Genomic DNA, 69,718 nt, shown 5'->3' with positions numbered 1-69,718 from the left:
TTCATATCCAAAAATATAAAGATATATGCATACCTCTCGGAGAACCCAGCAAGCTACCGAGAGTACCCCGCCTGCACGGGAGAGCCTGGCAAGCTACCCGTGGCGTATTCAATATGCCAAAAACAGTAGATAGGTCTCATCCCCCTGACCCTGAAAGAGCCTCCAATCATTGGGAAAGATGAGTAAGGAGAGGCTGCTAAAAATCTCAGGGCTTAGTGTAATAGAGACATTACTGGTGCCCAGTCGACGAATAAATCGACGAACAACGGGATGACAGTGATACAGTGATACAGTTCCAAATCAGGACCCTGAAGATTATTGTCTGATTTGGCTGAGGATTGCATTGACTCTATATAATAGCTTGGAACCTCCACGAGATATCTCCACAGGAGCTTCCGGCACGGAAGAGAGGCCTGGTGGCTGGGCGGGTGGACACCCAGGAGCTCTCATAAATCGGCGCCCGAGACCATCAGCAAAGACAGGTACTGAAGGTCCCTGAAGCGCAGCTCCCCGTCCTTCTCCACGGAGCATGGGGAGCCTGACAGGGGCCTAGAAGAGCCTGGCTGAGTTTGTGAGGTCTTGGAGGTGGGTGGAGAAAGCAGTGGCTCCAGGGTTCAAAGTCCTAGGCTTCATCTTGCCAGGGAATTCTCCCAGCCCAGAGATGCGGCAGAGCCTGGCAAGCTCCCCGTGGCTGTATTCGATATGCCAAAAACAGTAACAAGTCTCACAATGGAGACGTTACTGGTGCCCGCCCAAGCAAATCGATGAACAATGGGATGACAGTGCTCCAGTGCTATGCAGTCGTCATCAGAGCCCCTCAGTGGGTGTTCAGGGTCAATGAACCCCTGAAAGTGGAAAAATTAGTGGCCAGCAAACCATCCATATTTAGATCCTACCCTGCCCTCCCCCAGCTCATCTCACCTGTAGGGGTGGCCCTGTGACGTGGGGAGGATCGAACCCCACACACCCAGTGATCTGGACCTCAGAGACAAGAGCCAGAAGCTTCTCCACAGCTGTGGCTGGTGCTAAGGCCCACTCCCCCCACCCCCACTCCCACCCCCAGCCCCACCCACCCACACACGCACACCATGTGCACTTGTTCCTGCAGGCACTCGAAGGCGGAAGCTATTGCTGTCTGCTGGGGTCACATCTTTTCCCAGAACTGCCCTCACACCCTCCAAAGGGGCAGAGGGGCTCTCCATTGCCCCCTAGACCGTGAGCGCCCCTCGCACCTAAATGTGTCCTCATTTCACAGACAAAGGTCTATGATGGAATGACGTGGGCCAGCTGCAAGGGACAATCGGCTGCAAGGGACAGGTTCACTTTTTCTCCTTGTTTGCTGGGCTGGCTCCCTGGCCATGGGCCAGCTGTGGGCTGGGGTGTGACCTCTGGCTCTTCCTGGTTTTCCCTAATATCTATCCTCCCCTTCTTCCTTAACCAGATAACCCCTGACTTTGCTGGCACCTGGCCATCCAATGGGAGTCTCCACCCTCCCTTACAATGAGTAAGAAGGCTGGGCCCTGGCCAATGCATCGCCTATGGAAGCTCATTTATCATTTCCAGGAAGTATCCTGAAGGCACTTGCAGGCAACAGAATAACGGTCTGCTTTATTCTGCTTCTTCCTCCTTCCTCTTTGTTGAGGGCGACCAAATGGCTGGAGCTCCAGCAGCCACTTTGGGTCCTGAGACAAGGGACCCGTCTTAGACCCTGAGGATTCACCATCACACCACCCTAGGCTGTTAACCTCTAAACTTTTGACCCGAGAGGGTAAACTTTGGGTGTGTGAGCCAGCCAGCGGAGGTGTTTTTCCATGCACTTCCCTGGGGGCTGGCTGGGACTGGGTAGGAGGGGACTGGGGCGGGCGTTTTGGGAAACTGGCACAGGCTGGTGCCATGGGGATCCATATGAGCGGTGCCCCTGAGACCCAACACTCGCTCTGCATCCCCAAGCGCCCAGGGCAGCCTGGCTTCCAGGCAGGAACCAGGCAAACCAGCAAAGGTTTGCCAGGCGGAGACAGCAGGGGCTGGGGCTGCAGACAAGGAGAAGCACTGCATGAGCGGGGCGGGACTGGCCGGGGAATTGGGCCGGGCTGGGGTCTCGGCCTACCCCTGGACTGGTCTGTGCTTGGAGGCCAGCTGCTCACTGGGTCTAACTCCGCCCCTCATCCCCCCACAACCTCCAGCAAGGAGGAAGGAGAGTTTGGGGGCCCCCAATCTGCACTGTCCTGTGGCAGGTTGGGGTTCCTGAACAGGCAGGCACGGGAGGTCGAGTCCGGCAGGGCACGGGGAGGCCGGGGAAGATGGAGGCAGTGCTGGTGTGTGGGGACCTTCCTGGTCCTCAGGGTGGCCGCACCTCCGGGTGGCCGCACTCCTGGACACAGGCAGCCTGAGCCTCGGCTTCCGCAGCCAGAGGGGGGCCGGTGCGCCCCAAGGGGGAGAGCGCGAGGGCTGCATGGAAGCAGGGCCAGGTCCCTAGGGCCAGTCTGGAGGGGTCACCACTGCGTCACACATCTCCGGGATGAGCCCCTCAGACAACGGGAACATCCGCCGTCCGCCCACCACAAGCTCAGCCCCCGCCACACCAGTTCACCCTCACGGACCGGGGGGTGCGCAAGCCCCGCGCCGCGGCCGTGCCCTCGCACCTCCGAGCCCCGCTCCACGTTTCCTGCTCGGCCCCATCCTGCAGCCCGGCGCGCCCGCCGCCCGCCGCCCGGGGGTCCCGGGCCAGCCGCGGCTGTTTGCGCAGCTAAGTGGCGTCTGTGTACCGAGCGCGCCCATTAGCGCGCCCCGGAACCCGCGCCCCGCCGCGCCATCCGGCCGCCGCTGATAAGGACCGGAGGGAGCCGCGGACAGCGCGCCCCGCGGGTCCACAGAAATGACGCCACCGAACCCCCCGCGAAGCCCGGCGCTGTCCGGGGGACACAGGCCGCGCACAGACCACGCCCACCCGAGGCCCCGCCCCGAACACGCCCCGCCCATCGCATGCCACGCCCATAGAACCAGGTCACGCCCCTCCTGCTGGTCCCACCGCCTTTCCCCCTCCCCGAAACCTTCTTCCGCTAGGACCCATGGGGTCCCTGACCAAGCTGACACCGCCATACTCCCTCCCCTCCGCTACCAAGGGGAATGGACGAGTCAAGACCACAACTCGCCGTGTCTCTCTTCACCAGCCGCTGGGCCTGTTACTATCTTGGGGTTTGGCTGTCCCACCCGTTCCCGGCAATGGGCTGGGGAGCAGGGGTGGGGATGGGGGTAGGCGGGGTGGGCGGCGATTGCCCCATTTTGCGAGAGGAGCTGCTGGCTCCGAGGACGATTATTACTAAAGGCTTGGGCGTTTGAACCTGGTGCTGTCCGACCCACAGCACCTGGTCCTGCTCCTAGGAGACCAGGAGTCTAGCCGCTGGGGTTTACTCAGGAGGAAACTGAGGCACAGCGAAAATGACAGCTCCCTCTTTTCTCGCTTTTCTGGCACTTCTGTGCCAGCCACCTGCGGGGGGGGGGGGGAGGAAAAGGGGGAGGGGGAGGCACGTGACTGATATTGATTGTCTGGTGTCTCGGCCTGGCGCAATAGTTTAATCTCGGAAGGATTTTGCTCTGAAGTGAAATCCAGTCTGGCTGCGTGGCGCGGCAGAACCAGAGTGATTGTGTGTCTCTTCCCAACTGTGGGCAAGTTACACGGCTTTTATCATGGAAAAGGAAAGAAGGTCCTTCTCTTACACACCAAGTATAAGGAGTTGGTTTTTAATCACTCTACTCAAGTCAAAGTGGGGGTCCAAGCCATAGTTCAACCGGTAGGGTGTTTGCCTTGCACGGCTGACCCTGCTTGGTTTCCGGCACCCCATATGATCCCCTGAGCACTGCTAGGCGTAACCCCTGAGCATCACCGGCTGTGACCCGAAAAGCAAAAACCTGTACATATATAATAAAATGGGATCACTCCTACCAGGGTTTGGCTCGGGGAACCCCATGGGGTGCAGGGGATCAAACCCCAGTTGGCCACATGCCAGCCAAAGGAGATGCTCCAAGGGCTAAGCTCAAGCTTTGTATGTGGGAGTCGCTGGTTCATTCCCCAGCACCGTATGGCTGAGCACCACTGGGTCTCGCCATCCCTGGGATCTCGCCAAGAGCGAGTAGCTTCCTTCTCGCACCTTTGCCCATCACCAGGTATGGCTCAGTGCCTCATCCCCTGTCCGAAGATGCACCAGATCCTGCAAGGAGCTCAGGCAATGCAGAACAGCCCAGAGAAGGCGTCCACTAACCAGCACTGAGGCTGTACATCTGGCTGACTCTGAGCCACTGGTCAATGCCAGGGACCCCCATGCTTCTGCCCCTCCCCCCGCCTCCATGCCCCCACCACAAACTGGGTCTTGAATCCCAGCTTGACATGGTATATATATTGTGTGTACATCCCCCAGCTTTTTTTTTTTTTTTTTTTTGCTTTTTGGGCCACACCCGGTGATGCACAGGGGTTACTCCCAGCTCTGCACTTAGGAATCACCCCTGGCGGTGCTCAGGGGACCATATGGGATATTGGGAATTGAACCTGGGTTTGCCGCGTGCAAGGCAAACATCCACCCAGCTGTACCACTGCTCTAGCCCTCCCCAACAATTTAGCCCCAACTCCCAGACCTGACCTCTGAGGTTTCTGCTTTTAGTGCCTTTCTAGGATTAAGGAAACCAGGGCTCAGAGAAGGTGTGCAACTGGCCCCAGGTCACCCAGCAGGGGAATGGCAACCCCAGTCCCAATCTTTCGCTAGTTTAGCCCTGGCCTGAACTGTTTCCTCTCAGTTTCCTCCTGAAGCCAGGTGCCAAAACATTCTAGGGGTGGGGTAGAGAGATAGTTGGGTAGGGTGCTTTGCTTGTATACGGCCAACCTGACATCTATTCCCAGCACCCCATATGGTCACCCAAACCCCTCCAGGAGTGATCCCTGAACGCAGCTTCAGGAGCCAACTCTGAGCGCTTCTGGGTGTGGCAGGAAAAAAGAACACCCTAAAACATTCTCGGTGAACACCTGCCTTGGGGTCAGCACAGATGGGGTGATTGTGACCTGAAGTCTGTCTCCCCTGCTGGCCCGGCCCCCTGCTCGCTGCACCAGGTGGCTCCTGAGGACAGGCCTCCCGCCGCCCGCCCGCCCGCCTGCTCGGGGTTAATTACTCTCCTCCTGTCTGTAATGAACTTGCCCGAGCCCCTGAGACAGGAAATCCATCCGGAGCAGCCGCCTCCCGATTCAGCCCCTCCCCACCACACCCGGACACCCTCACTCAGTCACAGGGGCCGTCGTGGGTGGGACAGCCCCGCCGTCTCGCTCTCTCCCAGTGGAAGGCAAATCTCGGGGCTCCCGGTGCCAGTCCCTGATCCAGGCACGGGGAATATGACAGGGGTCGAGGCCAGGGCTGCCCTCCAAGGCCCCTCTGTTGTAGCAAGGATACCGATCCACACAAGCAAAGCGACAGAGATGTCACAGGGGCATGTGCTCTGCATGTGAACTGCCCCCCCCCCAGGGTCCCCCTGGTGTCCCCTGGCACCGCAGGGCCTGAGCATTCCACATTCCCAACCTTGAGCATTGAGCATCTCCGGCGAGTGTCGGGTGTGGCCCCCAGGCAGCCTGGGCACTCCTTGGGAGTGTCAGTTCCCCCAGAAACACCCATAGGCACAGGAGATTAAATCATTTACAAGCAGGGGCCGAGAGATAGTACAAGGGGGAGGGCGATTGCCTTCCACGTGGCTGACCCAGTTCTGATCACCGGCATCCCATGATGGTCCCCCGAGCACTGCCAGGAGTAATTCCTGAGTGCTGAATCAGGAGGAACCCTGGGTGTTGCCGGTGTGGCCCAAAGAGCAAAATGAATGAATGAATGAATGAATGAATGAATGAATGAATGAATGGTTTCCAAACAGCAGGGAGGGTGGCGGGGGCCATGCAGGGCAAGAGCTTCTCCTCCGTGATCCTCACTGTGGCCTCCCTGGAGCCTCCGCCATCATCGGGGGCTCGCCACACCCTGCCATCACTGGACGACTGCGGCCCGGGGCAGCGTGGACTGCACAGCCCCAGGACCCCACGCTTGAAAAGGAGGGTCACAGGCTCCCCTCTCTGCTCTCCTCTCTCCACTGCAGCCCCTGCCCCTCACCAATCACCCAGATAATCTTGAGGGAGATCAAAGAGTTAAAAGTAAAAATAGTGGGGCTGGAGCGATAGCACAGCGGGTAGGGCGTTTGCCTTGCACTCGGCCGACCCGGGTTCAAATCCCAGCATCCCATACGGTCCCCTGAGCACCGCCGGGAGTGATTCCTGAGTGCAGAGCCAGGAGTAACCCCTGTGCATCGCCAGGTGTGACCCCCCCCAAAAAAAAAAGTAAAAACAGTGTGAGCCATAGGAAACAGGACAAAAGAAGAGTTTCGATCTCTTTCTTTTTCTCCTTTCTTTTTTCTTTTTCTTTTTCTTGCTTGGTTTGTTTTGTTTTTGCTTTTTGGGTCACATCCGGCGATGCACAGAGGTTACTCCTGGCTCATGCACTCAGGAATTACTCCTGGCAGTGCTCAGGGGACCCTATGGGATGCTGGGAATCGAACCCTGGTCAGCTGCGTGCAAGGCAAACGACCTACCCACTGTGCTATCACTCCAGCCCCTTTCTTGCTTTTTTTTTGGTCATACCCAGCAATGCTTAGGAATTACTCCTGGCTTTGCACTCAGAAATTACTCCCGGTGGTGCTTGAGGATGCTGGGGATCGAACTCAGGTGGGCCACATGCAAGGCAAATATCGCTCCAGCGCCTGATCTCTTGAGGTAGGACATGAAAGTGCAAAAAGAACTGGGAACTTAACGAAGCGAAAGGGCCTAGGCTGGCCACCAGTGAGCCTGCAAGAGGAGGGCCGGGCGGGCGCTGATACCCGACCTCCTCTCCACCATGCTCAGAGCAAAGCACTTGTCTTTACCAGCCAAGCCTCTTCGCCCACTACCCCCCGCTGAGTGGACTCACCCCTAGGTGCTCCCTGGCACCCCAGTTCTTCCACCTTCTATCAAAGCAAGATGAAACTCAGATTTCTGTTTCGATCCTCCTGGTTGGAAACACCTTAACATCGTGTCTCTATATGGGGGTTTGGCCACCTGGTGGGCGCTCAGGGCTGACTCCCGGTTCTGTGCTCAGGGATCACTCCCGATGGTGCTCAGGGGACTGTCTGTGGTGGGTAGATGCTGTGGCCCATTCCCCCCATGGTATTGGGGGAATACCAGAGCCCTTCTTCCCACCTTTGCCCTCAACAGAGACCCCCCACTCCCTTCAATGTCTTTGCCCTAGAGTCTGAGGCTGCGTCCTCACTCCCTTACCCTGGCTGGACTTGCACAGAAAGGGGTGATGGTGTGGGAACCCAAGAAAGGCACTCGATTAGGGTTGCTCTGGAAGTGTTGGCCGAGGTTGGTGGCCAGAGCCCTAGGGAAGGAGCTGTAGCCTGGGTATAAAGGGACATGAGTGGACATCTCACTTGCCGCTGTCCCGGTTGATCTACGTTCCTCGGGACTTGACGCAAAGTCCTGGTACCGCCTGGACGTGCATCTGTCGCCCTCTTGTGGCAGACATGTGTAATGACCAAAAAAAAAAAAAAAAAAAAAAAGCTCTGTGCCCGGGCTGAGGAGGAAGGGAACTCTCTAGGGCTGTGGCTCTGCACCCAAGCTCCCTAAGGCTCCACCAACACATGAACCTCATCTGGGCACATGCTGACATCAGCCAGAATCACATTTAACTCCAGGGATTAACCCCTGAGGGGACGGAGCGATAGTACCCTGGGAGGCCGCTTGCCTTGCACACGGCCTCGCTGGGTTCCATCCCCGGCATCCCCGCCAGGAGTGATTCCTGAGTGTGGAGCCAGGAGTAACCCCAGGGCACTTGCTGGTGGCGACCCCAAAAACAAACAAATAAACAACAACAACAACAACAAAAAGGAATTGAGCACTGAGTATACAAAGCACAGAAACACACACAACAAAACAAGGACGCCTGTGGGAGCCAGAAGGCGTTCAAGAGGCTGGTGTATGCTTTGCACGCAGGGGTCCGGGTTCAGTCCCCAGACACCATAGGGCACCCCACCCAGCACTGCCAGGAGGAATAGGGGGGCCCTGTGCTCCCGAGGAGAGCCCAGCGTGCTCTCCCCTCCCTCCAAGTACATCCATGCTGTCGGCTCCACACCTCACAGGTTCCAACACACACCATGTCCACACTCGCGTGGCGGGGGTCCCGGAGATTGCCACGGAGAGCGTTCAGATGCTCTCACCACCTCACCTGCTCCCACACAGCGCCCAGAACACTCACATACACAACACCCCCGGTCCAGTGCTGTCCGACCCCTCCTCCCCTCAGTGGCCTCCACCTCCACGGCCTCCATGGCCTCCAGCTCACTAGAGACCCCCTCCTGACAAGGTCATTTCTCTTGAGCTCCTGGACCAGCCCACTTCCCGGCCACACTTCTTAGCATCCCCGAGTTTCCCCTTCAGCTGGGTAGGGGGTTCTGCAACTCTCCTGTGCTGATGTCAGGGGCGCTCGGGGAATCCGCTCCTCGGCCTCCGTTCAAAGGGAAAAGTCAGTGGCCTTTCCTCAGACGCCCACTGTGGGTGTGAGCAGTCACTGCTTCTCCACACATGGGTTCTGGGTGAGTCCCCCACCATGGCCCCCTGCCCCCTTCCTGGCACCCCCGCTGTGTGTGTTGGGGGGTGGGGCAGTTCCAGCCTGCCCAGTCCTGGGTGCTTTGGCAGTGGGGTGCTAGGAGGCACCACCTTCCTGTCAGCCCTGGGCCCGCCTTCACAGCTGTGAGAAGGAAATTCCTGAATACCACGCTCTGATCTTACCTACAAGGAGTTGGCTGTTATCAGAAGACCCCCCCAGTCCCCGAGGGTTATTTTCGGGCTCTGGGTGACTCTGCCCCCTCGCCCTTGGTTCCTCCCTCTCTGGTCCCTGCTAATAACCTCAGAGTGATCTCTGATCTCTACCAGGGGTGAACGCGCATTTCTCTCCTAACCGTAGAATCGGTTCCTACCTTTTTAAAAAAATGTATTATTAAAATATGTTATTTTAATAATGCTATTTATTCAGCCATGGGTTAAGCTGATTGAACTGAGCATGAACTCCACATTACTTTTTAAAATTTCTTTTTAATTTTTAATTGGATATTCGTGAGATAGACCATTACAAAGCTGTTCATAATTGGGTTTCAGTCATACAAAGATCCAGCACCATCCCTCCACCAGTGTACATTTCCCACCATCAATGTCCCTTATTTCCCTACCACCATCCCCCAACACCCCTCCCCCCGCAGCCTCCCTCTGTGGGAGGCACTTTCCTTCTTACTCTTTCTCCTTTTCCTTCTGTGCATTATGACTTGCAATAGAGGTGAGAGATCATGGTGTTTGTCCAGGGCATTCGGTATTTTTATCAGGACAGTAAAGGTAGAGTAGCTTTTCAATTGAGTGGCCTCTTTGGGGTGTGGATGTGACTCCCAAGGCTTCCAGAAGTACAGGGAGGTGGGGGAAGGTAGCCCATCCCGATCCCGAGAAAGCCTGGAGATTTCAGCCACAAAACCCGCATACCAGAATTTTCAAATAAGTTCCTGCCTTTCTGCATAGCCCAGGGCTGCCTCCAGAGACAGAACCTAGGGTTCCCCCTGCTGGACAAGAGGCCATGGCACACTTGGAACAGAACACAGTGGTGGTGGTGGTGGGGGGGGGGTGGGGAAGGTGTTTGCTTTGGGGCTGTAAATTCTGCCAAACACACTGTTGTGCTTTGTTTCATTTTTTCCCTTTTGTTTCTTTTTCCCCCCCTTTTCTTTTCTTTCCTTTCCTCTTCTTATCCCTTTCTCGGGAAGGTTTGGCCCACACTGACTGCGCTCAGGGCTCACTCCTAGAGATGCTCAGGGGCCCAAGTGCGGTTCTGGGGATCCTGCCTGGGTCCCCTGCCTCCAGTGCAATCGCCTCGCCGGGTGTTATCTCTCGGGGGCCCCTGCATTGGTTCCTGCTCAGGTTTAGCCCTCCTCCCCCACGTCCTCTCCTTGTTGATGTTGTTGCTGTGATGAGCTCAGCCGTGGTGCTCTGGCCGAGGGTCCCACACTGGACTCTAGTTCAGGTGCTCGCGCGCAGGACCCGCGGCTCACCGAGATGCCTCTAGTTGCTGTGCTTCCCCGTACGCTCACCAGGGGGCGCGCTCCTCCTTGAGACACACCTTAGGGCTGTGTGGTGCTCACCAGGCTTCCTTCCCTTCTGGCCCCGGTGCTGGAATTTTTATTTGTTTATTTGGGGGGTGGGGGTGGCAGAGGCGCACACCCGGCGATGCGCCAGGGTTATTCCTGGCTCGGAACTCGGGAATCACTCTAGGCGGTGCTGGGGGACCATGTGGGATGCCGGAAGGTCAAAGCCAGGTCTGCCGCATGCAAAGGCAAACGTCCTCCCGGCTGGACTATGGCTCCCGCCCTGTAGCGCCCCTTTTATAGTTGCGATTCATCAGACATAGGCCGCACCCCTTCTCTGTGGTGCTCACACATACTCGGTTGCAGTACTGCTAGAAATGGCTGGCAGTGCAAGGGGTGCCGGACAGAAGAGCTTCCAGACCCACCAGGGAGGGGCCAGCATCTCACGGCAGGTGTCGAGGAAGCCAGAGGCTTGAGTTCCTGACCACTCTTGCAAAGTCCTGCACTACTTCTCCGGGTGCAGGAAATTCTAAATTCACACGTCAAGGGATTGCCTCCTCCACCTTGCACTGAGTATTCGTGTAGTGTTTAATGTTTCACCTGTTTATGCCTTGGAGGGAAAATATATCCAGGAAAAAGAAAACCAGTTTTTGTGAAGTATTTACACTATATCAAGCTTGACACTAGCACAGATGGGAACTCATGGCAGTGTCTTTTGTTTTGAAAATGTCCAAGAAAGCGAAGGAGCCGAGAGAGAATGTAACGAGTCTCTTTTCCCGTCATCGAGCTCCCTAACTCACGCAAAGCCTCTTCTCTGTTCTCATCCCTCTTTCCCCCACAAGCACTTTGCAGTAAATCCAAGACACCTTGTTTTGCTGCATTTAATATGTGTGTTAAAAGAGCCAGAGCTAGAGCCCAGCGGGTAGGGTAGGAGGTAGGATGGGGACGTTTGCCTTGCACATGACTGACCTGGGTTTGATCCCCAGCATCCCATATGGTCCCTCAAGCACCATCAGGAGTGATTTCTGAATTCAGAGCCAGGAATAATGCTTGAGTCCCACTGTGCGCAACCCCAAAACAAAACAAAAACTAGACGGAATCCAGGGACTGGAGCGAAAGGTGGGCGCTTGCCTGGCATATTACAAGCAACTCCGGGTAACCATATAGTCCCCCAAGTTCTTCCAGGAGTGATCCCTGAGTGCAGAACCGGAAGTAAGCCCTGAGCCCTGCCAGGTGTAGCCCCTTCAAAAAGAAAAAAAAATATGAAATGAGGCTGGGGGGACAGTAACTGGCAGGTACAGTGGCCTTGCACTCGGCCTTGCAGGGGGCTCCATCCCTGGCACTACATATGGTCTTCCAAGAACCACCAAGTGTGATCTCTGAAGGGTAATAGCACAGCGGGTAGGGCATTTGCCTTGCATGCGACTGACCCGGGTTCAATCCCCGGCATCCCATACAGTTCCCCAAGTACTGCCAGGAGTAATTCCTGAGTGCAGAGCCAGGAGTAACCCCTGAGCATCGCTGGGTTACCAAAAAGTGACCCAAAAAGAATTGAAAAAAAAAAAAGAGTGATCTCTGAGCACAGAGCCAGGAGTAAGCCCTGAGTATTGCCAGACGTGGCCAAAACACCCCTTAAAAAAAAAGATATGGGACTGGTGCGATAGCACAGCGGGTAGGGCGTTTGCCTTGTATACAGCCAACCCGGATTCGATTCCCAGCATCCCATATGATCCCCCTGAGCACTACCAGGAGTAATTCCTGAGTGCAGAGCCAGGAGTAATCCCTGTGCATCGCCGGGTGTGACCCAAAAAGCCAAAAAAAAAAAAAAAAAAAAAGATATGGACTCATTGCAGGCTCCCAGTGAGGAGTGCTTGGGAGAGCATCAAGGTGAGAGATGGAAGCAGGGAGCCCGCATGTGGAGCCTGCGCCCAGCCCTCTGAGCCCTCCCCCAGCCCTACCCACCTTGACCTGTCGTCCACCTTTTCCTCCCTCCTCTTCTTCGAGACACTTGTCATTGAAGTCACAGACAATGATTCTCTTGGTTTCCTCTCTTTTTTGCAGGGAGAGGAGGGGGAGGCGACCCCTGGCTGTGCTCAGGGATCACCACGGCTGCCTGCACTCAGGCCTCCCAGTGCTGGGTCGGAGAGCAGGGTTACTTCTGACTCAGATCCTGAGCGACTGGGCGGTGCTGAGGATCGGACCCGGGACTCCCTCATGCAAAACGTGCACGTCAGTCCTTTTTCTGGTGGGGTTTTGTTTTTGTCTTTGTGGGGGGAGATACACTCAGCAGTGCTCAGGGTTTACTTTTGCTCTGGCCTCAGGGATCACTCCTGGAGGGACTCGGGAGGCCCCGTGGTATCCCAGGGACTGAATCCAGGTTGGCCACATGCAAGGCAAACGCCCGACCTGCTGTGCGCACTCCGGCCCCTCGGGTTTTGGTTTTTGGGTCACATCCAGCAGTGCTCAGGGCTTACTCCTGTCTCTGCACTCAGAGATCCTTCCGGGCAGGCTCCGGGGACCATGTAGAGGCTCAGAGGGGAGCAAACCCAGGCTAGCCACAGGCCAGGCAAGCGCCCTACCCCCTGTACTGTCCCCAGCCCCCACGTCAGCCCTCTGGGCCTGCTCCCCAGCCCCTCAACTCAACCCTTTCTTTGGAAACCCAGAATGCATGTCGAGCTGCCCATGGGGTCTCTCAGAATTTGCCAAGATATGGAAATGGCGTCTCCCAACCGGGGGCCCTGACTCCACCTCCAGCCCTGCCTGAGCCCCCGCGACAGGTGAATCTGCCTCGCTGCTCACTTGTCTCTCTCCCTCTCGCCCAGTGCAACTAGGCCTCCTGCTTGCTCAGACGGACGCATTTCCCTCCCTCCCTCCCTCCCTCCCTCCCTCCCTCCCTCCCTCCCTCCCTCCCTCCTTCCTTCCTTCCTTCCTTCCTTCCTTCCTTCCTTCCTTCCTTCCTTCCTTCCTTCCTTCCTTCCTTCCTTCCATCCTTCCTTCCTTCCTTCTTCCTTCTTTCCTTCCTTCCTTCCATCCTTCCTTTCTCCCTCCCTTTCTCCCTTTCTCCCTTCCTCCCTCCCTCCCTTCCTCCCTTCCTTCCTTCCTTCCTCCCTTCCTTCCTTCCTCCCTTCCTTCCTTCCTTCCTCCCTTCCTTCCTTCCTCCCTTCCTTCCTTCCTTCCTTCCTTCCTTCCTTCCTTCCTCCCTTCCTTCCTTCCTCCCTTCCTTCCTCCCTTCCTTCCTCCCTTCCTCCCTTCCTTCCTTCCTCCCTTCCTTCCTTCCTTCCTTCCTTCCTTCCTTCCTTCCTTCCTTCCTTCCTCCCTCCCTTCCTCCCTCCCTCCCTCCCTTCCTTCCTTCCTTCCTTCCTTCCTTCCTTCCTTCCTTCCTTCCTCCCTCCCTCCCTTCCTCCCTCCCTTCCTCCCTCCCTCCCTCCCTCCCTTCCTTCCTTCCTTCCTTCCTTCCTTCCTTCCTTCCTTCCTTCCTTCCTTCCTTCCTCCCTCCCTCCCTTCCTTCCTTCCTCCCTCCCTTCCTTCCTTCCTTCCTTCCTTCCTTCCTTCCTTCCTTCCTTCCTTCCTTCCTTCCTTCCTCCCTTCCTCCTCTCCTTCTGGAAGCTTCTGGAAGTGTGCTCAGTTCCTAATGCAAATGAGCCTGCACAGGCCATACACATCCATCTCTCTGCACACCTGTGTGTGCATCCTGCAGTTCACTGCACACCTGTCTCTCTGCACGCCAGTCTCTGCACACCTGTGTCTGGGCCAGCTCAGTCGATGTGTGGGTCTCTACATTTGCCAACTACGACGTGTTGCCTCCCCAATGTGCTGTGGCTGGCATGTCAGTGACCCATCTTGTCCCCTCACCTACCCAGGCCACTGTCACTCTGGCCCACCCGTGCCAAGGGGCAGTCAGAAAGACCAGCGGCAGGAAATCTCGCCCTTCACACCAGCTTCTGCAGAGCTGGGCCGAGGCCCTTGCTGGGTGGAGGCTTTGGGGGGGCTGGGGATGAAAGGCTGGACTGTCCCCCAGATGTCTCGCCCCAGGCCGGGACAACACAGACTCTGGAAAACAAAGTGAAGATTCAGGCTGGAAGTTGCAGACCCCCAGGGATGCTGTGTCTTGGCGGTGTGTGTGTGTGGAGGGTATTGACCCCATGCACCCCCACTTGTCTCCAGAGAGCGGGCCCTGTCCCCAGAGAAATGGTGGCCACACAGTGGCCCCTGGGTCATGGGCCTGGAGTTAATCATCTACTTGGGGCATCCCTGGGCGATTGGCTGCAGGCGCCACGGCCCTCTGGGCTGGAGCCCAAAAGAGTGGGTTGAGCTGCCTATGAGACAGAAGGGCCTCGGGACCCTCCAGTGCTCGAGAGCTGCCGGGGCTGAGGGGCACAGCCTGGCCAGAGCTTTGCTCCTGCCTCACGGGGAGGCCTGCTGCAGGGAGGGTGCGGGGTCAGAAAGGGTGAAGAAACCCGCAGGGAACAGCCGCTGGAGAAGAACCAGCCGCAGACAGGGTGGGAGCGGGCACTGGGACGGGGATCGGGGATCGGAAGCACTGGGGTGGGGGCGGAAGCACCCCGAGGCTGGGGAGAAGAAACAAACCTGGGGACGCAGGGGCTGCGGGAGGGGGGTCAGTGAGGGTGCAGACGCAGAAGGAAGAGGCAGAGGGGAGACCTTGTGGCGGGCAGACACCACCCCCAACTTTGCTTCTGTGGGAACCTGGGTTTCTCAGAAGGCACGAAGCCCTTCCCCTCGGGAGGGGGACACAGCTGGCAGCACCCCCGGGCCCCCTCCCTGCCAAAGGGCCTCCTGTATTTCCTGGTGCTGAGCTGTGAGTAGCCGCCCCACCCCCATGCCACCGGACAGCCCCAAACATGCACAAAAAGGTCCAGCTCCACTGCTAGTAACCCTTCATGTCCTCACTTGAAGGGGTACCAGGAGAGAGCGGGAGGATGGAGGGTGGGACGCCTGCCTGGCACACGGCCGACCCGGGCTCCATCCCTGGTACTCTCTACAGTCTCCTGATCTCTGAGAGCAGAGCCAGGAGTAAGCCCAGGCGTGGCCCCAAAACCAAAAAGAAGAAAAAGGAAAAGTGGGTAACAGTAACAGGCTGCTCGTGGGGCTGAAGTGGGAGGCGCTTGGCTCAGCCTGCACCTGGCACGCAGCTGCCCCTGCCATGACGCACCAGGAGGAAGCGTCACGGGGTCCAGGGAGGGCAGCTCTGATGTCCAGCCGCACTCGGCAATGTCCTGTGTCACCAGGAGGGCCAGCAGGCCGCCAAGAGCTGTTCTGTCCTTCATTCTTTGATGTTTTATTCTGTGTGCGTGTGCATGTGTCTGTGTGCATGCGTGTGAGTGTATGGTTTGGGGGGCTATATCTGGAGATTTTCATGGGCTCACCTTGGGGCTGTGCTGGTTTCTCTCCCAGCAGTGCTCAGGAACCAAGTGGTACTGGAGATGGCCCCAGGCCTCCTGCATGCAGTGCTCAGGAGGCCCAATACACTGCCCTATGTCTCTGGCACTAATTATTTATTACTATTATTACTATTATTATTATTATTATTTTCTTTTTGGCAGGGTGGCATGTCAGGTGGTGCTCAGGGCTTGCTCCTGGCTCTGCACTCAGGGTTTGGGGAACTATATGGAGTGCAAGGGATTGGACCTGGTCCGTTGCTGTCCTATTGCTCCGGCTCCCCCTAATTCTTGATTCTTAAGGTTTTCTTCTGTTTATGGCAAGTGTCACAGACCTAACCACAGCCCCACAGAGATACAATAACAACGACAAACCTGAATCCTAGTAAGGTGACTTGAGGCTGGGAGGGTTGGAGGCCCAAAGGGTGGGAGCTCAGGGCAGAGGTTCGAATCCCAGTTCCTGATGACTGGAAGTCACATGGTCACCTGGCTCGGTGGGGGTGGGGGGAAGCACTGGGCTGAGAATTGCAAGGAGCCCGGGAACCTCTGAGCAGTGCTTGGACTCTGTTTCCCCCACCTCCCAAAAAAGTGATTTGTGAATATGAACAAAATTCAGCGGGAGTCGATTCCCAGCTGCTCGGCTCCCTCAGCAGGACTTCCCTTGCCCTGTCATGGGGGCCACTCTACCCCGCTTCTTGGGCCCCCACCCCGCTTCCAGGCACCTCAACTCTCTTGCCCCGGTCAGAATCCTTTGGGTCATCAGAGCCCCAAGGAAACCCCGACCGGAGCGGGCCCCTCCCGGAAGCGACCTGCACAGCCGACCCAGGAGGCCCTGCACCCTGCAGATCGGCTCTGAGGTCCCCGGAGGGTCGGGTCCGGTCCAGGGGCGGGGGAGCCTGTGGCGCCGCCCCCCGACCCCGGCCTGAGCCTGGGCAAACTCACCCCCGGGTGGCTCCGCGCCCCCAGCCGGCGCCCCGCCCCGGGGCCCGCCCCGCCCCGCCCCGCGCGGGTTAAGAGCCCCCCAGAGCCCCGCGCGCCCGACACTCACTCGTGGGGGGCCCGGCCCGTTTGGTTGCTATGGCGACGGCCCGCTTGGCCGGGGCCCTGAGGGCCACCGCAGCGGGAGGCGGGGGACTGCGAGGCCCCCGCAGCGCCGGGGACCCCCGGAGGCTGAGCGGCAGCGCGCGGCGGCGGGCGGCCCGGGGCGCCAGCCCGGGACGGAGGCTCAGCACCGCCCGGGCCCCGGCTCAGCCCGCTCCCGACGAGGCCGAGGGCGCGGAGGACGGCGGCCCCTCGCGCGCCGTCCAGGAGCCGTCGTGGACGCCGCCGCGCGCGCCCGCGGTGTCCCCGGAGTCCCCCGGGCCGGCGGGCGGCCGCTCGCTCGTGCAGAGGGACATCCAGGCCTTCCTGACCCAGTGCGGGGCCAGTCCCGGGGAGGCGCGCCACTGGCTGACGCAGTTCCAGGCCGGCCACCACCCCTCCGACAAGCCCTTCGCCGTCATCGAGGTGAGCGGAGCGTCGCGGTGGCCGGTCTCGGCCAGGCGCAGGGCGGGACCCGCTCGGGACCCGGCGCCGTGGGACCGGGAACGGGCGCCACGGAGCAGGGCCCGCGGGACGGAGCACGGCGACGCCTCTCCCAGGCTCGCACCCGGCCCGGGGGGGGGGGGAGTCTGGGGGCTCCGACCCCGTCCGCTGTGATGTCTCGAGAAGGCCCCCTCCCACCACGGGAGCACCCGGGGATTCCAGACGGCTAAGCGGGGCACTCGGGCAGGAGCCGCCTGCGTCATCCCTCCCCTCCCCCCAGGTGTCCCATAGTCCAAGGTCGCTGGGAGAGGCGGAGGGAGGAACTGGCGTGTGAGATAAGGGGATGGCAAGACCCAACGGGCAAAGGGCGAGCAGGTGGGAGCCAGCGGCCAGAGATGGGGCCGGACCGCGCTGGGAGCAGTGCGGGTCCCACGGCCCAGGAGGACCAGGCTGGAGGCAAAAGCGGGTGCGGGGGGGAAGCCAGTCACCGCGCCTCCTGAACGCCTGCCCCCGCCCTCAGGTTGAGGAAGAGGTGCTCCTGCGCCCAGAGGCCGTGTCCACCCTGGCCTTCGCGCTGGCCTTCCTGCAGCGCATGGACATGAAGCCGCTGGTGGTGCTGGGGCTGCCCACGCCCACGGCCCCCTCGGGCTCTCTTTCCTTCTGGGAGGCCAAGGCGCAGCTGGCCCAGAACTGCAAGGTGCTGGTGGACGCCCTGCGGCACAACGCCGCCCCTGCCGTGCCCTTTTTTGGCGGGGGGTCAGTGCTGAGTGCAGCTGAGCCAGCCCCGCACGCCAGGTTAGTGCTCGCCGCGCCTGCCCCGACGTCCTCCCTTGGGGGTCGCGAGCCTGGAGGGGGCGCTCACGAGCACCTCGTCTGGCTCGCAGCTACGGCGGCGTGGTCTCCGTGGAGACCGACCTGCTGCAGTGGTGCCTGGAGTCGGGCAGCATCCCCATCCTGTGCCCCATCGGGGAGACGACCGCGCGCCGCTCGGTGCTCCTCGACTCGCTGGAGGTGACAGCGTCGCTGGCTAAGGCGCTGCAGCCCACCAAAGTCATCTTCCTCAATACTAGCGGCGGCCTGCGGGACAGCAGTCACACGGTGCGCCCCCTGCTCTCGCCCCCCCAACCCTGCTACTCCGGGTCATCGCCTGCGCGACCTTTGGGCTCTGCTTTGCAATGGAGCGTGTCAGAGGACAGTCAGCCCGCGGTGCCCCTTCGGGACCTTTCCTGAAAAGAAGGGGTGAGCGAGGAGAGAGAGGTCTGGGAGCACAGAATCAATTCTTGACTCGCCCCCTTGCCCCGGACGGCAGGTCCTTAGTAAAGTGAACTTGCCGGGTGATCTGGACCTGGTGACCAATGCCGAGTGGATGAGCACCAAGGAACGGCAGCAGATACGGCTCATCGTGGACGTACTCAGCCGCATGCCCCACCACGCCTCTGCCGTCATCACCGATGCCAGCTCGCTGCTCACTGAGCTCTTCAGCAACAAGGGTGAGGGCCGCGCGCTGGTCAGGGCCTGGATCTCCGCATGTCCTTGTGTGTGGACAGGAAAAACGGCCTCCCCGCGAGTAAGGAGCCGTTGGGTGGTGATGGGGCATGGATGCCACAGCCCAGGCTTGCTCAAACCTGGGATCAGCGACGAGGTGGGAAGGGTGGGCGGGCCGAAGGTGAGCAGAAAGGATCCGTTGGGCGGGGTCTGGGCGGGTGGGCGGGACCATGGGCGAACGGGATCTAGGGGATTGGGTCGGGCCTGAAGCGGTGGGCGGGGCCGGGGCCACAGGGTTTCAGGTGATAGGCGGGAAGTAGGCGAGACTGCAGGCGGTGGGCGGGACTCAAGGCACAGAAGCATCCCTTTGAGAGAATCATTACACAAATCCCTGTAGACCATCTTTCCTTTCTTTCCACTTCTTTTGTTTGTTTTTGGGGCCGCACGCGGCGGTGCCCAGGGCTCACTCCTGGCTGGGCTTAGGGGACCGTAGAGAACGCCGGGGTTGGAACCCGGGTTAACCGGGCTCAAGGCATGTGCCCTACCCGCTGTGCTATAGTTCCGGCCCCAAGTGGGCTCGCTTTTTACTGCGGAGATCAAAGAGGGTCATTATACCACCAGCTACCCGCGCCCCCCCTCCCCACCCTACCCCCACTCCCGCTCCGTCCGGAACCGCACACAACGGATGCGTCCCGGCTCCCGGGCTAAGCGGGTCGCTTCTCTTCCACCCCCACCGCAGGCCGGGGGACCCTGTTCAAGAACGCCGAGCGGATGCTGCGAGTGCGCAGCCTGGACAGCCTGGACCAGCGCCGCCTGGTGACCCTGGTGAACACCAGCTTTGGCAAGAGGCTCCGTGACGACTACCTGGCGTCCCTGCGCCCGCGGCTGCATTCCATCTACTTCTCTGAGGGGTGAGCGCGGAGGGCCGGGGAGCAGGGGCCCAGGGTCAGAGGCGGGAAGCTTCGGCCCCAAAGAGGTGCCAGCCTGCCTCTCCCCGGCGGCGCCAGGTACAACGCGGCCGCCATCCTGACCATGGAGCCCGTCCTGGGGGGCACCCCGTATCTGGACAAGTTTGTGGTGAGCTCCAGTCGCCAAGGCCAAGGCTCCGGGCAGATGCTGTGGGAATGCCTGCGCCGGGACCTGCAGACGCTTTTCTGGCGCTCCCGGGTCACCAACCCCATCAACCCGTGGTAGGTCCTGCTCCCTCTCGCCTTCAGCCCCTGTCCACTGCACCACCCTCCAAGTGGCCCCACCTTCCCCAGGGAACAGAGCTCACTCTGCGAGAGGCCCACAGCCATACTTCACCCCCACTGCCCTGCTAGCCCAGTGGCAGTGCCTCCCTCTCGCAGGGCACCCTACGGGACATCCCCTTCTCTGTCCTCGCATCTCTTCCCCTGCTCTGTGGGCACCAAGAAGTGAACTAGGTCCCTCCCCTGGCCACAGGTCCAAGGCCATCCTCATGCTAACCTTCCTAGCTGTGTGATTCGGGTGAGCCACCTAACCTCTCTGAACTGAGGCTGCTTCCCATGAGAGACCCAGGCCCCAGTAAGTGAGCGGTGTGACCAGTGAGCCCTGCCCGAACCCCCGTGTTCTCTTCCTGTAGGTACTTCAAGCACAGCGATGGCAGCTTCTCCAACAAGCAGTGGATCTTCTTCTGGTTTGGCCTGGCCGACATCCGGGACTCCTATGAGCTGGTGAACCATGCCAAAGGGCTGCCGGACTCCTTCTGCAAGCCAGCTTCTGACCCAGGCAGCTGACCCTCGCCACCAGCCAGCCGGGGCGGACTGCAGGCGACCCCAGGCTAGACGGAGTGATCTGGAGACAACCCTATTCTATATTCTGCCCTGAGGCGGGCACTCAGACTGGGAAACCCAGTAGGCAGCGACCCCCCTCCCGCCGGACCCCACATGTGTCCCAAAGCTATGACTCTCCGCCTCAGCTGCCAGTCTAGGGAACTGGAGGCGGGCAGGGGCCTCAGAGCCAAACCTCAGGGGTCTCTGTGTGGCCCCAAGGCTCCCTCGCAGTCAGCTGGCTATTCCACCTCTCCTTTGATAATCCCACGGGCTCTCACCGCCTTCCAGGGGGCCTTGATTAAAACCCGAATACATGTCGGAGAGTCAGCTCACACTTGGGAGGAAACGGCCAGTGCCCCTCTGCGAGCAGGGTCCCCAGGGCTGGGGACCCAAGGGCTTGAGAGGGAAGTGAGATGCTCAGTGACATCTCCCTCTTTGGGACGTCAGTAGCCCCCGCCCTGCAATCCACACCCACACAGACAGCTGCCCCGGCCGCTTTCCCAGGGAAGGCTCAGAGCTCAGTTTCGGCTGTTTCCTCCGAGGCCTCGCTGGAGTTCTAGCTCAGTCTTTGTGGGAGCAGGACGTGTCCTCACGTTTCTCAACCCTCACTATTGGGGCTACTCTCTGGGGAGGCACGCAGGGACCCCAGGGGCTGTGACATGAGCTGCCCTTGGGAGCAGGCTGATGTGGAGGGCCCAGGTGGGCCGCAGCAGCAGACGGGAGCAACCTGGAGCCCAGCTCTGCAGCTCAGAAGCAGCCGCTTTCACCGAGCCTCCACTTCCTCGCGTCAGCCTCCAAGCAGACCACGTTCCTTCCCTCCTCCTAGTTGCCCTCACAAGAGGGTTTTCCAGTAACCTAAGAGAACTGACAAGTGACAAGAGGGACTATGTGAGGTTAAAGGCCCAGACTCCAGGGAAGAGGAGATTCTCAGAGAGCAGGAATGTGGGGACTCTGAGAACAGGACACACACACATATAGTCACAGGGGGACCAAGGTGGGACCTGACCAGACACAATCTTGCTAAGTTCAATGTCAGTCCCAGCCAACTGCCTCGTGCAATCTGGGGAAAACGAAGGCACAAGGTCAGATATCTATATAAAATGTTTATTTTTGGAAGACTGTGTGGTCTGGTGTTTGGAGGGGGGCACTCACCCCACCAAGCTAACCAAAGAGCTGGAAACGGTGACAGCAGGAGCCGGGAGGTTGGCCGCTGGCTGCCCCACCCCTGCGCACCCCAGATCACACTGAGGTCTGCCCTGCTCGTGAGGTGGGAGGCAGCGAGTACAGTGGCTGCTTCTGATACCCTGAGAACCCGCGTGGCTTGCAGAGACACCCCAACAGCTCCTTTGCTCCTCCCGGGCCTGAGCCACAAGTCCACAAACACCCGTGCTGCGGCCTTCAAGGGGCGCTGCAGGGCCCAGGTGCCGCCTTCGGGTGCAAAGGGGAGGTGCCCGGGATGCACTTCTGTTTCCCGGTCTTCCATGCTCCTTTTCCCTCTCAGCACCCCACTCTCACACTCCTTAACTCCCATCTCAGGAACAGGAGTTTTGGGGGAACTGCTGGCCGTACCTCTCCTCCTAACAGGAGAGAACCTGTAAGGCATCACCAGGGCTCCTACCCCGCCATGGCCACAGGAACGAGGATCGAGCCCTGTCTCTCACCATCGTAGTGACAGACAACACACACACACACACACACACACACACACACACACACACACACACTCTCACTCTCTCTCTCACTCTCTCTCTCTCTCTCTCTCTCTCTCTCTCTCTCTCTCTCTCTCTCTCTCTCACTCTCTCTCTCTCTCTCTCTCACTCATACACGAGTACCCCAAAGCATAAATAACCAGCAACTGGGCCGGCAAGGAGGCAGACAACAGACCCTGAGTGGCTCCCTGAACCCATCTTGCCCTCCCGCCCTGCCACTCAGCCATCCGTGGCCAGGATGACAGCGGCCCCGAAGATGCCCACATTCTCTCCCAGGAGCTTCATCTGATTCCAAAACTCCACACGCCGCGTGTTGTGCCAGTAGGCGACGTTGCCATCGATGAGCAGCATGACCGGGGGCAGCAGGATGGCGAGGATCTGGGCGGCCAGGGTCACGTAGTAGCCCGAGAGGAAAGCCAGGGCCAGGATGCCGTAGAGCACAAAGAAGAGCTGGATCGTCAGCTCCCCGCCGGGGAGGTGGTTCAGATACGCCAGCCGGTCCTCCTTGCTGTGCTGCAGCGAGTAGGCCTAGAAACAGCAGCTCAGGGTTTGGGAGCCGTGCTGGGCAGCGCCCCCGAACACAGCACCCACCAGGGAGCTCCTCTCCAGACAACCTCTGACCCCCTCAGACTCAGGGCTCTGGAAAGCTGGGCTAGGGCACTCCAGGAGGTCGCGATCTGGGGGCTCAGAGAGAGGAGGTGTGCCTGCGGTCAGAGAGGGGGCCCCGCCTCTGAATACAGACTCGACATGGAGACGGTGCCCGGTAACTCACTGAGGCTCTCTGCCCGACGGGGGGGACAAGGTCTCCCGCAGGAATAGGAGGGGCAGCCCCCACGCGCCCCATGGAGCAGAGTCCTGGCAGGGGCCCGAACCGCCAGCCCTCTCCCGTGGCTCCTTACGGTCCGCTGAGGGCGGGAGCCGTGAGAACCACTCCCTCGTGTTCTCCTGGCCTTTGGGCTGGGGACCAAATAATGGCCACCTTAACTCTTCCTCGGGGGCCCATAACCAGGAGATCGAGAAATGCACGCAAGCTGGTCTTGCCCACCTCCCCCGTGTCCTGCCAGCCCCAGCTCAGTGCCCTCCCAGGCAAGGGTTGCTGCCGGGGGTCCCCCAACCTACCACGCAGATGAGGTAGATGCCCAGGAACACCTGGCCCGTGGACTGCAGCGAGCGGCTACGGGGCTTCCGGCGGTACAACTCCCCGGCGCCGCTGGCCAGCACCAGGAAGCCACCGATGATGGCTACGGTGCGTGAGTACATGCGGACCTACCGAGGCAGAAGGGACCCCATCAGGGCCGGCCGCCAGCGCCTGCTCCTGGCTGGGCTGCTCACATCCCATCCCCTCCGAGAAGCCCATTCCCAGGGACGGGGCTTCGAGCCGAGACAGATGTCTATGAGACGCAGGCACGGGCCAGGGAGACAAATCAGGGGGCCCCAGCACAGGCTTTCCCAGTGGGAGGCCCTGGGGCGGGATCCCCCACATTGCTCTGCCACTGGTCCAATGCGCTGGGCCCAGGCAGCACTACATCACTGCACCGAGACCTAAACTGCCCCGCCTGGTGCACCGAGGCCCTCTGAGCGCCCCTGGAGAGATGACCCGCCACCCCACCCCATAAAGATGGAAAGCTCAGCTGGCTCGGATGTAAGCTATACATTCCAGCTTCAATCCCAGGCACTCCAGGATCCCTCAAGCATTGCCCCTTACCCTCCCCACTACACACACACACACACACACACACACACACACACACACACACACACACCAACACACACAGAATGAAGAAAAAGATTGCCGGCCAGACACACACACACACACACACACACACAGAATGAAGAAAAAGACTGCCGGCCAGACACACACACACACACACACACACACACACACACACAGAATGAAGAAAAAGAGACTGCCGGCCAGACACACACACAAACACACACACACACACACACACACACAGAATGAAGAAAAAGACTGCCGGCCAGACACACACACACACACACACACACACACACACACACACACACACACACACACAATGAAGAAAAAGAGACTGCCGGCCAGAGATATTAGAAAATCTGTCCACGGTCCTATAGGAAGCAAACGGCAGAACCAAAGAACAAGGTCCCCGCTCTGCATTCACAGGTTTGCGATAGGTTCCAGCCCCAGGTCCCCCACGAAGCATATTGTACCCTGCACTTGCACCATACCTGTCTCCCGGATAGACCCACAGGGGCATGGACTGAGTTCCAAGCACTCAACGGCCAACACAGAGTCGGGCACATATGGGTTTAAGACGCTGCATGAAAAGTCACACGGGCGGCGCAGCCCCGAGTCTGGGATCGCGAAGCCCACGGTGCCCAGGGATCTGGGCCCCACGGCAAGGCTAACTGCGGACCCCCTTTGATGTCTGTTTCATCTCCAGGCCCGCTTTCACACTCCCCAAGAGAGGCGGCCCGGGGTCCTCTTCCCAGGCCGGGTCGGCACTCCTCTCCCTGAGGCCCGGCTCCCCATCCCGCGGACGCAGCGGCCGCCAGGACCCCCAGGGCGCTCACCTTCAGCCAGTCCCCGTAGTGGACGTAGCCCCCGACGTAGGCGGCGTAGGTGCTGATGGCCAGCTGCAGGGCGGCCCCGAGCGCGAACCAGCGCCGCTTCACCCCGAAGGACATGAAGCTGGCGCACAGCACGGCCGCCCCGATGTCGAAGTACAGGTAGGGCACCGGGATGTCGGGCTTCCTGCGAGCGGGGCGGGGAGAAGCCACGCGGGCGGGATGAAGCCGGGCGGGACCCCCCGCCCCCGCCCCCGCCCCCGCCGGGGCCCCCGCGCCCGCTCACCGGCGCGCCTCGGCCCGCTCGGCGTACAGCATGAGCTGGCTGAAGCAGTCCCAGAACGGGCAGCGCGTGAGCAGCGCCGCGCCCGCCTGCATGAGCAGCTGCAGCATCCACCGTCGCGAGCCCACCTTGGACGCCATCTCGGGGAACGGCAGCCCGCGGCGGCCTCGCGCCCCCGCCCGCACGCACGCAACTTCCGGGCCCGGGTCCCCGCCCCGCCGCTTCCGTCGGGAATCCGCGCTCCCGCGCTCCGGTTCCGGACGCGGCGCCCCGCGCGGTGGCTGCGGGGGCAGGGGAAACGGTACCCGGCTCGGGCGCCTGCCTTGCACGCCTCCGACCCGCGTCCGATCCGCGGCACCACGTAGGGTCCCCCCCATCCCTGCCAGGAGTGATCCCTGAGCACAGCACAGACTCCCTCTGACACCCCCTCCCCCAAATAAGTAGTCCTGGGGCCAGAGCGATAGTACAGTGGGTAGAGCTCTTGCCTTGCAGGCGGCCAGCCCGAGTTCTATCTGCAGCACCTCATAGGGTCCCCCGAGCACCGCCAGAGGTAGTTCCTCAGTGCAGAGCCAGGAGCAATTTCTGAGCATCGCCGGGTGTACACCCCCTGCCCCCCAAAGCACCTCTGGCTAGAAAGTGAGAGGATATACCCACATAGAAGTAAACTAGGGGCTGCGACTGTGCAGGTAGGCTGGGATTGAGGAAATCTCCAGGCAGGAGGATTAAAGATGCCTAAGAGGGTGCGGGAGATGCTCTGCTCACCAGATTACTCGCCACTGCAGTATTCCTAGTGAGCGCTGCTGGGAGCAACCCTAAAACACCACCCCGTGAGTCTCTCCTGACAACCACTAGGTGTGACCCCCGCCTTCAAAAAATTATTTCATTACTGGAGTACAGGGAAGGGTGCAGTTCAGTGGTGGGAATGCCTGTCCTGGGATGAGAGGCTCTCAGTTCCATCCCTGGCATCACCCCACACCCCAGTTGCACTGCAGATGTCAGGCCTCTTGGCATCATGATCCAGTGTGCAACAGTAAAAGGCAAAGGAAAGCAAGAGAAAAAAGTGTTTGCCTAAGAAAAGATCAAAGTTCCTACCTCTACCTGCCCCTCAGTGACCACAGCATGTACTATTTCCTCCCCCCCCCCACACACAGAGAATTCTTTTTCCTATTGGTTTAATTTCCCTCTCCTAATCTAGTCTCAACCTCGAGAAAAAAAAAAAAACCCTACAGACTGATCAGGGTGAGGGAAGGCTGGGGGGGAGGGGGTCCAGCCTGTTCCCTCAGGGCTTCTCCTGAACCTTTATCAACACCCTCTTCAGTGGGATGTTGAGGAGGGGGCTTGAGTCCGGAACTGTCACCTTTCCCCTCCCCCAGTTTCTTTCACCACTTCAGGAGGTTTGAGCCCTCAGACTCCTGAGGAACATTCCTTTTCCTTTTTCATGGCACCATCTGCTCTTCCAGCTGCTTGAATCCTCTTGGCAGCACCCCTCCACCTCTCCAGAGGGCCCCCAGCTCTCAAGTCCCATCTGCAGTTCTATCGTTCGTGACCACAGCCCGGGACCTGCCCATGACAGTCAGTACAGTAGCCACCGTGGCCAGGCAGCCTGGCCCAGGGCATGGCAGATTGGCCAAGCTGACCGCATGCAAATGCCTCAAGTGGATGAATGAATACTCAAAGACAGTAGAAATGAGGGCCAGGAGGACCGGTCCCTGGTTGGAAGCTTGCCACAAGTGGGGGAGAGCAGTTAGGACAGAGAAGGAACCACTGCGGCAATAATAGTTGGAAATGATCACTCTGCATAAGAACGGAGCGCGGACAGGAGGTAAAGTGATATACATGATAATCTTTGAATACCTGTATTACAAACCTAATGCCCAAAAAGAAGGGAGGGGGGAATGTGCCGGGGTGGAGGGATGAGGGCAGGAACACTGTATGACTGAAATCCTATCGTGAACAACTTTGTAACTATACCTCACAGTGATTAAATAAAGCAGACAAGACTGCCTCACACGGCGCCCAGCTTCCTGCCTGCCGCTGAGCCGAGCCAGGTGGCAGCCGGCTCCAGCCCACTGTCCTGGAACTCCAGGTGCTGCAGCTCAGTGCCCCTCAGGGAGCCCCGGAACCCCTGAAGTTCCGGGGTCCATCCCGCTGGCTGCCATCATTCCTAGACAACCTCTGGGCCTGGACCTGTGGCTGGGACTGCAGCCCGCCACCCCACCTTCACAGCTGGCTCTTAGCCAGGAAGAGAGCACAGGAGGTAGGTTCCCGGCGCCCAGGGGGCTGCTCAGCTGGTCCTATCAGGATGAGCTGCTCCAGGCTCCGGCCACTCAGGAGGATGTGCAGCCCCCGGCTGAGGAGTCCAGGGGTCAGCAGGCCAGCTGGTTCTGGCTGAGGGCCCGCGAAACCCGTGTCTCCTGACGCCCCGCTAACTAGATCCCTGTGGGCACTGGGAGGAAGCGGTAGCACTTGGGTCCCCACAGGCACAGGGAGGAGCTACCTGCAGGAGGTGGGGACGCCTCTGGCTTAGCTCAGGGGGCCTGGGCTGGGGAAGGTTCCCCCGTTCCTCACTGGCTGCGGTGGGCCTGGGCATGTTGCCACAGGAGGGAGTTGGCAGCTGTCCCATGACGGGTGGGGACAGGGGCACAGTAGGCCCTGCAGTAGGCACCCATGTGGCTAAGACCACCTTGCCTCAGCTCCCATAAGGAGGAGACCCATTCAGCCCCCACTCAGGAGTCTGCCCCATACCCTCAGGGACATATCCCTCCCCCACAGCAGCCTAACCCCTCGGCTGCCCCCACTCCACTCTTTCCCGTTTCTTGGGCCACACCTGGCTTAGGGGGCAGGCTGGACCCTCCAGGCCCCCATCTCTCCTCCCTCTGGAGGGTCCCGGGAGACGTGCTGCTCCCTCCTGCCCTGTAGACAGCCGCAGCGTGACGGAGGCGGCCAGAGCCCTAGGGAAGCCAGAGCCTGACGCTGCGGTGGGCATCTCTGGAGCGTGACAGTCAGGGAAGTAGATCTGGCCCAGATGAACGAGTGGCTGCCCTGCTCCCAGCCCCCTGCTCTATCTGCGTCGGGATGGCGGCTTGAGGCCCCTGGAGCTGGCAAGAGCCAGTGTCACAGCTGTCCTCCTCCTCTGCCTGCTGGGAATTTGCATCAGCTGCCGAGTCCCCATGGCAGGCAGATGTAGACTGGAAGGTTCCATCATGCTCTCATGAGACCCCCGGTCAACAGCCTCCACTCGGGCCTCCCAGGAGCAAGTCTCCACCTCCTCCTGAAACCGGGGTCTGGGGTCGGCGTCTGGGAGGCCAGACAAGCCACTTTCTCTTTCTCCCATGGGTGTGGGCTGGCCCTGCCCAGCACTCTTCTGAGAATATGTGACATTAAGAGACAGTTGCTAAGGGCAGGGCCGCTCATTAGAGCTTCACTCAATCCTCAGCTGAGATTCGCTTTGGAGACAAGGAGCTGACGCCTGGCAAGGCTGGGCAAGTGCCGAATCACGGTGCAACCTGAAGTGCAGGACCACCAAGTCACAGAACCCCCAAAGGCTGTCTCACTTCATGTCTAAAATCACCCCTTTCGGGGCTGGAGCGATGGGCCAGCAGGCAGGGCGCTTGCCTTGCACACAGCTGATCCAGTCATCCCCCATGGCTCCCCAGAGGCCCACCAGGAGTGAGCGCTGAACACCGCCGGTGTGCCCCTCTCCTTGCCTCCCCCCAAAACAAGTCATGGTCTATGAATAAATAACAGTCATCCCCACACAAGGAACAGCAGCTAAGCCACCATGAATCTAGGGTATGAGTCCAACACCTTTGGTTGATCCCACTTGAACTTCTGTGAATTTATGTAACTGGTTGCAGCAAATCATGCAGGAAACATTTGAAGTCTCCCTTCCGATAATCCTGGAGAATATACTACAGACGGTTGTTGGGGCCTTGAGTTCAAAGCTCCGATTTCTTTCTGTTTTGGGGCAACACCAGGCAGTATTCAGGGGCTACTCCAACCTTTGTGCTCAAGGGGGGGAGTCACCCTTGGCAATGCTTGCGGGTGGGGAGGGTCAGATGTTGTGCGTATCAAACTGGGGACAGCCACATGCTCCAGGTTTGCCCAGGAGCAAACCTGGAGCTCCCTAATGGAGACCATGTGCTTCAGTCCCTTAAGTCACCTCCCCAAGCCCGACAGTACCCCTGTACTATCTCTCCAGCCCTCAAAATCCCAGTTTTTTCTTTTTTGGGGGGTCACACCCAGCGATGCTCAGGGGTTACTCCTGGCTCTGCACTCAGGGATTACCCCTGGCGGTGCTCGGGGGACCATATGGGATGCTGGGAATCGAACCTGGGTTGGCCGTGTGCAAGGCAAACGCCCTACCCGCTGTGCTATTGCTCCAGCCCTGACATATGGGTCTTGTGATAGACCTCTGGAGAAGAGGAAAACGATAAAAAACAGCTTACTGAGACTGGAACACATTGCAGGCATGGGTAATGTATACTGGAAGCTCCTAGCAGGTTGGAGTATAGTTAGAAATAGAATTCATTTCACTGGACACAAGAAAGGTCAGTCACACCTGCCCTGTGAGCAGCCCCTGCGCGACCCCAGGGGCTGCCAAGAAAAGGCATCATGGAAAGACAGCGGCAGACTTGAGGTCATGCCTCTTCTAGGAATGAGCTGCCTGAGGACCAAAGGACACCCGGCAGCGATTAAGTGTCACTCGTCACAGCAATGAGGTCTCAGTCAATGCAAGTGTTGGAGCAGGGACAGTCTGTCCAGGCTGCTGGAGTGGGAATGTGGACGGGGCGGCCGAGCCAGCCCGCAGGATCAGCGGAGCTCCCGCTGTGGCGCTCATGCCAGAGAGATGCTCGTCCAGCTGGGGGCAGGCAGTGTCTGCTCTCAGTAGCTCCCAGTTCCAATCTACACCAGGCAGATGCAGAGGAAAGTAGCCGTTCATGTGTCATCCATTTGGAAAATCACAGGGCGTTATTTATTTCTGAGGGAGTTGGGTGGCGTTTGGAGCACACCAGGCAGTGTTCAGGGCCGCTCCCAGCCCGGGGCTGGCATTAACCCAGGCAGCGCTGCCCGGGAGCAAACCTGGAGCTCCCTAATGGAGACCACGTGCTTCAGTCCCTTAAGTCACCGCCCCAAGCCCGTGAGCACGTGAGGCCTGGGGTTCTGTTCCAGCTCTGCCACACTGGCAACAATGGCGCTCCCAACATGTCACTTAGCCCTAGTGGGGCTCAACTAAAATGACGCGTGGTATCAAGTGATAAAGGAAGGGGCCCCCGCGCAGAGGTGGGACTGAGGCCAGAGAGGTTGAGGTGCTGGCTTAGGAGGCTCACAAAGCAGGTGCCTGGGGTGTGGGATAGTGGTTGTTTTTGTGTTTGTTTTTTTTTTTTGCCACACCCGGTGATGCTGGGGCTCATTCCTGGCTTTGGGCTCGTATCATTTCTGATGGTGCTTGGGGAAACCATGGACGATGCCAAGGATTTACCAAGTGCCCTAGCCAGTGCCATCAGAGATAACTTTGGAGAAAAAAAACGGGGGGGGGGTGTGTGGTTGGGGGCCAATCTGGTGGTGCTCAGGGCATTGCTCCCGGCAGTACTGGGAGACTGCTGGTACCGAGGATGAAACCTGGAGCGCCTGTGTGGAAAGCCGCGCACAAGGCCTCCAAGTCACCTCCACACTGGTGTTGCACGGATGAGGCCCTCGGCTCCATCCCTGGCTCTGCCAAGAAACAAAACAAAAACTGTTCGTTGTGTGTGTCCCCCACCCCCTGCACACATTATTTCAAATGCTAAAGCTAGAGTCAAAAAAGAGAAAGGCAGAGGCTAAGGCACTTGCTTTGCATGTGGTCAAACCTCCTTCAGTTCTCAGTGCACGATTCCCTGAGCCCCCGCCAGATGCCAGCCCCAGCACTGAGGGCGGGTGTGAAACACGAAACTTTCAATGGAAGCTAGAGCCACAGGGGGCCGTTCTGATGAGACCATGGGCTCCGAACTGAAAGGCATCTCTGGGGGCAACTCCTGGGCAGAGCTGAGAGTCCCACCACCAAAAGCAACACTTGAACATAGAGCCAGGAACAACTCTTGAGCACCACTGGGCATGCACCCACAACAAACAAAAAAAGTATAGCTAAAAATGAAACATGAAATGGAGAGATAACAGAGCAGGTAAGGTGATTTCCCTGCAGGAGGTCAACCTGAGTTCAAAACCTGGCACTCCATATGGTGCCCCAAACAGTGCCAGGAGTAACTCCTGAGTGCAGAACCAGGAGTAAGTCCTGAGCACAGCCAAGTATGAAACCCAAGACAAAAAAAACCCAACAAAAAACATTGGGTCAGGGCAATAGTACATCGGGTAGGGCATTCGCCTTGCACACAGCCGACCAGGGCTCGATTCCTGGCATCCCCTATGGTTCCCCCATACACCACCAGGAGTGATTCTTGAATGCAGAGCCAGGAGTGACCCTTGGGCATCGTCTGGTGTGACCAAAACAAACAAAACAATCTACAAAATGGGATGAGACTGGGGAGAAGGAGAAAGGAGCGGAGTTCGAACCCTAGCAACACATAACCCTCAATGCTGCCGGTGGAGCCCTGGGGGCCCCAGTTCAGTCCTGGACCATCTGGCCAGTTGCCTCAGTGGGTCCTAGGCCCCGGCACCGCTGGGGAGCTGCTCCTGTCCCCACCCCCGCTCCCGCAACAAGCCCGCCCTGCAAACGCTTGGGCTCCTGCTTCTTTTCACAGCCCAAGAGACTGTGGGCATCCTCCCTGGCCGGCTCTGTCCCGTCACTGCTCAGGCCTCTCAGTGTCGCTGACAGGCATGACATTCTGCTGCCCCTCGGCTCCCCTGGGGCCCTCTCCACAAGTCTATAGGATGCCACGGAGACTCAGGGCCAGGCACTGAGTCAAACACTACCACAGCAGATGGATGGAAAAACGGACATTTCTAATGGGGCCGGAGTGATAGAACAGCAGGTGGGGCATGTCTTGAACGCAGCTGACCGAGGTTCAACCCCCTGCATCCCATACGGTCCCTTGAGCACCACCAGAAGTAAATCCTGAGCACTGCTGAGTGCAGCCCACAAAACAAGACAAAAAAAAAAAAAAACCTCAAAAAAACAAAAACCACTTATATTTTCAAGATTTCCCCAGTGTGCCTCCCAACAGTCCTGTAACAGACCAGCTCATGTGTGTACCCCAGTTACCACCCCCCAAGCCTCTAAATCCACTTATGATTCTCCCCATAGGATACCCATCTTCTGGGAGAGGGGCAGTTTTTGGGGTCACACCTGATGGTGCTCAGGGACCACTCTTGGTGGGCTCAGGATATTATGGGGTACAGGGGAGCAAATCTGCATCAGCTGCAAGGCAAGTGCATCACCTGTAATACTATCTCCTGCACCCCCGGAGGTGGTCAGGGATCACTCCTGGGGGGATGAGATTGCTGGAGATTGCACCTAGGTCAGCCACGAGCAACGCAAATGCCCTACCTGCCGTGGGATCACTCTGGGCCCCGTGGGATTCCCATTTTACAGAACATACTCAGCACCGTATCTCAGATGAGTTCTCAGGGGCCGGAGAGAGCAGAGACTCTGAAGGCGGGGCCAAGCCAAGTACACGCACCTCGGACCCCTTTCCCCGGGGCTCTCCAGCATGCACAAACCCAAGACATGAGTGATGGTTAAAAAAATTTGGGTTTTATTGTTTTTGCTAAACAATACTTAAAAAAAAATTTCATTTGGAAGGCAGGGCTTGAATTATTTAATTTTGATCATTTATTTAATTACAAAAAAAAAAGAAAAAAGAAAAAAGGAAAGGGAAAGAGATCATGGCCAAAAAAAAAAAAAAAATTGTCATTAACCCCCCCTCTACCCCCAAAAGCTCGAGCCGGTCTCGTGAGCATCGCCCACAGCCCACTCAGTGCCTGATACTCAAACGTGGCACTCTGCCCCATGACAGTGCCCTGGCAGCGCGGGGACAACAGGTGCCAGTTTTAGCTCTCAGTAGGTTACTCACACCAGACAGGCAGTGGGCTGCAGTCCAGAAAATCTTTCCAGGTTTTCTGCCCATCGGCTGAGCACATACAAACTGTCATAAGCTTGTAAAATGTTCAAGGGGGAGGCGGGGGATAAGAAGAGGATTTGGCAGAAGAGAAATTATAGGTCCCTCAAGCTTTCTCCTGGGCCAAAGCCTCTGGGTAGCGACTGTGAGAGACTCAGATCCGCGGAGTCCAAGTTTCTTGTAAAAGAAAATCACCCCTCGAGGAGGATGTGAGACGTGCCCTGCAGACAGCTCTCCCGGCAGAGGGCAGGGGACAGGGGCAGCGGGGCTCCCCACCTGGGAGGCAGGAGGTGGCCAGGAGGGGCTTCTAGTACCATCAAGTAAGACGAAAGGCAGAAGGAGCATCCTGAGGGTCTGGCCCGTGTGAGACTTGTACACAGGGAACTGACTCCAGGCCCATCAGGGACTCGCCCGGCCGAATCCCGTCCGCACACAGAGTGCCACAGGCGAGTGTCGTGGGAACCCAGTCAAGTGAGCTGCCTGGCTAGGGGCGGTGAGGAGGGCAACGCATTGTTCATTTTCAGAGGAAGGAGGTGGGAAGAACGGCCATGATCTAGTAAAAAGAGACCTGCAAGAAGCAGAAAATATTTAGAGAACATTTTAATATATATTTTCATATATATATTTAAAGTTAAGAAAAATAAAACTAATTCAAGCCATGCCCTGTGCAAAAAAAAAAAAAAAGGGGGGGGGGTTGGGGTAGGGGTGGGGGGAAAAAGAAATCCAAAACTTTCAAGTGAGACTCTGCTGCTCTCCTCTAGGTTTAATGTCACAGTCAGCTTGTTACTTTTATTTTGGAAGAGATGTAAAAGTATCTTTCAACCACTCAGAAGGCAAGTGTGGACACCTGTGTAAAAACAGAATGCCAGGGACAGGCTGGGAAAGGAACGTCAGAGGAGAAAGGGTGGAGCAGAAAAGGAATTTTCAAAAATAAAATTAACAAGGTGACTGTTCCAGGAGGGGGGCTGTGAAAAGGACATGGTGGACCGAAGTCTGTTAGTCAAGTAATGATTCAACTTTTAAATTATTCTCTTGTTCTGTTTTTGTTGGGTGTTTTGTTTGTTCAAGTCTAAGATTTGGAAACGCTGGCCCTCTGTTAACAAGAGCCAGCCAGAAATATAGGATCCCTTCCCTCCCCCGGCCTGCCTCCGCCGAAGCCGCCACCGCCGCCTCCGTGGCTGGACGCTGGAAGAGTCTCCGTGTGTGTGGACTCAGGATGACAGGGCAGCCTCCTTCTGTGGTTGCTGGGCTTGTGAACGCTGCAGGATCTTTTGGCTTTCCACGTCTCTAAAATGTTTTTCAACCTGCAAGAGACCACGCAGCCAATGTCAGCGAAGGAGACAGCCAGGCCAGCTCACTCCACGCGTCAACAGCCCCGTGACGGGCCCGAGTCCACAGACCCCTGTGCCCTGGCTGCGGGTTCGCTCTCCCAGCCACAGGAAGGTGGCTGCTTACCACGTTTGCAGTCTGAGCTAAATTGGGCTAGAAGAAGGTGGTTCCATAAGCTACAACAGACATGGAAGATTATCAAGGCCTCTTCGCAAGCACAGAATGAAAAAGCCAGTCAGGGATTAAGCAACGTGATGTTGTTCTCTTGGTGCCGTTTGATTTTACAAACGCTGGAACTGGAGAGTCATACGTCAGAGATGCCACCTAGCTAGCCCTTCCTAAAGAGCCAGAGAAGCAGCGATTGGGTTCAGGCCCAACACTGCAGAATCTGGCTGATTCCAGAAGCCACGGTGTAGAGGACATAAGGCTGAGACCCGCCTTCTGTGAGGCCGCCCACCGATGCCGCCCGAAAGGAGTGTCCCAGGCACTGCTGCAGACGCCTAGTGCAGAGAGGCAGCAGGAGGGATGCGGCAGTGTGGGGAAGGCTGGGACTCCCCCAAGGTGAAGCCGCACCCCTCCTTTACTTACTATTTTGCGTACATGGCTCAGTGCACTCCCCTCTTTGCCTTTACAGTTTTCCACTTGATATGGGGGTGTAATAACAACTTCTTCCATGACTACGATGTTTTTTTCTTGCCATTTACAGTCTTTAATGCTGGAAGGAAAAGCAAGCAGGTGAAAGTTACTTCTAGCAGCCATCCCGCACCTCCTGCCTGAGGCTGAGTAACGCCAGCTCATGGGTGCCAGCAGGCCACAGGAAGCAAGAGCTAAGAAACTTGTTCAGGCATCACCAGCTAGAAGAGTGATCACAATAAGTGCATATTTTTTTTCTGTGGAGAGCCCAAAGAAGTTACTCCAAAGTATTAGAACTTGGAAAACCTTAGAAAACTCAATGGCAAACCAAAATTGAGTTATAAACACTACACAATACTTTCAAACTGCCATATTCAACTTAAGTTGCAGCCCAGGAGAGAGACTGGCAAATACTTTTCTCTTTGGGTCATATTAAGCAGTGCTTAGGGCTCACTCTGGCAGTGGTGGGGAGCATGCAGAGTACATGCCTCAGCTTCCCCCTCTTCTTGGGCTTTTGAGTCACATCTAGCAGTACTCGAGAGTTACTCCTGGCTCTGCACTCAGGAATTACTTCTGGAGGTGCTCGGGAGACCATATGGGATGCCAGGAAATGATCCCCAGTCAGCCACTGGCAGGGTGAGTGCCTCCACGCGGTCCCATCACTCTGGCCTATACTCCAGCCTCTGAAGCGAGCTCCCTGAAACCACGTTTGTTTTTTTCAGTGCAAGTGTTCTAACCATTGAGATACATGCCCGGCCTGGCATGTATCTATTTTTCCCATAATGGGTCAAGATTGTATACACTGGGCCGGAGCTCTACGGTGGGTAGAGCGTTTGCCTTGCATGAGGCTGACCTGGGTTCGACTCCCACCATCCCATATGGTCCCCCAAGCACTGCCAGGAGTAATTCCTGAGTGCAGAGCCAAGAGTAACCCATGTGTACCACCAGGTGTGACCAAAAAAGAAAAAAAAAAAAAAAGATTGTATACACATAATTAGTACAGTTGGTAGGGAGACTGCCTTACAATCAGCTGACCCAGGTTCAATCCCTGGTACCCATATGGTTCCCCCGAGCCCACCAGGAGCAGACAGTCCACGGTCCCTGAGCACAGAGCTAAGAGTAAGCCTTGAGCACTGCTGGGTCTGGCCCAAAACAAAAACAAACAAAAAAAGAATTGTGCACTCGCGCACACATATTTGCTGTAGCTGTTTGGGGTGCTAAATCCAGCACTGCGTGGGCACCCCTCCCACCGTGGCACCTGCTGGGTCATCAGCCTACAGGGCGTGAGGGACCGCACAGCATGGGGAATCACACCTGGCTCCCACGTGCCAAGCATGCACTGCAGCTCTTTGAGTCACCTGCCCGGACTGGGCGGCAAACAGTTTTGGCTTTGTGGGCAGTGAGGTCGCTGTCTCTGGGACCTGACGCTGAAGCTGCTGCACTGCAAAAGCAGTCACAGCTGATACACAAGGAGATGAACGGGTCTGACCCAGTGGCTGGACTCCGGGGGCGTTCATTCGGCCTAGGGGGAGTTTCTCCTGTTTAGAAAACCAGGAGCGTGGACCCGCTGGAACTGTGCTAGGCTGTCCTCATCCCAGAAGGGGCTCCTCACAGGCCCCTCTCGGCAATCCAGCAGCTGGGCACCTTCCAGAATGGGAAGAGCCACGGCAGCTCACACTCGGCCCCCGGGGCAGCTGGTGTCACTGAGAGGGTTCCTTCACATACCTGCGAGTGCTCAGATACTCACACCATGGCCTCCCGCGGCTCTGATGCCAGCTGCCATCTGTGCACCAGACCCAGGTGGTTAAATAGGGTAACAGAAGGCGGCAGGGGGGGAGGGGGGTGTCAAATGTTGCAGTTTTTCAGCAGCTAGGGAAGCCAGGGGAGAGTCAAATGACTTCTGCTGTGACAAAAATGTCTTTTAGGAAGTGGCTGTAAGGTGGCCTTCTGCTCCCCCCCCAATTCCCCTGTATTCATCCCAGTGTAAACTGGGCAGAGTGAGCTGGTCAGAATATAACCACATCAGCTTTCAGAGAGAGGCCCAGTAAGAACCAAACAATAGAAAGGAAAACAGATCACTGGTTCTAAATTACCGAACACTAGATGGGACCTTTAGCAATAAGGAAACCCCAAACTTTGTTTTTGTTGCTGTTTCTTGGGGGCTGCCGGGGATCGAACCCAGGGACTCATACATATGAAACGTGTACTCTACCACTGCACTATATCCCGAATCCCTACAGACTGACCCTTACAGACAAAAAGCCTAGAGGGCGAAGGAGACAACTTATCCACAGGCCCACGCTCTTCTGGGTGAAGAGGCAATGTGCACCTGCCGCCAGGCGAGAGCCAGGCTGGTCCACCCCCAGAGGCAAGAGCCCCACGCCTCCCCAACTTACGTTTTGTGAATGGTCTGGAAGAGCTGCTGGCCCTCTAGGGAGACCCCAGCGCTGATTGCATAGGCCTGGCTCAGCTTCTCCTCCTTCTCTGTCCGTGCTTTGCTGGCAAGCTAGGGTGGGAAGAAGAGAGATTCAGGACAGCACACACCTGCTGCTCCCCCACAGCCAGGCCCTAAGCTGATGCTGGGAGACCAAAAAAGACTGAGATGAGTCACTAAAATCAAGCCTAATACATATAGTGTAACCAAACTGTTACTATTTCTGAAAAATATTCCTTTCTAACACTAAATGAGTGCCTGCCACGCCAGACACTGTGGGGAAGTTAGGACTAAGGTTCTACAATGAGGAGGGAAGGGAGACCCTGAGACAGAAACACAAATACGGTTACAGGCCGGGCTAAAGGCCAGCTCGGAAGGTAACAGCAGAGAGGGAGAGTACAATGGGGAGGGCGCTTGCCTTGCACGTGGCTGGACCAGGGTTCGATCCCCAGTAACCATTATGGTCCCCAGAGCACCACCAGGAGTAATTCCGGTGCGCACAGCAGGAATAACCCCTGGGCATCACTGGGTGTGGCTCCCAGAAACAAGAATAAAGACACATGGAGAGACACTGCAGAGTGTCAGGGACTACTCAACAGGAAAGGATGGCTGAGAGTCAAAGGTATTGTGGATTTTGTGACTAAAATCTCCAGGCTCTCACAGAGACAGGGATGGACTACCTCCCCCCATCTCCCTGTTCTTCTGGAAGTCTGGCAGTCACTTATGAACTGCCTCTGGTGCCAAATAAGCTCATTAACCAGCCATGATCAGAGACTCATAAATGAATCTCAGATCAGAAAGTTGCAGAGATACTTCCAGACCCATGCAAGGATCTGTTGTCAGGACACCCAAAGTCACCATCCAATTAAAAATTTAACTCCAGCTATATTACCACATTCAAAATTTTTGAATTCTGGAACGTCTCAAACTCTATACCACTGATAAATCAGGAGAGGCACACCACACTGGTTAGGATGTAAAAGACTATCAATCTCCAGTAAGAAAATATAGACATAGAAGGCTTAAACTATAACATTAATAATCTCTTCTATAAGGGCTTAATGGCTCCATGGTGAGATACAACATTCACACACTTGCTTCTAAGGAAAGATTTTTTTATATTTTCTAGCTAATTATAACAAGCAACATAAAACAAATTATTCAGGGCCTCTTACAGGGGCAGGCTTGAGGAATGGTTGGAAACTGGAAATAATGGTGGTGGGCAATGGTGGTGAAATTGGTGTTGGAATATCGAATGTAATAAATCATGAACAACTTCATAAAAATAAAACAAATTTAAAAAACAGTCAAAGGTAACACACATGTTTCTATTTAAGGAGGAAATTAACTATTTTAAATCAGCTACTGTGCTAGCACCAAGGGGGATAAATGTTAATATCTACCACAGCTTTCTAGGCAAGAACTGGAGGTTCTGAAGACCATAATGCTGCACGAGGCTGGCACTGGAGCTTGGCACAGCGGAAGCTGGGGGCACCCCCAGCACAGCATGACCCTTCAGGAAGCACAAGCTGGGGTTAGCCCTGAGTACCACTGGGTGTGGTCCAAACCGCACGCCAAGACCTTCATTTGGCAGGAGCACTTTCTGTGTTCTCACAGGGGAACCCAGATTCCAGCAGGCCTCTCCCTGGGTATTGCCCACCCAAGGGCTGAAGAGTCGGTCTGCTCTCCGAGGTAGGAACAGGTCAGGCTGCTCGGAAGTAGAGTACACTCTCTGCCTGCGCCCTGGGCTCCACTTCCAGCCTCGAACAACAAAGCAACAGGTTGAGACTGCCTGACCCTTGTGTGCTCTGTGCCTCTGCCTAGCTCAACCGCCTTTCTTTTTTTTTTTTTTGGTCACACCCAGCGATACACAGGGGTTACTCCTGGCTCATGCACTCAGGAATTACTCCTGGCGGTGCTCAGGGGACCATATGTGATGCTGGAAATTGAACCCGGGTTAGCCGCGTGCAAGGCAAACGGCCTACCCACTGTGCTATCGCTCCAACCCCTCAACCGCCTTTCTGCCTCCACTGCCACCAGGGCACCCATGAAAGAAATATGGCCATCAGAGCGATAGCACAGCGGGTAGGGCGTTTGCCTTGCACGCGGCCGACCCGGGTTTGATCCCCGGCATCCCATATGGTCCCCCAAGCACTGCCAGGAGTAACCCCTGAGCATCGCTGGGTGTGACCCAAAAAGCAAAAAAATGAAAGAAAGAAAGAAAGAAAGAAAGAAAGAAAGAAAGAAAGAAAGAAAGAAAGAAAGAAAGAAAGAAAGAAAGAAAGAAAGAAAGAAAGAAAGAAAGAAAGAAGGCCAAGGGGGCAAAAGTTAAAAAGAAAGAAAATGAAGGTTCAGAAGTCCATGCTCCACCGCACCTGCCCTGTAGCATCTGCGATTCCAGTTTGAGCATTTTCTTCAGGAGAGAATAAAAGTGAATGAGAAAAGCAGAATACAGATAGAGGGGCTGTAACCACTGAATGGAGCAAGAAGCAGGAGCACTGTTTCTTTCAAGGTGCCTTCTGTAGGTGTTTCTTCTTTTGAGGAGGGGTGGAGGTGTGGGCCACACCTGGTATTCCTGCCTCTATGCTAAGGGGCGCTCATGGAGGTACGAGAGGACCATAGACGATGTGGTGATCAAACCAGGGTCAACGGCATGCAAGGTGCGCGCCTCAATCCCTGAAGTCTCTCCAACCTCAAAACATTTTAACTATTTTAACAAAACAATGGAAGCTAATAGTTAATTGAGAATGTTTGCACGTAGTCACAAACAGATACCAAGTTGCATTATTCCAGATTAACAAGAATGAAAAAGAGGAGGAAATGAAGATTAAAGTTTATTCACCAGGAATGTTTTGTATGAGTCACTGAATAAAATTTGGGATTAAAGCCAAAAATGAGAAAGAAAAGAATGGTCTGAGTTTTCCTTCAAGCTTCTTTCTTCTTTGACTGCCCTCTAGCGGACTGAGCAGAAACTACCAAAGAAAGTCCAGGGATCACAGACTGATGTGGCAAATGTGAGGCTCCTTGATTCAACTCTCAGCACCACACACACACACACACACACACACACACACACACACACACACACACACACACACAAACCACCAAATTTTAGTACTGCAGCACTTAGTCCACTAGCCAGAATAAAGAAATAGATGACTAACACAGCTGTGACTTATATACACAATGGAATCCTATGCAGCTTTAAGAAAAGATGAAATGCATTTCACTGCAGCATAACTGGAAGATATTATGGTTTTGGGTTTGGGGCCACATCCCATGCTGCCCAGGGGTTACTCCTGGCTCTGTACTCAGGAATCACTGCTGGTGGGCTTGAGGGACCATATGGGAAGCCGGGGAGCGAACCTGGGTCAGCCTGAGCCACAAACGCCCTCCCCGCAGTCCTATCACTCTGGCCTGGGAGGGTTCTACACTGAGCAAAGTCAGAGGGGGACAAATAGCAGATGGTCTATAGACAAAAGCCAAGGAAATACTGTATCGAACAACAACAAACCCTTGGCCTTGAATTACCAAGCAGGGGAGGGGAAGGAATGCTGGGCTGCATGTGACATGGGGCAGCCATGGGCAGGGTGGGGGTGGGCTACAGAGATTTGTACATCAATCTCACAAGCTTAAATGCTTCTGTAACCATGTTACTTAAACTATTAATGTTGGGGCCGGAGCGATAGCACAGCGGGTAAGGCATTTGCCTTGCACTCGGCCGACCTGGGTTCGATCCCTGGCATCCCATATGGTCCCCCAAGCACCGCCAGGAGTAATTCCTGAGTGCAAAGTCAAGAGTAACCCCTGAGCATCGCTGTGTGACCCAAAAAGCAAAAAAAAATACCAAAAAAACCTATTAATACGTCACTGGCTGCCAAAAAACTCCAAAGACAAATTCGTTTGATTATAAGATAAAACACAGTGATGATGGACTGGAGTGACAGCACAGCGGGTAGGGCATTTGCCTTGCACGCAGCTGACCGGGGTTCAATTCCTTCCTCCCTCTCAGAGAACCCGGCAAGCTACCGAGAGTATGCCGCCCACATGGCAGAGCCTGGCAAGCTACCCGTGGCGTATTCGAAATGCCAAAAACAGTAACAAGTCTCACAATGGAGACGTTACTGGTTCCCACTTGAGCAAATCGACGAACAACGGGACAACAGTGCTACAGGGCTTTAAGACAAAGCAAATACACTGGGTAAACAGTTAAGACAAAAGATGGGGAATGGACCTGAAAGTCAAATGACTAACTGAGCTCTGGCCCAAACAGTATACTGATGCTACACGCACAGACGCGTGAACATGCAACTTGACCCCAGACCTACGAAAGGAGGGCACCCCTCCAGCAGGTCCCTAAAGTACCTCAAGGCTGCCATTCCTGAACACTGAGATTCTGTTTTAACTGTGACCTTTCAGGGCATAAACCAAATATAGTTCTCCAGGGGAAACAACAAGCCAAGTGTTTTAGAGTTGGCTGATAAAATGAAGTACTTTATTAAGGCATAGGGTTTTTGGTTTTTTTGTTTGTTTGTTTGTTTTGGGGGCACAGTTGGCGCTCAAGGCTTACTCCTGGCTTTGGTACTCAGGTCCCATTCCTGGCAGTGCTCAGGGATTGAATTCAGGTCGAGGCATAAAGGCAAACTCCCTACCCACTGTCCTCTCACTCCAGTTCCTATTAAGGCATAGGGTTTTTTTTTTTTTCAAAGTTTTATTTATTTATTTATTTATGCTTTGTTTTGGGTCATACCCGGCGGTGCACAGGAGTTTTTCCTGGCTCTGCACTCAGGAATTACTCCTGGCGGTGCTCAGGGGATCATATGGGATGCTGGGAATCGAACTCTGGTCGGCCGCGTGCAAGGCAAACACCCTACCCCTGTGCTATCACTCCAGCCCCCTAAGGCATAGGTTTGACTAAGAAAACAAAGTCTTCAAACTGGGTCCCAGGAAGGACTCTCTTCCTGCCCTCTGAGCTTCGAAGACCAAGGGAGGAAAGGATGTGAGCACCACAGAGTTTGCTCACGCACGGTCATCTGTCTCCCTAGGTAATAGGAAGGCAGGCCAAGCCACCATGATTTGAAGCCAGTTCCTGTTCTCACGGTCCAAGGACATGGAGAGATATACCCTCTTCCCCCCCCCCCCCCACAAAAAAAGAACCAACACGTAATTTTGTGGGGCTAGAGATAGTTCAGTGGGCTGAGTACGTGCTTGAGGGGTGCGGGGGCTTCAGCTCAGGCCCAGCACACCAGGAGCAGCCCCTGAGACAGAGCTGCCGTAGCCCCCAGCACTAGTGGGTATGGCTCAAAAGCCGAAAATAGTGCTAACAATCTTTCAAGCCCAGTACTGCCACTGTGACCCCCCAGGCCGCAGCTGCCCAGAGAGAGGGTGCAGTGCGCCACCAGCACTGCCAAAGAGGTCCGGACCTAGGCTGCAGTGAGCGGGCCTCCAGGAGTGCAAGCAGCGACAGTGTCTTCTGGGCAGCAGGAACAAGCGATGCTCACCTGCTCACCAAGAAAACCCAGTTGACTCAGTGTCACTTCCCAAACAATCCTCAAAGACCCTGAGCTCCCTGAAGAAAGAAAAAAAAAACTAGAGGGCACAGAATTCCCTTGAATTAACCCATGAGCTGACGCCTGCAGAGCCCCAGGAAAGGGCTGACCCCATTCGGATGCAGGAGGGCTTCCCCTTAAGAAATCTTTAAAATGTGTATGTAAACTGTTATACCCGAAAACCAAAAAACAACTCGAAGTGCTGAATCAGACAAAGCTTGTGTTGACTAGTCTGGACACCCAGAGTGAAATATCCTTGTCAACTACAAAGTGGGTTAAGTATCATCCGTTCAGTGCGACAGAAATTGGCCCAGGCAAACGAGGCATTTCTGTGAATGTTTAAGACTGAAGCTGACAAATTAAGTAGAAGAGGAGGATAAAAGGCTGGGAGAGACGCCACTTTTGAATCTTTCCCAGAGGCAGAATAAAATGGATATAAATCTTCGCCAGAAATGGTTATTTTGTTTGGAACAGCCTGAGTAACAGTGACACAATGGTTACAGAACAGTAATTTCAAAATATACCCTTAGTTGCCCAGAAATACTAGCTGTCCACTCTCTTCTGAAGGCTCTGAAAGCAAAGGAGATTGGAGTAGATAATTCTCCATTTCAACCTCAGGGCAAACAGATCCCAAATGCTAAATGATGTGAGAGAGCCTTAGAAGTCAGCACAAACCCGGTTAACTGACTGTATTTCAATTTGCCCCAATACCCTCAAGCTTTTTTTTTTTTAAATACGGGAGGTGTAGGGGGAGAGGGAGGGTGCTCCCAGCAGTGCTCGGGATGCTTGGGAGTGGGGCCAAATCAACAGTACAGCAGGCAGGGTATCTGCCTTGCACACAGTACCCAGGTTCGATCCCTGGCAACCCATTAGGTCCCCTGAGTACCACCACCAGGAGTAATACCTGAGTGCGGAAGCAGGAGTAAGCCCTGAGCATCGCCACGTGTGGCCCTCCCCAATGCCCCCTCCCCCAAATCAAACCAAAAAGAATGTGGTGCTGATTTAGGCCCTGGAATGCAGGGGCCCCCCAGTTTGCCCTAGGAGTGCTAGGGGCCTCCAGGTAGTGCTGAGGCCCAAACCTGCTGGGTTCTGATAACCCCTAATCTCCCTGGCCCCCTGTTTTTATTTTTTGGGGGAAGAGGAACTCCCCAGAAGTGCTGGGAATGACCAAGGCAATATCCTGGAGTAGGGATGGAAGCCAGTGCATGCCAGACGTGTGCTCGGGTCACTGACCCACTTCCCTGACACCCTTTTCTTTAACTGGCCTTTGGCTGAACTGGAACCACTGCAAACCCTGAGACCACCAGCTGCCAATTTAGAGATTGTTTTTTTGTTTTTTTTTTTTGCTTTTTTGGGTCACACCCAGCGATGCACAGGGATTACTCCTGGCTTTGCACTCAGGAATTACCCCTGGTGGTGCTCAGGGGACCATATGGGATGCTGGGAATTGAACCCGGGTCGGCCGCGTGCAAGGCAAACGCCCTACCCGCTGTGCTATTGCTCCAGCCCCCTAGAGATTGTATTTTTATGGCAAAATGAAAACTGCTTAAATCTGATGTCCAGGTACAGGATCTGCCTTTCCCAGGACGCTGCACGCACAGATGGGGCCAACCTCTCCCGGAGGACCCTACCAATTAGACATGAGAATGATTATGCTCATGGCGGGCCATAAATGCTACTGTTCCTGGAAACAGGGGCTAAGAGAGAAAAAGATAAGCATGCTCTTTTTCTACAGAATGGTCCTGAAAATTAATTAAGACTCCTTTTGTAGAACAAATAACTACCACTCTACATTCAACACAGCTATAATTCACCAACTTCCATTTTTAAAAACTGGTGTCTACCTATAAATGCCTGAGTTAGTGGATCTGTGGGTTAGTGCCAAACTGCCAGAGGAAACCTTAAAAACTGCATGATAGGAGGTACAGGGTGTGCCGCTCTATCCTGGGAGGGACACTGGGATCGCAGCTTTCTCAGTCCATGGGTTATCACAATACTACATTCATTTTCTTGTCTAATCTTTTGTGGTGCCAGGGATCAAACCCAGGAAGTCAAACATGGAGACCAAGCTCATTATACCCAGTTCTTCTGCTCATTATACCCAGTTTCAATGCAAACATACTAGCTGCTGGCCTCTCCCAACCAAACCAGAAGCATCAGACTGGGGATGTGGCACAGTGGTAAAGTACTTGCATGCAGGAGTCCTGGGCTCGATTCCTGATACCACAAAACACAAAGCAAATAAAAAACTGAAACACGGGTCAGGATCTCACAAACTACGGGGCTGGAGCTATAGGACAGTGGGTAGGGCTCATGTCACACATGTGGCCAGGGTTCTATTTCTAGCATCCCATATGGTCCCCCAAGCACCGCCAGGAGTGAGCCCTGAGCACTGCTGGGTGTGGCCCCAAACTCCCAAACAGCCCAAGCCAATAAAAAAAAAAAAATCTCAAAGCCTAGAGAAGGCTTTAAGCAGACAATAGGGCAGGCCAATCAAGAGGCTCAGACTTGTACCTGCCTACATGATTCCAGTGCAGATCCTTCCTTGCCGCCTGATCTGAGCAGCGGAGCAAAGTGCATGAACTCAACGCCGAGGCCTCAATAGTTAAGGCTTCCGGTCCCCCCTGAGTGGGTGAGCAGCAAGGACATCATCCCTACGTGCACGCAGTGAGTGACACAAGAGAGAAGGCAGCAGCCACAACAGAAACAAACCCAAGGAGAGCAGCATGTCCCACGTCGCGCTACCCAGCCGCCAGCTGGGCCGATTCCTTTCTACAGCCCAGGCCGGGGAGCACAGGTGCAGTGTGGCATTCAGAGGGATCCCGAGGGCAAGTATCTCCCAGGCGGTGACAGCTGATACAACAAGGAACCTGCTGGGAATGACCTGCTGGCTCCGAGGCACACGCCCGACATGGCCTATGCTTGGGCCCTCGACCAGCTGCCCTCAGGGTGGCGCTGCAGCTGCAGCCGCAGAACTGCTGGGGCCTTCTGCAGGCTGAAGAGGCCTCTGAGAACCACTGTCAGTCCTTAGGCCATGCCTGCTCCTGCCGTTTCCATTCTGGAATGTGCTCTTGGAAACCCTTCATTCTTAGCTAGTACAAGCAAGCTCTTAAAAATATTTCTTCCATGGGCGGAGCGATAGTACAGCTGGCAGAGCATTTGCCTTGCATGCAGCTGGCCTGGGTTCGATCACTGCCATCCCATATGGTCCTCCGAGCCCACCAGGAATGATCCCTGAGTACAGAACCAAGAATAATCCCTGAGCACTGTTGGGTGTGACGCGCCCCCCCCCACTACCAAAAAAAAAAATCAGAAAAAAGAAAGAAAAAGAAAAACCAATAAAAGGTAATTTTCCTCCAAGGGCTGGAGTGATAGTACAGCAGGAAGGGCATTTGCGTTGCATACTCCTGACCTGGGTTCAATCCCCAGCATCTCACACGATCCCCTGAACCTTAAAGTGATCCCTGAACACAGAGCCAGGAGTTAAGTCCAGAGCACTGCCAGGTGTGGCCCCAAAACACAAAAAAAATAAAACTAAGAATTCTTTCAGGGGCCAGAGAGAGAATACAAGGGTAAGGCTCTTGCCTTACACAAAGCTGACCCGGGTTTGAGTCACAGCACCACATATGGTCTCCAGCAGTGACTCCCCGACTGCAGAGCTGGGACTAAGACCCGAAGGCACTGCCAAGTATGGGACAAAAATAAAATGATAAACTTTTCTTCCACTAAGATCCCCGAGTTTTCCTGTTGCCTGGAAGCAAGCTCCTGTCTCCATTTCTAATTCTGTTCTTTACAGAATCCTGGTATCTGGGGACTCACAAAACACAGCACCCCACATAAAGTCATGTCCTGGAGCACACAGTGACAAACCAAAACACTGACCCAGATAGGTCATGAGGCCTGTCTGCACACTCTGTACACTTTAAAATAAGAGCTAGTTGCTACTGTGTGAGCATATTCCACAGCGGAAACCAAGTTACAGACTTAAGGTATATTAAACAACTACATACATACACATATACGTACTATATACATATGTGTGCAGGCCTGATGGTTTAGTGCTTGGGTCTTCTGGTCTGATATGCAGTTAAGAGGGATCCAACCTGAGCCCTCAGATATGCCAAGCATGTACTCTATCTTGTGAGTAACATCCCTAGAAGTGCTCAGGGTGACCCAGGGTCCACTCCTAGCACTATTCTCTCAACTGAATTACTGGTTCCACTCGAGAACTATTTGCATCCTGAGGTGCCCAGAATCACCAGGGCCACCTGGACTGTGGCAGCAATGCTCAGGAGGTTATGTGGTGTTGGGGACTGAACCCCTCTGTGTGGGGGTGAGACGTGGGAGATTTATGAGACAAGTCCTAACCACGATGTAGTATTTCATGAATCAAGAGCTAAAATTTGGGGGGTTGGAGCCGTAACACAGTGGGTACGGTGTTTGCCTTGCATGCGGCCAACCGGGTTCGATTCCCAGCACCCCATATGGTCCCCTGAGCACCACCAGGAGTGGTTCCTGAATGCAGAGCCAGGTGTAACTCCTGAGCATTGCCAGGTGTGACCCAAAAAGCAAAACAATTTACTCCTGCTTGGTACACTGAAAAGCTTTAGGTCCAACTGTCCAAGCTTATCAAGCCACAAATGGAAAACAATGGATTTGAACTCACAGTCTGACTCCAGAACTGTGTAGCTCCTGAAACGCTTTAGGACTTAATCCTGGTGTGCTCGAGGGTCTCTGGTGCCAGGGATCAAAGTTGGGTCAGCCACAAGCAAGGGAGGCACCCTGTTACTATCTCTCTGGCCCAGAACTCAGGCTCTTTTTTTTTTTTTGCTTTTTGGGTCATACCCAGTGATGCACAGGGGTTACTCCTGGCTCATGTACTCAGGAATTACTCCCGGCGGTGCTTGGGGGACCATATGGGATGCTGGGAGTCGAACCTGGGTCGGCCGTGTGCAAGGCAAACATCCTACCCAACTGTGCTATCTCTCCAGCCCCAAGAACTTAGGTTCTTAACGTGGCACTACACTCTACAGTTCCACCTACGAGGGGAAAAGTCTAAATTATCGTTGAAATATATAAATTTGAATGCAAAGAACACCAATAACAAAAATTTCTGATCAGGGAGATGGCTCAAAAGGCTGGAGTGCACACTTTTGCATGCAAACCCCAAGTTTGGTCCCCAACACTGCATGTCCCCAGCCTCCTGCTACATACCATCATCACACCAGAAACAACCCCCATCACACCAGGAGTAGCTCTCCAGCACCACTGAGTACATCTCCTCCCATAAAGGGTTTATTTTGGGGGGACCTAACCCAGCAGATTGGTCTCAGGGACCACTTGGTGCCAGAAGGCAAATTCCAGGTCTCCTGCATTTTTGTCACTTTCAGGGATATCCCTCAATAGAGACCCTCAATAGGGATGTCAGGAATCCTGCAAGGCAAGCACCCTACCTACTTGCACTTTCTCTCCGGTTCCTGGAACCCAACGATTTCTGATGTGCCAAGGTTACAGTCATCCACGTTTCCTGCACTGGATTGTCAGGATCTGTTAAGTGCTTTGAACTATGAGAAACACCGCAGAATCAGGGACCAGGCTATCTGTGGCTTAGTGCTGCGTAGAACACATCCTTCACATGTGAGCAGCCCCTAGATTCAATTCCCAGAACTGGAGGAAAAAACTTTTTTTTTTTTTTTTTTTTTTTTGCTTTTTGGGTCACACCTGGCAATGCACAGGGGTTACTCCTGGCTCTACACTCAGGAATCACCCCTGGCGGTGCTCAGAGGACCATATGGGATGCTGGGAATCGAACCCGGGTTGGCCGCGTGCAAGGCAAACGCCTTACCCGCTGTGCTATCGCTCCAGCCCCGGAAAAAAGTATTTTTTGCTGCGTCACAAAGAGACTGCTCTGAGTGCACCTTGACTGCTCTGCATGCACCACCAACACCACCTTTAAGAGAGTTCAAGTCTGGGGCTAGAGCGATCACACAGCAAGTAGGGCGTTTGCCTTGCATGCGGCCAACCCGGGTTTGATTCCCAGCATCCCATCTGGTCCCCTGAGCACTGCCAGAGGTAATTCCTGAGTTCAGAGCCAAGAATGACCCCTGTGCACTGCCAGGTGTGACCCAAAAAGCCAAAAAAAAAAAAAAAAAAAATTTCAAGGCTGGAGAGATGGGTCAAGGGAGCTGGAGCAAAGGGCTGGAGCACATGCTTTGTATGAGGAAGACCCAGGCTCGGGCCTCAGCACATGGTATTCCCCCTCCCCCAGCACAGAGCCAAAAGTAGCCCCAAACACTTCAAGATTCGAGATTTTTTTTTGCTACTTGGTCAGCCAGTGATCACTGGTTCTGGCACCCTTTAAAACTCCAAATAGAGGGGCTGGAGCAATAGCACAGCGGGTAGGGCGCTTGCCTTGCACGCGGCCGACCCAGGCTGACCCAGGCTGACCCAGGTTCGAATCCCAGCATCCCATATGGTCCCCTGAGCACCGCCAGGGGTAATTCCTGAGTGTAGAACCAGGAGTAACCCCTGTGCATTGCTGGGTGTGACCCAAAAAGCAAAAAAAAAAAAAAAAAAAAAAAAAAAAAAAAAAAACTCCAAATAGAGCTGGAAAAATAGTACAGAGGTTAAGGCAACCTGCCCTACATGCGGCCGACCCCAGCTCAAATCCCCAGAACAACACAAGAGTCCCAGAGGATTTTTCCCCTTTTATGTCAGAAGAGCCTAGAATAGCCTCTATGTACAGCTAATATAGTCCAAAAACCAAGAAAGCATCAAGTAACCAAAAAAAAGTGCTGGAGAGAGCTCAATGTTCTTAGTGTGTACTCTGCATGCAGAACTGGGTACAGGAGCTGGAGGACAGCACAGCAGGTAGGACGTTTGCCTTGCATGCGGCCGACCTGGGTTCGATTCCCAGCATCCCAAATGATTCCCTGAGCACCGCCTGGAGTAATTCCTGAGTGCAGAGCCAGGAGTAACCCCTGTGCATCACCAGGCGTGACCCCAAAAGGAAAAAAAAAAAGAACTGGATTCAATCCCTTCACCACATGGTGACAAACACTGCCAGAAGTGACTTCCAAGCATAGCCCAAGGAGTAATACCTGAGTGAGCACTGCCATATGTGGCTCACAAACTAAAATAACCCCATACAAAAAGATAATAGCCCAGGGGACACAGCGAAACCTCTCCAACTAGGTTTGGATAAGATTATTTGTTAAATCGCTGCACTGCAGTGAGACCAGGAACATAGCTCAGAGGCTCAGGGTTTGATGTCCAGCAGGTAGCTCATTCCCCCCAAGCACTGGCAGGTGTGGTCTCCAAAAATAAAAGCACAAAAGATAAACAGCAAAACTATGCTATCACACAGGTCGGCCTTTAGCCATAGTCAGTACAGTGATACGGGAAAAGTTCATCTTTATCTATTAACTAGTTAAAAACGACTTGTCAGTAAAGCCAACAGCTTTTGCTTATTATCCGCAATTGTCACTCCACACTATTCACAGGTACAGCATACGAGTAACCGGGCCTCCTGAACACCAACGGAGTAATTTCTTGGTGTGAAGCTGGTGAAAGGAACACTGCTGTAAACACTCCAGGCTGGGCAGAGCTAGAGGAAAAGCGGGCTGGAAGCGAAGCTGAAACTGGATCGGCCAACCTACCTCTGAAGAGTGTGAGCTCAAATTAGCCACCTCAATGCCCTGAGGATTACAGAACTAATGTGAGTGAAAGCACGAGGTGAGCTTAAAGGACGGCACAAATGTGAGCTGTTAGCATCACTTGAACAATATTTTCAACAGAGAGGTAGCTCACAGCTTGGTTCTGAGAAAAACTACATACGATTTGAGAACATGCATTGCATGCAAGAGCCCAGACTTGGTCTTCCTCACTGTGCATGGTCTCCAAATCCTGCTGGGAGTGACCCACGGGCACAGAACAGAAAGCAGCGCCCAGTATCCCTAAGTGTGACCCCAAATCAAAATTCACTGTCTGACCTTCCTTTAGACGATGAGTTCAGGAGCTCTCTCCCTTCTGGTTTTCTGTTAGAGACGCTGTTGTGACGAGGGAGAGAGAGATAGGACAGCGGGCAGGGCACCTGCCACAGGTTTCAATCCCGAGCACGGCACCTGGTCCCCTGAGCACTGCTAGGAATGATCCCTGAGCACAGTCAGGAGTAAACCCTGGGCACCACCGGGTGTGGTCCTACACAGACCAGAAGACCTACACACAGGATCTCTTCCACAGTGGGAGAGGAGTTAAGTCGGGAGGCCCCACGTCTACTATTAACGGCGGATTTCACTCAGTGAAGAGTGAAAGCGCCACTTCTCTGTCTCCTGGGCACTGAAAAGAGCAGATACAGCAACGTTTAAGAACAGGAGTCGGAGGCTGGGGTAATAGCACTGTGGGTAGGGCATTTGCCTTGCACACGGCCAACCCGGGTTTGATTCCCAGCATCCCATACGGTCCCCTGAGCATCGCCTGTGGTAATTAATTCCTTAGTAACCCCTGTGCATCACCAGGTGTGACCCAAAAAGCGGAAAAAAAAACAAAACAAAACAGGAGTCAGAGAGAGTTCAACGGGCCAGAGAGATCATTCAAATGGGCTGAGCACACGCCTAGATTTGACTCTCCGAACCATGGTCCCTAAGAAGTGCCAGGAGTAGCCCCCAAGCACCACTGAGTCTGGTTAAAGAAAGATAAATTAATAAAACAGAATAGTCAACTCCTTAGCTTCACGAGAGAGAATACAGCTAAAATTCCTGCTTACCACTCACGAGCTCCACAACCCTAAGCCAGGTATGTGACTTCATATGGGGCCTAGCTACTGTTGGCAGTTCCATAAGATAAACATGTAGGGGTTAAGTATTTGCCTTACACACAGTGAAGCCAGGTACAATCCCTGATGCCCCATGTGATCCCCCAAGCACAGCCAGGAATGATTCCTAGTGCAGAGCCAAGATTTAGGCCAGCACCACCAGGTGTAGCCAAAAAAAAACAAAAAACAAAAAACAAACAAAAAAAAAAAGCAAAAGTTCAAATACCAATACTGAAACATACACTAGTACCCTCCCAGAATGAACAAATTCCAGTTTAGCTCACTGTAGTTCAGAAAGTTACCAGTTTCTAAACTACAAAGAAGACAAATTGGATATCTGCTACTTCACAAATCACCATTTAAAGTCACACCCCATCTAACTACCAGTTATTCTTTAAAACCCTATCCCACGGGCCCAGGAAATAGCTCAAAGTGCTGAAGCACATGTTCTGCATCTAAGAAGCCTGGGTTAGACCCCAGCAAACACATGGCCCTGGAGTGCTGCTGGCAGTGACCTGTGAGCTGTGAGCAGGGAGTAGCCGCTGAGCACTGCCAGGTGTGGCCCCCAAACAGAAAGGATCTGCTCCACCGTTTCAACTAAGAAACCGTCTCTAAATTACTCACTCCTCTATGACCTATGGACCCAATTTAACCAGCTCCCTGTTTTAGATTTTACTAACCAAGCCCGTTTATTTACAAGAAATATGACTTTTTGCTACCAAGCTGCGTAGGTGGCAGACTGCACCGCCGGAAAACCAAGCCTAGGAGAGTTGCTCTCAGGCCCGGCCCAGGAACTGCTTCCCCTCGCACACTCACAGCCCCCTGATCACACTTATCCTGCAGACTGTGATCGCTTAGCTACATGATACTCTCCCTTACCACCTCCTAGTTTCTTTGTCTTTGTTTTTGGGCCGGAGACAGGGGTGGGGCCAGGGAGGGAGAGGCTACTCCTCTTGCCCAGGGTTCTTCCAGGCGGAGATCATTCCTTACAGTGCCAGGGATCAAACAAACTAGGGCCTCCTGCATACAAACCAAGTGCTCAGTGCATTAAGCAATCTCCTGGGCCTAAACATGAGATCCTTAAAAGCCTAGCACTGTACTCTATCTCTCCAGCCCCACCAGAGTCTTTTTGACAGTGGCAATCACTCTACCTCTTTGACCTTACTTGACACCATTTCATGCGTCCTCTAGTCACTAAACAATGATAGACTCTTCCTTTTCATCCCACTGGTATCTTCCCCACCCTTCTGTAAGAAAACAGCTGTCTGCTTGGAGCAAAACTTGATCTCGAACCTGATATGGTGGCCTTTATCCTAATAAAGCAACTCAGTAAGTCAGTTTCTGCAAGTCAGAAGAGTTGTGGCAAATCCTGGTTTGAGCCTCAGCACCACATTTAGTCCCCCAAGTACTGCCAGGAATGATCCCCAATCAGAGTGAGGACTAAGTCCTGAGCACTGCCATGTGTGTCCCGAGAACCAAAGCAAAACAAGAACAAAAGAATCTTGCTTTTAGACAAGTAGTTATTTCCACTCCCACATTTACATGCTATACAAACACCTACACCCTACCAAAATGCATGTCCAAGCTGAGAATCAGCTGTCCAATTCACTCGGTGATAATCCTATACCCAACACATTAGGACCAAAACACTGGCAAGGAGCTGGCTACAGAATGGATCCGTGAACACAGGCTGTATCTCTAACTATCAAACTATTCCAAGAGGGGCTGGAGCAATAGCATAGCGGGCAAGGAATTTGCCTTGCATGTGGCTAACCTGGGTTCGATTCCCAGCATCCCAAATGGTCCCCCGAGCACCACCAGGAGTAATTCCAGAGTGCATAACCCAGGAGTAACCCCTGTGCATTGCTGGATGTGACCCAAAAAGATGAAGATGAAAAAAAATCCCAGGAATGTACTGAAACTTGGGAAACTAACTGGGGCAGGCAAAAAGGCAAGATAGTACAGTGGCAGGGGTGCTTGCCTTGCCACCTTCAACCTGGTTTGATTCCCAGCACCACCTGAGGTGCCCCAGGCCTCACCAGGAGTGATCCCTGAGTGCAGGGCCAGAAGAAAGCCCAAACACCCTGAGTGTTTCTGCAAAACAAAATCAAAAGAGGCTGGAGCGATAGCACAGCGGGTAGGGCATCTGCTTTGCACGGGCCTGACCCGGGTTCAATTCCCAGCACCCTATATGACCCAGTGAGCACTGCTAGAGGTAATTCCTTAGTGCAGAGCCAGGGCTAACCCCTGGGCATCGCTGGGCGTGACCCAAAAAGCAAACAAAAGCCAACAGAAAACAATAACAAAAAACAAAAGATTATGCTAAATATTATCTTTGAAATACTAGTCAGTTCTTGCCCCAGCTACTTTCATCACACAAAGGTAAGCCCTGATGGTGGTTCATTCTCTTCCTACCCAACAATGTAAGGGTTAAGGGTGGGCCCAAGACCACTCCCAGCTCTTCGGAGCAGTGCTTTGCGACTACCAGGGCTACACTTGGCCAGAATCAGAGCCCCCCACATACTAGGCATGTGCTCGGCCACCAAAGTATTTTTTGTAGCACTGATGTTAGTTTCCTTTGAAGAGAGAGAGAGAGAGAGAGAGAGGGTGGGAGAGAGAGAGGGAGGGAGGGTAGGAGGGAGGGAGAGAGGGAGGGAGAGAGAGAGAGATATCAACTTTGTGACCTCCATTTTTTGTATTACCAGGTCGTTCTACCCGCAAACCAATCTCTAAACACCATTATTTTGGTGGGGGGATGTGGGGTGGGGTGAGGAAGGAGGTTGGCAGGCCACTCTGGGCAGTGTTCAGGGCTTCCTCTTGGCTCTGTGCTCAGGGAATACTGGAAGGCCTTGGGGGACTCTCTGCGATGCCAGGGTTCAAACCCGTCTCTGCATGCAAGACAAGCACCTTAAGCTCTGTACCATCTCTCTGGTCATCCAAAGACCACATTTTTTTTTCCTGGGGTGAGAAGTGATGTTACACCTGGCCTGCTCGGGCCTTACTGCTGGCTTTGCAATCAGAGATCACTCCCGGCGGAAATCGGGGAAGCACATGGGGAACCGGGGTTGAACCCAGGTTGGCTATTTGAGAGGTAAATGTCTTACCCACTACAAGCTCGCCTGCCTTACAAAAAATTTTTTTTCTTCTTGGTTTTTGGTGCCACCCCCAGTGGTGCTCGGGGCTTAGTCCTGGCTCCTGCGCTGAGACCATTCTTGTAGGCCTCAGGGGACCATATAGGGGGGCAGGGGTTGAACCTCTGTCAGCTGCGTGCAAGGCAAAGCCACTGGACACCATTCCAAGCCCCAAAGATCATTTTTAAGGGTCATTCATATCTTCTCCAATTCTGGGGCTGATTGTGAATCTGTTCTTATTGGCTCTATGTGATCAATCACATTTTACAAGTATGGAATAAATGATTAACAAATGGGTAAAAGCGGTTCACAGATCATTCAGCAGTTGGGTAAAGGAAGTAAGATGCCTTTAACTATGGATTCCAAGTTTCCATCCTCTGTCCCTTTTCCTGTCTCCCCGGGGCCACAACAAATACCTCCTCTACTCTATTCCAACTTGGAAGGAACATTAATGAGACATCTCATTCGATGCACTTACATTAAAAAAAAAAAAAAGTCTGCTCAGTCTCAGAAGTGGAAAGCATGGCGAAAATCCTAATTCCTGTGATTTCTCTACCCAACAGTCAGCTGGTCAGTGTTCACTTAAGTAGGCCTGAGAACACTGAACTTAAAAGTCAAGTTGAGCCCATTTCTCCGCGCCCGCACCCCCAGAATGACTGACGAAGAGGACGGAGCTGCTTGGGACACCGGCAGCCCACCAGCAACCTGCACACAGCATCTATCCCACTTCTGAGCACAAAATGGAGAGACGCACCCAAGTGCGCGGCGCGGCTGGCGGGGGATCGAGGGCGGGGAAGTACCGGTCTCCGCCCACATCGGACACTTAAAGAGAGTGCAGCCACGTGGGCTTTCCCATTTCTCCGCGCCCGCACCCCCAGAATGACTGACGAAGAGGACGGAGCTGCTTGGGACACCGGCAGCCCACCAGCAACCTGCAGTATGTGACTTGAGAGTTTCCGCCAGGTCCCCCGTGCGGAAATCTCTCTCTCTCTCTCCTTCAACTTTCTCCCTGGACTTTAGACAGAAACCCAAAACCGCGCGGCCGCTGCCGCGGCCGCGCAACTTAATGTCATCTTAGTATCAGCAGTATGTAATGGTTCCTTCTTAATGGGTCGGACTTTTGTGGGTGTTCCTAACAAGAATAGTAAGTATTTTGTTGAAATATTGAAGGCAATCAAAATGGTAGCCATCTCTCTAGACTGAACTAAGCTATATCCCCACGCTGGCTGAGAAGAAATATCCTTCTTTCTCGGGAAGAAACGTGGCGTGGTGTCAAACATAGTGTGATGTCCATGAAGCAAACAGACCTGGTGGCGTGGGAATGGGAAATAAGGGGAAAAATTAGGTACATGGACCAGCGGGATGCTGGTGGTATCTCGAGCCGGAGCCGATATCAGCGCAAGAGCTTTGGTTCCAGAAACTGCTTCCAGACACTCTACTAGACTATCAACTAAGCCAGAGCCCCACGCCGGCTGATGACGGGAAATAACCATCCTCTTCGGTTTTTTTTCCCTTTGTCAGACAGCGTGGCGATTACTAAACAGGCGTGAACTCGGTGGCGCGGGGCAAGGGGGAAAAAGAAAAGTTATGTAACAAACAGCAGGACTTAATATCTCTATATGCTTAGTAATGGAGAATTATCAAATGCCTCATTGGCAATAGGACTGTCTTTTTCTTTTTGGGGGGAAACCCCAGCAACGGTAGTGAGTTGTGTGTTGAAACATGGAATGTAATCGAGATAAGCGCAAATGAAGTGAAACCTATCACGTATAAGGGTGGGGACTAGGGAGGTGGGAGGGGGCGGCAGATAGACTGGGGGGGTTGGGAATGTAAGATGGGCACTGGTGAAGGAAGGGGTATTTGAATATTGTATAACTGACATAATCCTGAGAACTTTGTAACCCTCCACTTGGTGATTCAATAAAAAAAAATTAAAAAAAAAAAAAAAAAAAAAAAGTCAAGTTGAGGGGTCAGAGGGATAGTACAGCGGGTAGGGCATTTGCCTTGCTGATGCGGCTTCCATTCCCAGCATTCCATATGGTCCCCTGAGCACTCCCCGGAGTAATTCCTGAATGCAGAGCCAGGAGTAATCCCTGAGCATCTCTCAGTGTGACCCAAAATGTCAAAAAAAGAAAAAAAGTCAAGTTGAGGCTAGGAAGACAATACAGAGGTTAAGACACTTGTCTTGAGTGCTGGAGCGACAGCACAGCGGGTAGGGCGTTTGCCTTGCATGTTGCCGACCTGGATTTGATTCCCAGTACCCCATATGGTCCCCCGAGCACCGCCAGCAGTAACTCCTGAGTGCAGAGCCAGGAGTTAGCTCCGTGCAACTCTGGGTGTGATCCAAAAAGCTTTAAAAAAAAAAAAAAAAGAAGGGGGGCTGGAACAATAACACAGCAGGTAGGGCGTTTGCCTTGCATGTGGCCAACCTGGGTTCAATCCCCAGCATCCATATGGTCCCCCGAGCAACGCCAGGAGTGATTCCTGTGTGCAAAGCCAGGAGTAACCCCTGAGCATTGCCAGGTATGACCCACCCCTGCAAAAAAAAAAAAAAAAAAAGCCAAAATGATCCCCTGTCAGTAGAGATACCTGAACACAAAACCCAGGAGTCAGTCCTAAGCACTGCTAGGTATCCCGTTTCCCTACCAACAAAAAGATCAATTCAAGTCGACTCTGGTCATTAACAAGATGCCTTGAGAGGGGCTGGAGCAATATAGCCCAGCGGGTAGGGCATTAGCCTTGCACACGACCAACCCGGGTTCAATTCCCAGCATCTCAGACGGTCCCCTGAGCACCACCAGGAGTAATTCCTGAGTGCATGAGCCAGGAGTAACCCCTGTGCATCACCAGGTGTGACCCAAAAAAGAAAAAGAGAGTGTCTTTTGAGGACCTGAGGAGATGATTCAAAGGACCAGAGAACATGCTCTGAAGGTGTTCTGGGTTTTGACTTCTGGCCACACCCAAGGGTACTCCGCGTTTCAGGGTTTATTCCTGGCTCTGTGCTCAAGGATCTCTTCTAGCAGGGCTCAGGGGACTGTGTGGGGTGCTGGGGAATGCACCCGAGTTAGCTGTGTCAAAGTATTACCTCTATGGACCCAAGCCTCGAGGAGTGACACATGTGCTCTCCTGTCCCCCACGGCACTCCACCCTACCAAACTGCTTACACTATGGCGTTATTACTGGTAATCAGTATAATTTTTATTTCCCCCAGTCTTAGGCTGACAAACTCTGGTATCTGCCAATCAGTCCAATGCCAGGAAGACTGACAAAGGAGATCAAGTCAATGTTCCTCAAAGTGCTCCATCTCTGTCACACTGTGTTCCTGCCTCCACCCTGCTCCTATTCCATAGTGAGAGAAGCACTGGTTCGTTATACTAAGCTCACAGAGGATTAAACTAGATGTCTGACCCAATCCTCGTAACAACTTGAGATACTAATATCTCGTTCTTACAATGAGGAAACATACCTAACAGGTCAGGAGGTGGAGATGTGACTATGAAGACCAGTCTGGTTCCTCAGTTCTTCTGAGAGGACCACACTGCTTTTGACCACCCAACAGCGATGCTTTGTCTCTTTTAGGTATTTATAATCATTATAGATACTCAGATACCCATTTCACCGAATTACTCTATAAGCTCTTTGGACCATGCACATAGTAGAAAAATCACAGAACTCTGCCACTTAAGAATGGGACCTGAGAGGCCAGGAGTGAGGGCACATGCCTAACAGGTGTCTGACCCGCGTCTGATTCCCAGTACCACATGATCCCCAAGTATCACCCGGGTCACCCAGATATCCCAGGGCCCCAGAAACATCACATCCTCAGGCCCCTGCATTGAACTGCTGGCACAGTTGGCCGAGAATGCCCAGTGGGGTCTCCTGGACCTCCCGAGTACCACTAGGGAACCTCTCTACCCCCAAAATACATCAGATTAGGCAGGGAATGTAGTTCAAAGACTTGTTTGTATTCTCAAAGAGGCCCGGGGTGCAGTATCTAACACTGGGGGAAAAAAAAATCAGATCTGAGCTCAGATCTTAACTCTGATCATCAGCTATATGTCCTTAGGCTTGTGACTGGTTACATCAGACTCAGTTTACTCTTCTATAAGATGGCAATGACAATAGGGGGCTTGCCTCCCATGAGGCAACCTGGCTCAACTCCAGTGTCCTCGATGGTCCCGCGCCCACCAGGCGTAAGCCCAGAGCACAGCAGGAAGTAGCCCCAAACCACAAAATAAAATAAACAATAGGGGCTGGAGTGATAATACAGTGGGGAGGGCATTTGCCTTGCATGTGGCTGACCCAGGTTTAATCCCCGCCATCCGATATGGTCCCCAGAGCACTGCCAGGAGTAATTCCTCAGTGCAGAGACAGGAGTAACCCCTGAGCACTGCTGGATGTGACCCAAAAAGTAAAAAATAAAACAAAAAATAAATGACAATGAAATCAAGAACATACGAATTGTTAGGATTAACGTTCTACTGCTACTTCAGAATATGACATGTAAATATGTTAATTCTACAATATTAGCCATATTACATAGATCAAGTAACTGGCTGCTAAGTCTATTTATATTTTTGGTTTCTGGGTCATATCCAGCCCTGCTTAGGGGCTACTCCTAGCTTCGGGGTAGCTCCTGGCAGTGCTCTGGGGAACCATGCAGTGGCAGAGACTGAAATGTAAGCCATCAAGCTAACTCTCTGGCCCCATAAGCCTGGTTAGTGTGTGAAACAAACACTCTAAAGGTCTTACAGCACTGCCCAGTGTATGCAGAGACATGCCCAAATTCCTTTTAACTATAAAGCACTAGAAAAATGTAAGGCACAGTCCCCAGTGAGGCTTACAATCTGTGCAAAATAGATTATTGGTAAATAATTTAATTAACTTACTAAAATTTATTAAATTTAGTAAGAGAACGTAGTTATTACTAACATACCCCAAATCCTCTCCTGAGAGAACTACTAGCCCATGGGCAATCTTCATTCTCAGCACACAACCCTATTTTAGGCAACCCTGTGCCTCCCCCACCACAGGCTCTCACCCTCAAGCAATATTTAAGTCTTTCTTAGGACATCAGCTAATAAACCAAAGGGTGAGTAACCTGCATTTTATTTAGGGTCAACTTTCCCATGCTTCTGAAGTCTGATTTAAATACTCTGGTGTTGAGGGCCAGGAATGTAGCTCAGTGTTAGAGCACTTGCCTTCCTGGTACTATACACGTAAAAATATGAATTAAATGCCTACGTCTTACAGCCCAGAAATTCAGAACACTTCAGCAGAGTACAGTGTTACAAAGGAGAATATAAAATTATTTTCTACTTTCTGCAGCCCCGTCATCCTCTCCAAGGATTCCTCTTAATCCTGCTGTGTAGATAGAACTTTTTTTTTTTTTTGGCTTTTTGGGTCACACCCGGCGATGCACAGGGGTTACTCCTGGCTCTGCACTCAGAAATTACCCCTGGCAGTGCTCGGGGACCAGACGGGATGCTGGAAATCGAACCCGGGTTGGCTGCATGCAAGGCAAACACCCTACCCACTGTACTATCGCCCCAGACCCACAGATAGAACTTTTTAACCCTAATTCACAATAAACTGCCAATCAAAAGCAAAACAGGTTCGTCTCTAAGACTGGCTAATTCCTACTTTCTTTAGTTGACTAGAATGAAGTACCTCCTTTTTTAGGGGACTGGAAAGAGTTGGGTAGGACACTCAACTTGCATATGGCCAACCCAGGTTCGTCCGAACTCCATATGGTCCCGAGCCTCGCCAGGAGTGACCCCTGAATATAGTCCGGAGTAAGTCCTGAGCACTGCTGGGTGTGGTCCAAAAACCAAAAATAAAGTCTAAAAACAACAAAGTTTCTCAGGAGGGTCTGACAGATAAGCCCAAAGCACATCCGGGTGTGGTCCAAAAACAAAAAAAATAAATAAATAAAATGCTTCTCAAATGAGGGATATTGCTCAAAGGGCTGAAGCACAAAGAGCCCCAGGTTCAATCCCCAGCATCACCAGATGTGGCACCCAAGAAATAAAAATGCCTTCTCAGGGCCAGGGATGTCTGTACCTCGCTGGCAGAGCACATATTTGGCATGTAAGAGGACCTAGTTCAAACTCCAGCATCAAAATAACCCACCCAAGTCAAAAATTAAATATAAAATGCCTTCTCTTTCATTTCCTGCTGGGTCAAAGTAAACAAGTATATTGATGTCAACAGGTTTAATTAAACACAGCACTTCCTAGGCCAGCAAGGAGTCCACATTTGATGGCACCTTTCTCTTGGAAGGCCCCTAGACCACAAGGCTCAAAAGTTTTCTTCCAAGAATCACAGAGAACTTTGCTGACTGTGCTTTCACATGCTTAAACAATCCCCATCTTCGAAAATGTCAGTAAATCCTGGCTGGGAACAGACCTTGAGCGGCAGAGCACAAGTTTTGTAAAAGCAAGGCCCTGAGTTTGACTCCCCTGGCACTGAGGGTGTGGCCCAGATCGCCTCTGGTGGACCAAACCCACAGGCCCTGAGGACTAAACCCTCATGCCCACATCTCAGAAAGTAGCCCCAGGGCTGCCTTCCTACCCCAGCACCATTGGGTGTGGCCCTACTACTGGTTGAGCCAGAGAGACAGTACATCGGGTAGGGGCTTGCCTTGCACATGGGCCTTCCTGGGTCTAATCCCCAGCATCCCATATGGTACCCGGAGTGCCGCCAGGGGTGATTCTTGTGCAGAGCCAGGAATAATCCATAAATATCTCAGGTGTGTGACCCAAAAACAAAACAAAACTACTACTGGTTTTCTCTTCAAGTCTGTGTTCTTCCCTGAACATGTATCTAGTTTGTTTCTATCTTTGCTCACATTTTTCCCACTAGGGAAAAGCCCATGTTCTCTCTTGAACAGATATTCCCTCTCTTTCTCTCCCCTCACATCTTTCTAAATAGGTTTCGCTTAATAAAAACTATCTTGTGTCACTAAAAAATATATATATATAGAAAACTACTACTATCTACAGTCACGGTCTTCAGAGAAAATAATTTTTTTCTTGTCTTTTTTTTTTGGGGGGGGGTCACACCCAGCAATGCACAAGGGTTACTCCTGGTTTTGCACTCAGGAATTACTGGCAGTGCTCAGGGGACCATATGGGACGCTGGGAAACAAACCTGGGTCAGCCGCGTGCAAGGCAAACGCCCTACCTGCTGTGCTATTGCTCCAGCCCCCCCCCCCTTTTTGACAAGAAGGTTTGGGGCCATAGCAGGCCGTGCTCAGGGCTTACCGCTGGCAGTTCAGGTGACCAGATGTAGTATGAGGGATCAAACCTGGGCCAGTCATGCACAAGGCTCATGCCTTAACCCCAGTACAGAATCTCTGATTCCACGAGATAAACTTTAAAAACCTTTCAAGCCACATGTGGGGCGACAGAGAACTCAAAGGCTGCATAGACGCATATGATTTGCACGTAGGAAGCTGTGTTCTGATCCCTGGCACTACATGGTACCTGGGCACAACAAAGGCAAGAGAGTCCTCAGCACTGCCACATTTGACCCCCAAACAATCAAAACCAACAGAAAAAAACAAGCAACATGTCAACAGATGCCCAGAATATTTTCAGGAATAGCCTGTCAGGCTCTTTTAATTCTAATTGAATCCACGGAGAAATCCCAAAGCCTTCTCAAGGTTAGCTTCAAGGGAAAGCCAATATAGCTTACTCATAAAACTTCTCTACAAATGGAAGAATGAATAAATAAAACCCAAAGATAGCCTTCCAACCTAATTTTAGTTTTCAGTTTCTGACTCTTCTTTTTAGCAAACCTTTTACAAGACTTGGCAAGTAAACCGCAAAGTGAGAAAAGTCAAGGTTTCTGGTATTCCCCAAACTATTACTTTTTCCTGCTTTCCTAAGACAGTGAGTAAACAACCAGTTTACAACAAGGCTAATAAACTACTAAAACCGCCTGCAGAAATCAAATCCCAAAAGGCAAAGATAATTGGCAAAATCACCAAGTTACTTGACCTGCAAATCCGAGGGAATTGCTCAACAGCTCTGACTTCGCACAGCTGCGCCCGCACTCCTCCAGCCCCGCTCTGAGCAAGAACGGCATTTGCTGGTCCCAAAACTTAGTGTCACTTTTATCTCAGAAAATCCTCCCTTTTTCAGAGCCTTCCTCTACCATTCACTGCAAGTAGCTATTTCATGTACACCAGTGGATAATTTAGTGTCTGTTTCTCTCTTACTGTTTCTAGTAAGCTAGAAATAAATCACTCACCTGATTCTACAAGATCTCTTCAGCATGGGGCCAGAACAGTACAGTAGGAAGGGGGCCTGCCTTGCACATGGCCATCCTGGCTTTGATCACTGACACCCCATATGGTCCCTGAGCCTGACAGGAGTGATCCTTGAGCACAGAGCCAGGGGTAAGCAGTGAGTGCTGCCAGATGTGCCCCTCCCCAAAAAATCTTATCAGGTCACATCAAAGAGCATCCAAATAGGCTAGCAAGAGGTATCTGACTTAAGTCACGTTTTCAAAACCGTCAGTTTCAGGCTGGGGAGGTATCTCAACAAGCTGGAGCTCACGCTTTACATGCAGGAGGCCGGGGTTCAATACCTGCACCGCACACTCCCCTGAAGCATTGAGCTGGGAGTTGGCCCTAAATACCACCAGGTGTGACCCAGAAAACAAAACTCTACAGATTTCTAAGAATGGAACATTCTGTACCCAGTCACCTTTAATATGAAACCCAAGACCCTCCCAAATCTATCCTTAGCTATCACTGTAACCAGAAAGGGAGCTCCAGATCTGAGCTCACTATGGGCTGTTCACCTCAGCTACACGCTGCTTTAGCGGTCTTCCGCTTTACTAAACTGCAGCTAACATACCACATTCCCGAGAGAGCTAGAAGGATGTATGTCATTACAAGGGAAAAAGTTTCACCACACCAAATCAAGAAAACTGAAGGCAAGGCAGGCAGCTGCTACAAAAACCAAAGATCTAACTTATTAACTACTCTGTGTAAGGCACTGTGTTACCAGTTATGAGCGAAAATATGGTCCCCACATTCAGAGAATAGTGTGGTGAGCGAGAAAAGCAAACGAGTGACATATAAACACGTGCCTGCACAAACATACCATAATTTCAAAGAAGATGATAGTGACCTTAGGACCCACCTTTATCCAGGACACACTGATCTATCTTTGTCTCAGTATAGAGAAAAGCACCCCCTCCTCTTTACTCTCACATATGTCTCAAAGTGGACTCGAAATGATGTGCCACCTTAGCTCTGCAGGAGGAAAGCGCGCTGAGAATTAGGGGGCAAATGACTCTAGTCTGGGTGAGCAGAGACTTCTCAGCAGAGGAACGGTTAAAGTGAGTACTCATGGCTCCAGTCATCCTAGAAAGAAGCTAGGAACAGTAAAGACTTAGGGTATTGTTATCACTGATCAATATGAACTTTGACCGATCGAACTACACAATCAAAAAAAAGCTATCTGGGGGTATCAGAGGTAGCTGAAGAGGCTGAGCACATGTTCTTCATGCAGGCGGCCAGGGTTTGATCCCAGTCCTCCCTGAACTCCACCACGTACGGTCCACAATGAAACAGAAAAAGGTACCTGGAATTTCCCAGAGATTAACTTGTATATCTACGACTAAAATACACTATACAATTGTTAAGACTTCAAAATGCAAAACCAAAGGCAAAAATGAACCAAGGTAGTGAGATTTTGACTACTACTTTTCCAATTTTTATAGGTCATGAATCCCTCTGAGAACCTGAGAACTATTCCAGAACCATCACCAGGAAACATACATGTGTGCACAGCAGCAGGACCACCGCAGGAGGGCCTCGGGCAAACCCTGCTACCCAATTCAACCCCACCAACGCCAGTTCACACATGAACTTCAACTTAAAAAAAAAAAAAACCACCAAAAAAAATTTCCATTTTAACCAAAGACAAAAGCAATCTCTTTTCTCTCTTCAGTTATGAGGACACATCCTAAAATCTTCTAAAGGAATCCAGGAATAAAGAAAAACTGAAGTGGTTTTTTTTTTTTTTTGCTTTTTTGGTTCACACCCGGCGATGCACAGGGGTTACTCCTGGGTCATGCACTCAGGAATGACTCCTGGCGGTGCTCAGGGGACCATATGGGACGCTGGGAATCAAACCCGGGTCTGCCGCATGCAAGGCAAACGCCCTACCCGCTGTGCTATTGTTCCAGCCCCTGAAGTGTTATGTTTTTTAAGTGATTAGAATAAGCAATTTTAAGTCAAAGAAACGGTGGGAAACATGGGGCTGGAGTGACAGTACAGCAGGTAGGAGTTTGCCTTGCACAGGGCCGTCCGGGGTTCAATCCCCGGCATCCCACACGGTCTCCCAGCACTGCCAAGAGTAATTTCTCAGTGCAGAGCCAGGAGTAACCCCTGAGCATCACATCATTGGGTAGTGCTCCCCCACCCCCTGTCCAAAAAAAAAAAGGGAAAAACAAACAATGGATGATGTATAGACCATAAAGAATTTTCTTCTCACCGGCCCCCACCCTACTCTGTATCATGAAGAACTAATGAGACTCAATGTCCCCACCAATTCCCCCAAACCACTCTCCAACCCCAATACTTACCTTACTTAGATTGAGTGAAGCTAGGGGAGGAGGGGTTTCTGTTCGGTCATTAATAATTTCCACTTCTGAAACATATTGTAAGTTTATGAGCAAGATGTCTGCGTGGTTGGGCTTGCCACTGGATGAGGGACATTCTGGTGAGAAAATAAAGTGAAGGAAACTAGAGGCAAGCAGAGGCCCCGCCAGACCCCAGAAGGAGTGGAGAAAGCCAATTCACACACAGGGCTTGAGTAGAGTGGGCCCCAAGCACGGCCGGGCCTCACCCAGGAATCGCAGGGCTCCTCAGGGAATGCCTGCCTGCAGCCTTCCTGCCACTCCCACACCAGAACTCAAGCTGCCCAAAGCCAGGCCTCGTCCAACCCTGGAAACTGCGCAAGGGTCTGTCACCTCCTGGCTAGCTTCACGGAGAAGCACACACAGTGTCAAGTAATACTGTGTGCCTTACACCTCCAAACACAGGAGACTGCCCTTTCTGGCCTGGACCTCAGACTCCACGCTGCGTCTTTAGAGTGCTCGGTCCACTTTCTCATATCTGAGCTTTCTCATTTTGCAGAGAAGGAAAATACAGGACTGAAAAAGAAATTCAAAGAGACCCAGTCCTTCCATCCATCCAATCTCTAATCATTGGTCAGCGGCTACTGTATGATGATTAAAAATACCTATAAAAGGGGCTGGAGTGATAGCACAGCGGGTAGGGTGTTTGCCTTGCACTCGGCCAACCCGGGTTCGATTCCCAGCATCCCATATGGTCCCCCGAGCACCGCCAGGAGTGATTCCTGAGTGCAGAGCCAGGAGTAACTCCTTAGCATCACTGGTCCCCCCGCCCACCAAAAAATATTTTTAAAAACCCTGCAAAAACTACCAGGGGCTGCAGAGAGTACAGCAAGTGCAAGTCTGTCTTGCACCATCTGACCTGGGTTCAATCCCTACTAAACCATATGATCTGTTCTGCGCCACATCCTTCCAATACAGCAACAACAGTAGAAGGTCTTATTTGGTTCAGGTTTGAATTCTAGTGCATAATACAACAAAAAGAAAAACAAAAAGAAAGAAATGAAAGCTCTGTTCTTGCTATAATTACTTTCAAGACAGCTTTTCAGGCTAAAAATCTACAAGTGGTTAAGCGAATTAAAAAAAAAAATACTTGTCATTCAAAGAAAGCAGACTGGGTAGTCAAGTTCCTTTTGGGAGATGCCATAAAGGATTATTTCTTCAGGAAAAAAAATTCCAACAAGGCCCACCGTGAGCTCAAACATAAGAAGGGGCAGCACATTCATAAGCCCAGGTAGCGCTTTGCTGTCCAGGTTAAGTTCCCAGGAGGGGTAGAGAAATCATTTCTACCCCCAAGACACCCCAGAGCAGCCAGAGACCTTAGTGGATCCCCGCCACGTCCCTAAGGGGCGGGGGTGACCACAGTCCAGGCTGGTCCCCGGAGAACTCTGGCACCTGTAACCCACAGCGCCGTGAAGCAGCCCCTGCACGCTGGAGGTCCAGGTTAGGTCCCCAATGCACTCACACAGACCCGCAGTCCCCAAGGGGCTGACAAAGTGTACAGTTCAGCACCCGCCAAGCCCTGGGCACCACGCGCGGTTACCCCCCGCAACCGGGGACCCCAGACCCCAACTCCTCCCTGCCACCCCTCCCACCCCGCAGTCCCTCGCGTACCGAACCCTCCCGGGGACCCAGCCCCCTCAGCAGTCACCCGGCTCGGCAACCCCAGCCCTAGCCCTGGCCCTGGCCCTCGGGGCGGCCGCGGACCCTCCACGCCCCCTCCTCACATCTGACCCGCCCCCCTTCCATCCGGGCTCCAATCCACCAGCCCCCCCACCCACCTCCACGATCCCCCCCCTCCTCCTCCCCGAGCGGCCCCCAACCCCCGCCGCCTCGCCGAGGCCGGTCGCGTGTCAAGCCCTCCCTCCACCCACCGCCTCCAGCTCGGGGCCTCGCGCCCACAAGGGGAAGGGTGGGAGCGAGCGGGTCCCCCCCCCTCCAAGCAGCCCGAGGGAGCGGCGGGGGGGAGGGGAGTGCGGGGCCGTGCGCATGCGCCCCGGCGCCGCGGTCGCCGGTCGCCCCTAGGCCCGGAGCGGGCCCCAGCCGCCGCGGCCGTCCCCCACCCCCCCACCCCCGCACACGCACGCCGGCCGGGCCTCGGGCTCCGCGCGGGGAAGGATACTCAAAGCCAGCATCTTGGACTGGTAGTCGAAGGCTACCACCTCGCCCTGCAGCCGCTGCTCCTGGCACGTCCGGCACGACACCTGGCTCCCGACGCTGAAGTACTCGCCCGGAGGAGCCGCCATCTTGGGAGAGCAGCCGCGGCCGGCGGCGGCGGCGGCAGCAGCGGGCGAAAGCCGGGCCCCCAGTGAGCGCCGCGCCGCGACGCACGCCGCGTGCTGACGTCACGCGCGGGGCGGGGCCTAGCGCCGGGCGGGGCGGGAGCCGCGGGGGCGGCGGCCTCGGCCGCGGCGGCGGGGCGGGGCGGGGCGGGGAAGGGAAGGGAGCGCGGAGAGCCCCGTCGCCCGGGGTCCCCCGTGCCTTTCCTAGAAGTGTGCGTGAGACGTCCAGATCCTGCGTGAGCTGCGTGAAAGGAGAAGGGGCAGGAGGAGGGAGCTGCCAGTCTCCGTGCTGGGCACACCGTGACCCGAAAGTTGAATGAATGAACGCACTCTTTCAGAATGAACTCTGTCGTTTGGGCAATCTGAGCCCGTAAGCAGGCTCGGGGTGCTTATACCTGCCTACCAAGCGGTGGTGGGAAAGAACACGAGCCAGGCAAGTAGCTAAGCTAGAGTCAGAATCCCACGGTTGTCTCTCACCCCATTTTGTGACCTTGGGCCATTAAGCCTGAGCCTGGTTTTTAGCTGCTGTACAATCCTTTGAGTTAGTCCTCAGGGTCCTCATTTTACAGATGAAAAGGAAGCTTTCTTTGGGGGGGTGGGGGGGGTGGAGGGAAACCGCACCCAGCTGGGGGTTGCTCCTGGCAATGCTCTCATGCAGTGCCAGGGATCTAACCCAGCCTTCTGAGTGCAAAGCGTTCACTGCAGCCCGTTGTGCTCTCGGGCCCAGAAAATTGTCCTAACTACGCTTGTCCATATTTCCCCAACGAGCAGGGATTTGGTCTATCTGTTATAAAGGCCATGTGAAGGCTGTGCCATTTGTTGCTATACTGTTAGCAACAAAATATTGCAAAATATTGCTGCAGACAGATTGGTCAGAAGGTGGTAATATATAAAATTTAAGAAGAGACTACCTAGCCCCGAAGTAGCTCAAAGGTTGAAGACCACATCCCTTTGAGATATAATTCCTGAGCCCTTGGGAGAGGAGAAACTGAGGCATCACCCTGAGAAGCGTAAAATGCAGAAAAGGAGAACCTTCAGAAGAATCTAATCTAGGAGATTTTTAAAAAAAAAAAAAAACTATCAATAGTGCAAAGCTTTCCCTGTGAAAATACCCAGATTTGTACCTAGAGAACTCCAGGGGGAAAAAAACCAAAAACGTGTTGTAGAAACCATGTGGAACCCGCTCCCCAAAGCCAGTTAGTGCTTGCTCTTCAAGCTGGTATTCTCCTTTGGATACGTATCGTTCTGTGTCTTTGCTTGCTTGCTTGTTTAAGGGTCTTTCAAACTCCAGTTCTCTCCTGAACAGATATTTTCTTTCCTCCTCCCCAGCTCACTTCTTTCTAAGTTTCATTCCATTAAAAACTCTTGCTTCGGGCTGGAGTGATAGCACAGTGGGTAGGGCGTTTGCCTTGCACGCAGCCAACCCGGGTTCGATTCCCAGCATCCCATGGTCCCCTGAGCACTGCCAGGGGTAATTCCTGAGTGCAGAGCCAGGAGTGATCCCTGTGCACCGCTGGGTGTGACCTAAAAAAAAAAAAAAAAAAAACCCTCTTGCTTCACTATTTCACCTCTTCCTGAAATTGTTTTCCATGAGAAAAAGGCGACGGGCCCAGAATGCCTGTGCCAGGTTAGAACTGACTTTCCTGCAAAGCACAATTTCTCACTCCAGCCTGGCTCCCCAGGGAAATCGGTGGTGAGAATAACCTTACACACCGTGCAGAAAAATGGACTTAAGGAGTAGCTTGACAGCTCTCTCATGGGGCTGGCAGGACACAAATGTCTGTGCCCTGTAGTGCTTGCAGCTGACCACCAGTCCTGACCCACACCATACTTTTCCCTGTGAACAAGTGGCCAAGGTGAGAGGAGCAGAGAGAAGGAAACTTTTTTTAAAATCAAGGCTGCCTTCCTTGCTCCCCACTTTAGGGAACCAT

The 69,718-nt window shown here is 53.8% G+C and overlaps 3 protein-coding genes across 3 annotated transcripts; 1 reads left to right on the top strand and 2 right to left on the bottom strand.

The window, feature by feature from the left end:
• Positions 1-16,643: 16,643 nt before the first annotated feature.
• Positions 16,644-20,667, top strand: NAGS (N-acetylglutamate synthase). Its single transcript, XM_004620989.2, has 7 exons — positions 16,644-17,072; positions 17,611-17,885; positions 17,975-18,188; positions 18,400-18,580; positions 19,315-19,486; positions 19,583-19,765; positions 20,179-20,667. The coding sequence occupies exons 1-7, from the start codon at positions 16,644-16,646 to the stop codon at positions 20,330-20,332; spliced, it is 1,608 nt and encodes a 535-aa protein (XP_004621046.2). The 3' UTR covers positions 20,333-20,667.
• Positions 20,668-21,456: 789 nt separating this feature from the next.
• Positions 21,457-25,107, bottom strand: TMEM101 (transmembrane protein 101). Its single transcript, XM_004620990.3, has 4 exons — positions 24,911-25,107; positions 24,631-24,811; positions 23,197-23,343; positions 21,457-22,605 (listed from the first exon to the last, which is right to left on the bottom strand). The coding sequence occupies exons 1-4, from the start codon at positions 25,045-25,047 to the stop codon at positions 22,297-22,299; spliced, it is 774 nt and encodes a 257-aa protein (XP_004621047.1). The 5' UTR covers positions 25,048-25,107; the 3' UTR covers positions 21,457-22,296.
• A 7,468-nt stretch (positions 25,108-32,575) lies between these two features.
• Positions 32,576-67,826, bottom strand: LSM12 (LSM12 homolog). The gene is made up of 5 exons (XM_055133286.1): positions 67,628-67,826; positions 65,455-65,588; positions 37,320-37,429; positions 34,879-35,005; positions 32,576-34,265 (listed from the first exon to the last, which is right to left on the bottom strand). Exons 1-5 carry the CDS (start codon positions 67,749-67,751, stop codon positions 34,173-34,175), a joined length of 588 nt encoding a protein of 195 aa, XP_054989261.1. The 5' UTR covers positions 67,752-67,826; the 3' UTR covers positions 32,576-34,172.
• Between the last annotated feature and the right edge of the window lie 1,892 nt (positions 67,827-69,718).

This window comes from Sorex araneus, chromosome 3 (assembly GCF_027595985.1).
Source record: "Sorex araneus isolate mSorAra2 chromosome 3, mSorAra2.pri, whole genome shotgun sequence".
Taxonomy (NCBI): Eukaryota; Metazoa; Chordata; class Mammalia; order Eulipotyphla; family Soricidae; genus Sorex; species Sorex araneus.
Note: the sequence above shows the minus strand (reverse complement) of the source record. Positions and strands in the feature narration are given on the sequence as shown.

Bases quoted from the DNA above. Each gene is read 5' to 3' on its own strand.
- TMEM101 (XM_004620990.3), bottom strand. From the start codon at position 25,047: ATGGCGTCCAAGGTGGGCTCGCGACGGTGGATGCTGCAGCTGCTCATG. The intron at 24,812-24,910 runs GTGAGCGGGCGC...CCCCGCTCGCAG, and splicing joins GAGCGGGCCGAGGCGCGCCG to GAAGCCCGACATCCCGGTGC. The intron at 22,606-23,196 runs GTAGGTTGGGGG...TGCTGTTTCTAG, and splicing joins GCATCTACCTCATCTGCGTG to GCCTACTCGCTGCAGCACAG.
- NAGS (XM_004620989.2), top strand. From the start codon at position 16,644: ATGGCGACGGCCCGCTTGGCCGGGGCCCTGAGGGCCACCGCAGCGGGA. The intron at 18,581-19,314 runs GTGAGGGCCGCG...CCCCCACCGCAG, and splicing joins TGAGCTCTTCAGCAACAAGG to GCCGGGGGACCCTGTTCAAG. The intron at 19,766-20,178 runs GTAGGTCCTGCT...CTCTTCCTGTAG, and splicing joins ACCAACCCCATCAACCCGTG to GTACTTCAAGCACAGCGATG.
- LSM12 (XM_055133286.1), bottom strand. From the start codon at position 67,751: ATGGCGGCTCCTCCGGGCGAGTACTTCAGCGTCGGGAGCCAGGTGTCG. The intron at 37,430-65,454 runs GTAAGTATTGGG...TTCCCACCCTAG, and splicing joins CTTCACTCAATCTAAGTAAG to CTTGCCAGCAAAGCACGGAC. The intron at 35,006-37,319 runs GTAAGTTGGGGA...TTTTCCTTCCAG, and splicing joins TTCCAGACCATTCACAAAAC to CATTAAAGACTGTAAATGGC.